Raw genomic sequence first — 72,089 nt, 5'->3', positions numbered from 1 at the left:
GTCATGTATACTGTGGAGCTGCTTGTCTCACAACCAAGTGGTCATGTATACTGTGGAGCTGCTTGTCTCACAACCAAGTGGTCATGTATACTGTGGAGCTGCTTGTCTCACAACCAAGTTGTCATGTATACTGTGGAGCTGCTTGTCTCACAACCAAGTGGTCATGTATACTGTGGAGCTGCTTGTCTCACAACCAAGTGGTCATGTATACTGTGGAGCTGCTTGTATGACAACCAAGTGGTCATGTATACTGTAGAGCTGCTTGTCTCACAACCAAGTGGTCATGTATACTGTGGAGCTGCTTGTCTGACAACCAAGTGGTCATGTATACTGTAGAGCTGCTTGACTCACAACCAAGTGGTCATGTATACTGTGGAGCTGCTTGTCTCACAACCAAGTGGTCATGTATACTGTGGAGCTGCTTGTCTGACAACCAAGTTGTCATGTATACTGTAGAGCTGCTTGTCTCACAACCAAGTGGTCATGTATACTGTGGAGCTGCTTGTCTCACAACCAAGTGGTCATGTATACTGTGGAGCTGCTTGTCTCACAACCAAGTGGTCATGTATACTGTGGAGCTGCTTGTCTCACAACCAAGTTGTCATGTATACTGTGGAGCTGCTTGTCTCACAACCAAGTGGTCATGTATACTGTGGAGCTGCTTGTCTCACAACCAAGTGGTCATGTATACTGTGGAGCTGCTTGTCTGACAACCAAGTTGTCATGTATACTGTAGAGCTGCTTGTCTCACAACCAAGTGGTCATGTATACTGTGGAGCTGCTTGTCTGACAACCAAGTTGTCATGTATACTGTGGAGCTGCTTGTCTCACAACCAAGTGGTCATGTATACTGTGGAGCTGCTTGTCTCACAACCAAGTGGTCATGTATACTGTGGAGCTGCTTGTCTGACAACCAAGTGGTCATGTATACTGTAGAGCTGCTTGTCTGACAACCAAGTGGTCATGTATATTGTGGAGCTGCTTGTCTGACAACCAAGTGGTCATGTATATTGTTGAGTTGCTTGTCTCACAACCAAGCGATCTTAAATTTTGTACTTACCTAGTTGTGATTACAGGGCGGTTGAGCTTCTACTCTTTGGTCCCGCATCTCAGCTGTCAATCAACTGATTCACATTTTTCTGGGCCTAATGGACTCAACCATATCTACATTTATAGCTGTATGGAGTCTGCCTCCACCACATCTCTTTCAAATGCGTTTCAATTTTTTTTTCTTTTGAGAAATATGCAAGAGTTGTTACATTCTTGTACAGCCACTAGTACGCGTAGCGTTTTGGGCAGGTCCCTGGAATACGATCTCCGCCGCGAAGAATCGTTTTTACAACCAAGTTCCCATTTTACTGTTGAGTTAAACAGAGGCTACAGTTAAGGATTTGCGCCCAGTAAATCCTCCCCGGCCAGGATACGAACCCATGACAAAGCGCTCGTGGAAAGCCAGGCGAGTGTCTTACCACTACACCACAGAGACTGGATTTAAATAATCCAAGCAAGTAACTTATCCCAATAATCCACGCAAGTAACATATCCCAATAATCCGCGCAAGTATCTTATCCCAGTAATCCAGGAGAATAGTCCTTCACAATAATCCACAAAAATTATCCTCCATAATAATCCATCTAAGTGACAATCTGTAATAATCCAACACAATAACTCTAAATAATAGTCGACCACAGTAAATGTCTCCTTTTAATTAGCCATAATAACCATCAATAATTATCTAATACAATAAACTTACCTAATAATCCACAACAATAACCCTTCGCAATAGTCAACCAAAATAATCCTCCACAATTTTCCACAAAAATAACTCTCCAAATGTAAACCACAATAATAACCGTCCATATTGATCCTCAACAATATCCCGCTTTAATAATCAAGCACTATAACCATCCATAATAACAAACCAAAATACCCCTTCATAATAATCCCCCCAAAAAACTTCTATAATAATTCAACAGAATAATCTTCCATATGAAACCATCACAATAACCTTTCATAGGAATACACCACAAGCTATCGTAGTAATCTTCAACAGTAACCCTCCATGCTAAACCTCATGAATAGCCCTCTCTAATAATCCACAACAATTACCCTCTATATTAATCCACCCTATTATCCCTCTTTAATAATCTACCACACTTACCCTCTTTAATAATCCACCACAATTACCCTCTTTAATAATCCACCAAATTATCCCTTATTTAATAACCTCAAATTCACCCTAATAATATTCCTTAATTATGCATTAAAATAATTCTCACTAATAATTTCTCATAATAACCTACTTCATATTCTATTCATATAACCTACAATAACCCTCCATATTAATTAACCAAAATAACCATCAACAATAATCCACCACAAACACTCTCAATAATTATTCGCCTCATTAACCCCTTCCTAATAAGCCACCGCAATAATCCTCTATTATATTAATTTACAATAACCCCTTGCAATAAACCTCCACAATAACCCTTTGTATTAATCCACCACAATAACCTGCCATAATAACCAATAAAAATAACCTGCTATAATAATAACCAATAAAAATAACCAGCCATAATAACCAATAACAATAACATTCCATAATAATAATCCACCAAATTAAATCTCCACAATAATCTGCCACAATCACTCTCCGAATTAATCCACTACAATACCCATTCAAAATAATTTTCTGAAATAATCTTATAAATAAATACCACTAAAACTAATAATAATAATTCATCACTTTAACTTAAAAAAATATTTATAACAAAAACCCTCCTTTAAAAATCCCCACAATAACCCTCATCGCAGTGAAATCACACTAACATCATATACCAATGAAAATAATTTTGAGGTAATGTAGTGACTTGTGTAGCTCAAGTCACTAGATAGTCTCAAAATGATATTCATTGATATATCACGACATTGTGATATCATTGCGATCTGAGTGTGGCGTGAGTGTGTGAACACCATTACCGTAGGCCAGAGTGTGGTCGGGTCAACTGTAAAACCCTGATTGGCCTCCGGTTTGGGGCCTCCAGAACCTCCCTGTGAATTCAGTAGAGTTCTGGCTGGGTCGACTTATCCTTCATAATAATCTTTTTCAAGAAAAGTTGTCATTGCAACCCGTTTCTGTTGTTGTTATTGAATAATAAATAATTTATTTTCCATAAGAGAATTTTTTGAGAAAAAATTATAATATGGAGCCATGTTACAGCTCTTTTTGTATATATATTAAATTATTTCCTGTGTTAGGAATTTATATTAATAGGGTGAAAAAGAAAAAAGAAGAATATTTCTTAACTTGGGCTGGAGCTGACGACCGTCCGGCCACCGGCGGCAGACCCCACACTGAGGCCGTGACTCTTCCTAATTAGTCAAGACTCACCAAGTATTATATAGACCTTCACCTCAAGTGACCCCGAGAGACCATGTATACGCTTTAATTTCCAGTGACACCAAGAACATTCATCTGAAGGAAGTGATAACCTTACAGCAGTGAAAACTACCCTCGTGGTACTTAACAGAGAAATCTTAATACAACACTCCTGTTATGGTAAGAATGAAAGCGATCACTCGTGACACGACTGTTATGACCTCTGGGTCATCACAGGTCACCCGTGTATGTGTTTACTTATATTACCATTTATTAACATTCGAAGGATTTACTCTTTTATCAGGAGATCAGCTATAAACACCGCTGTAGATATCACGTGATCAGGTGTACAGTGATCTTGTAAGCTAATTGTCAGGGAGCCATGTGAACACAGTCATGTATACTGTAGAGCTCTCTAGACTGGCAGTCACGTGGTCATGTGGAATTGATGCTCTTTTATCCAAAATGTCATATGTTTCTGTAACTATCTTGTGTTGCAATGACGAGGTCATGTATTTTCTACAGATATTAACCTAGAAAAGGGGTTTGGTCATGTATTCCTTGAAGGTGCTTGTTTAAAACCCACAAAGGATTTGTGTACAACGAAGGTGGTATAACAGGCATCAAAGATTTTTTATACACTGTAGAACCACTTGTGTGGTAAACCAAGAGGTCACGTGCACTGTGATGTTGCCTTATCAAGCAACAACATGCTCTTGCATGCTGTGGAACTGTTTGTTTGTCAACAAAGTAGTTATGAATATGTCGAGCTGATTATCTGGCAATCAAGTGGTCATGTACACTGAGCAGAAGCTAGTCTGACAACCAAGTGGTCAAAATGCTGTGGAGCTGACTGACAACAAAGTGGTCATAAATACTGAGGAGCTACTTGTTGGTCAACCACATGGTCTTATATATTTTACTCACATAGTTGTGATTGCGATGGTTGATCTTCTGCTCTTTGGCCCCGCATCTCAACTGTCAATCAATAGGCTGAGCTTATTGGAGTTTATATCATATCTAAATATGAAAATGTGTATTGCATCTGACCCCCTTCCCCTCCACATTACTTCCTATTGCATTCCACTTATTATTAATCCAATTCAGTAACACATCTTTATAATCCACTTTCTGTTATAATCAAGCACAATAACTATGAATAATATTCCTCCACAATAACTATATATAATAATTAATCATAATAACCCTCAATTATTATATACTTCAATAACCATACCTTTTAATAAAAAAACAAGAACCATCCACATTAATCAACCTAAATAATCCACACAATAGTCCGCAAAAATAACCCTCCAAATATAAACTACAAGAATAACTGTCCATAATGATCCACAATCATAACCCTTCATAATAACCCTCCTCAATACCCATCCGTAATAATCCTCAAACAACTTTCCATAATTATCCAGCACACTAATCCTACAACATAATCCACCACTATAACCCTCCATTTTGTTCCTCAATAACACCCACTCATATAATCCACCACAATAATCCTCCATAATAATCCTCAACAATAACTCTCTCTTATAATCCAACACTTTAACACTCCTCAATATTCCTCCAAAATAACCCTGTTAACAATTCAACATAATAATCCTCCAGAATAGTCCTTCAAAATAATAACTTCAAAAATCCTTCAAAATAACATAATAATCTGCCACAATAACTCTCTATAATAATGCTCAATATTTTCTAATCTTTTTAATAAACCTCAGAAATAATCCTGTCTTATAATCCACAAAATTACTCCTACTTAAATAATCTTCAACAATAACCCTCCCTGATAAACAACGAAGACAATCTTCCATAATTAGTTATCACAATAACCCTCCATAATACCCTCTCAACAATAACTCTCCATATTTCTTTCACAGAATAAGCTCAATAATTCATAACAATTACCCGCCATAATAATCAACCCAAATAACGTTCATAATTATTCACCACAATAAACCTCCATAATAATCGAACAGAATAATCCGCCATTATAATCCAACACAATAACCTCGTTAATAATCTACTACAATACCCCTCAAAAATATTTCACCATAATAACCATCCACAATAACCCTTCCTATTAAGCCACCACAATAACCCTCCTTAATAATTCACCACAATAATTCCGATAATAATTCACGAAAATAAACTTCCATAATAATCCAACAGAAAAATCCCGCAAAATAATCCAACAGAAAAATTCCCAAAAATAATCCATAACAATAACCCTTAATAATAATCCATTCAATAACTTTCCAGAATAATCCCACACAATAACCCTTCATAATAAACCATCACAATAACCCTCCTATAATTCACCACAATATACCTTCAAAATAAACTACAACAAAAATCTTCCATAATAATAAAAATAATAACTTTCCATAATAACAAATAATAATAATAATCCATAATAATCCAACACAATAAACCACCAAAATAATCTAACAAAATATCCTCCATATTAATCCATGATAATTACCTTTAAAATAATGTTCACAATAACCTTCCATAATAGTTACTAGTAAATAATTACCACATAGTAATTACCACTCATTATAAATTCTCCACTTTAACCATCAAGATTATTTACTACAATAACCCTCCCTGGAAATACACCACAATTACTCTCATTATACTTCACCACAATAACCTTCATAATAATTACCAAAAACCCTCCTAATTATTCACCAAACCTACCCCCCCATAAACATAAAAAAACGCTGAATAATTCATTTGCAATTATACATACAAATCAAAGGAAGTATTAAACTGCTAAAGTTACCATAAGACATCTTGTAATAGTCCGTAGTGTTATGGAATGGCTGAGCCAGTAACTGGGTTCTTTCTGCATGTGGGGCCTTAGAGCCTCTTCTTCGACGATCCAACCCCAAGTCAAATAAGTCATCAAGAATTGTCAGTAGCAAGTAATCGTAAAATATAAGAGGTAAACAAGACTAAATACACCTTCACCAATATAATTTTCCTATATATACACATATGAACACAGAGTGTTGCTTTCGCACAGGACACTAATATATTATGCAGTGTTCTTCAATTCCTGGTGAGTCCACTATTATCAAGTATACGTCGTCTACGTTTAATGGTCATAACACCGGCATGTTCACCTCCTCACCATGGACCAGTCCTACACCGTAGTCACGATGTCTAAATACCCCACGTCAGCTCTCCAGAAACACACTGGCAGATGTCTCCAGCAAAACGCTGACAGGGGTCACAAATAATACGTCCAGGAGTCCCTACTAGCACCCTGGCAGACGTATCCAGCAACACACTAGCAGAACATCCCAGCAGACGGCCAGTATTGTCGTCTTGTAACTCCTATTTGCCAATCCCGGGTATGTCGGTCCTCACAATAACACTGCACAAGTACAAGAGACTATTATTATAGAAGACACATCGGTAGAAGACACTGTCTTCTACCGACGGTGGCCACGGCGGTCACAGGAATAAGTGAGGAGTTCTGGACTACCCTGGATGAACTACCTTCAAGATCGCAGAGAACCTCCTCGTCTCCTCTTGGACACAATAGTCATTAGCCAGACAGAACGTACTCAAGGAGAACATAGGATGCAGCCTTTTAGCGGGAACAGAAAATATGATTGGATGCACACTATAGATGGCGTTGATATCGTTACTTCCCTCACCAGAGGGACTCATCTTCGGCCCTCTTGCTAACTGAGGAATGCTCAAGAGTCTTTCGCAGATGGCCTTGATCTTGTCACACCACAGCCCACAGATTACGTTGTCTTCCTCACACCTAAAAACTTGGAGATGGAGTGCATGTCCATATATGATGTCGATATTGCCCCACCTCACTCCATAGAAGGTGTTGATATCGTCACACTTCCCCTCCAAAAAGAACCGTGTTTGTTTCTAAAAATAAAACAAATTATCATTTTGGACACGAGACAAGGCATCTGTTACCACTTTGTCTACTCCTTAAATATGCTCAATATAAAGGGAGTACTGCTGAGGGTATAGGCTCTATCTGGATAGTCGGAGATTCCTCCGGGAAAAGTGCAAGAAATTGAGTAGGATTATGGTAAGATATGACCAAAATTGGGTGACAATTGCTTGTTAGATAGACATCAAAATGTTGAACCACGCTCACTAGGGCCAATGTTTCCTTCTCTATCACGGAATAATTCTGTTGCAATCACTGAACAGCTTAGAATAGTATGGTACAGAGTGTTTTATCCCTTTAGCATCATTCTATGATAACAATGCCTCTAGGTCGTGACTGAAGCATCTACAGTTAAAATGAATCTGTTATCGAAATTAAGAGACATGAGAATGGTAGATGAAATCAATATAGCTTTTAAACTCTGAAAGGCCAACTGACAGTCCTTGTCCCACAAGAATTTTATCCGATTGTTCAGATTTTTCAAAGGGACTGCGATCGTGAGAAGTTTCAAACGAACTTACGATAGATTCCGCCCATACCTAGGAACTCAGGACTTCCTTACGTGTGGAAGGGGTCGGGTACAGAACGACGGATTCTACGTAGCTGTTCTTAGGAGCGATCCATTCTCCTCCCACCACATGACCTTAAAAGATAACAGAGGTCTTGACAAATTCAGATTAATGTATATTGACTACCAACCGAGCCTGTTGAATAGCCAAAATGAATGCTTCTAAATGTGTTAAGTGGTCTTCCCAATTCGAGTCGTAGATCAGTACATCACTGATGTAGACCATTGCATTCTCCACGTCGCATTGAATCATAATCATTAATCTTTGAAATGTTGAACCGGCATTTTAATTACAAATGGCATTACTTGACATTCAAAAAGACCTTCTGGAGACAAAAGCAGAGATGGGTTTGGCACACTTTGTCAGAGGTACCTGCCAATAACCCTTCAAGAGGTCGAACTTCGTTAGATTAATGGCCCTACCGATGGTATCAATACACTCTTCTATTCTGGCAAGGGATAAGTATCGGCAACAATGACTTTGTTGACCTGCCTGTAATCAATAGTAATATATGCTCATTAAAAGGCTTACTCACTAGCAGAACAGGGGATGAACACGGATTAATACTTGGGGTGATTTGATGATGTTGGAGCAAATAGTCCACTCACGTTTTACCACCTCCTTGCGAGGGTTGAGTCGACAGGGATGTTGTTTGATCGGTCTCGCACCCTCTTCCGCCGGATAACGTGTGTTTCAAGACGGCGTCAGACCTGGAGCATCTCTAAAAATAGACTTATATTGTAGAATTAAGTCTATAAGAGGTCGATGGTGCTCTTCGGCCACGTGAGTTAGCTTGATAGTTAGTTTCATGGAATCTCTTAACTTATCGCTACCTGCTTACCAACATCTTCCATCACCTCCTGGTCCTGTTCTCTTTCCGCAGCCATCGTCACAGGGCAAATATCTCGTCTTTGGTACTGATTCACAATGTTTGTGTGTACTATCATGCGCTTCTTTTTCTGTCAGGAGTTAAGAATATAATTAGTATTATTAACATTCTCTAGCACTGGGTATGGACCAATCAATTTGACACTCAAGCTCCCTGTTATTGTTGGGAACATACCAGAACAAGGTCTCCTACCTGTAATTCCCTCGGGTTGCTTTGCGGTCGTATCTCCGTTTAGCAGTAAACTGAGAACTTAATTTTGGCCAGCTCCCAATCAGCAGACAACCTGCCTTTGTTCGTAGACAACCAGTTTAATTCATCCACCTTGTTCTCTTGGTCTAACCAAAGATTCTTTAACACTTCCAAGGGACCTCTCACCATATGGCCGTATATCATCTCGAATGGAGATAGGCGTAGTGACACATTCGACAAATCAGGTCGGTCTGCTCCAGTATCACTGAGAATTGCTACTGACCTGCCAGACTGGTCGCTCGATACATACTCTGTAGAGGTGTGGAGGGCAAACAATCCTGGTTACTCACTATTTGTCCATAGAGAATGGGTTTTTACTGGCGGTGTCACACAGCTCACCAGCCAAACCTCCCTATGTGGATCGTTACCTGTCTTGCTTTTACACTTAGCAGACACGTGCTTTTTCTTCCCGAAGGTCCAACACACTATGTCTCTTCTAAGACTAGTTGATCTTGGAGTACTTGAGGTGGTCTTCACGACACCACGTGGGACGGATCTCTCCTCCGGTTTATATTTCAAAAATTATTTTGAGAAGCTCCTCGGAACATACCTGGTAGAGGGCTATTGGTTAGAACATATTCTTCAGCCATAGTGGCTGCAGCACCCAATGTCTCTACTTGCTGCTTCTCCAAGTTCGTCATCAGATCACAGGACAAACACTCCTTGAAATCTTCTAACAAGTCTAGTTGTTCCAGGTGTTCTTAAGTCTCAACCTTCCGAGACGAGTGCCCTTCATAGAACAATCGCTCCTTAATACAAGCGAACACTGTAAAAGTGTGCTTTGATGTTTTCTTGAGGTTGCAAGAAGTCTGCCTATGTGCTTCAGGCACCAACTGTAAACTATCCAACCCGTCCTCTTAAAAATAACGTCACTTTTCGCTCGTATGCGCGTTATGGCCAAATTTGGAGGTAATTTGAAATGAAATCGACTCACAAAAGTGACGTACTGTTCCGTTTTCTGTTTGAGTCGTCCGGCTTATTCGGCAAGATTAGAAGAGGATTCTTTCCATAAACGTTTTTCATACCGTTTTGAAACTTTATGAGAATTTCCTACCCACCTAACATATCAGAGGACCCTTAACACACTGTTGTTGAAAAAAATAAAAAATATATATTCATTTTTTTTATTTCCAAATTACAGCCATATTCGGCCATACGGGCAAACGGCCAAAAGCGACGTTTTTTTTACGAGGACAGGTTGCAGCACCACCTTCTTGACAGCGTCGTAATCACTAGATTCACTTACTGACAGTGTGGAGTATGCTGTCAGGGCCTTCCCAGTCAGCACCGATTGGATCATAATAGCCCAATTGTCTCTTGGTCAGTCTAATGAGGCAGCTTCTTTTTCAAAGGCAGCAAAGAACTTTTATATCTCTTTCTCATTGATTTTAGGGACAATATTAATATTCCACACTGGGTCGAAACCACAAGATTCTCTTCTACCTTCTCTTCTTCTTTACTCTTCTTAGCACCTCCAATTCGTATTGCATTTATCTTTTCTTTTCTTCTCTTTCTCGCTCCTTTTCCCCTCTTTCTCGCTTCTCTTTTTCTCTTCTTTCTACTCTTTCCTGCAATTCTTTTTCTCTTCTTTCTTCTCTTTCTTCCCTTTCTCTCCATTCTTTTCTTTCCAACCGTTTCACCTCTATTTCATGATTTATCTCTAATCCTCCTCACCCAACCACTTGGCCAGAACGGTAGTGCAACGGTCTCGCTTCATGCAGGTCAGTGCTCAATCCCCGACCGTCCAAGTGGTTGGGCACCATTCCTTTCCCACCGTCTCATCCCAAATCCTTGTCCTGACCCCTTCCAAGTGCTATATAGTCGTAATGGCTTGGTGCTTTGCCCTGATAATTCCTTCCTTCCTTCCTATCTCTAATCCTCGCATTTTCACTATTAAGAGATTCACATTTAGTTCAACTGAGTCACTCACTATCACTTCCCTGGTCTTATTTTTCAGTGGAATCCATGACACTCCTTTACTACGGACTACACTTTCCAGCTTATCGTTAGGTTTAAAATGCCTATATACTTATGAGAGGACCTCAATACGTGAATCTCGATCGCTCACCTTAATTTCAAGGTGGGCACTTATTAACACTAACTCCGGTTTCCCTAAATACTTCAATTTTGAGAGGCAATTCTCCTGGTTTAGGAACTCGTCAACATCTTCCAGAGTACCAAAGGTTGGTTTCTCTGCCGTTGTGCACTATTTTATCACTGCACATTTTTCCAGATCCGAACACTGCACTGAACGCTTACACTCAAGAAGGGAAAATCTATACAAAGAGATTTCACTAATACTTGTCCAATTCTGTCTAACTTTATTGACAAGAAGTAGGATTCCGCTGGGGATGAAAAATTACGTTATGGCCTTACTGAATCAGTAACTGGGGTCTTTCTGCATGTGGGGCCTTAGAGCCTCGTCTTCAACGATCCCACCCCAGGTAATAGTAAGTTATCAAGAATTGGCAGTAGCAAGTAATCGGGAAATATAAAGGGGATAAACAAGTCAGGAGTTCTGGACTGCTCTAGGTGAATGGCCTTCGAGAACGCAAGAGAACCTCCTCGTCACTTCTGTGGACATACTAGCCATTAGCCAGACATAAAGTACACAAGGAGAACATATGATGACAGCCTTTTACCGGGGAACCGAAAATATGATTGGATGCACACTATAGATGCGTTGATCTTGCCATACCTCCGCCAACAGATGGTGTAGTCTTCGTCACACCTAAAGACTTGGAGTTCAATTGCATGTCCATAGATGGCGTCGATATCGCAACACCTTACTCAATAGGAGGTGTTGATATCATCACAGTAGTAATAACTGGAAACATAACCAGCCCTGACAGTTGAGTGGACAGCACTTTGGATTCGTAGTCCTGAGGTTCCGGGTTCGATCCGCGGTGGAGGCGGAAACAAATGGGCAGCGTTTCTTTCACCCTGAGGCCTCTATTCACCTAGCAGTAAATAGATACCTGGGAGTTAGGTATCTAACTAGTTAGGTATCTATCCAGCTGCAATGGGCTGCTTCCTGAGGGTGTGTAACAAAAAGAAGGCCTGTTCGAGGACCGGGCTGCAGCGACCCGGTAAGCCCCGAAATTATCTCTAGATAATCTCAAGATAGCCCATAAAACATGTTATTGTAAGACAATTAATAACTAGCAGAAATAACCCGTCTTGATTATTTGCGAAAATAACAGCTATCACGTTACAATAACAGGTAACGAATTGTTTCAGTTATCGCATTTTGCAATATTTTCCATTAACTGCCTGTTACGGGGGGGGGGGGGGATTGAATAAGAAAGACGAAATGGAAAGAAATGAAAAGGGAAAATAAAGAGTGAAGGGTTTGGGGCGTGGGATAAAGAGAAGGGTGGGGGAGGTATGTGGATGGAGTCTGGGAGTAGCGAGGAATGGTCAGGTAGTGGGAAAGTTAGAGAGAGGGGGAGGGAGAGGAGAGATAGTAGGAAGTAAAAGGGTAGATAGGTAGATGTGGACAGTAGAGGTAGAGAGTAGAAAGTGCTGCCACAATCCATTCTAGTTCTTTACATACACGACAAGGAATGGAACTTGTCTGTATCACAAAATTATCATGGATGTTGTTAGCATGTGTCAACTGAAATTATGTATCTTGTTATATTATAATCTTAAAACAAGTAAAGTTAGAGGCTCTCTCGCCCCAACTCATAAAGTTCTAGGAAACAAAATTAAAGACAATTTAAACAATAAATTCATCAAATATATTTAACACGATAAGTATCATAAGTCAAAATATCGAACTTAAGGTTCTCTATTTCCAGATTAATACACAACGTGAGTCACCACACAAGACATTGAGGACACTACAGCTGACTGCCCCCTAATACTCGCACAACTATTTTAGTTCGGGAAACACGAAATAAGTCCCCTTAACGTTCACTCACTAAGTGTCTGCCTAAGTTGAATAGAGAGAGAGAGAGGGGGTCTACAGTTGACAGGCAAAGTCCCCCCGTCCGGCAGACAGTCTGGCTCGGCTGCTGTCTGCTGATGTTCTGCTATGCAATGCTCTGCTGTACACTCCTATGTCCAGTTCCCTGGGTATTTATTGCGAACCTAGGGGCTAAACCCCACCAACTAAGTACCAAGCCACACCTTAAACGGCGGTTTGTTTGAATGCCAAACCCGGCTACCCGGCTTCAATTATCAGCTTAGCAGATGCCAGGTCAAATCACACGACCTGATCACAGGTCAACTTCTTGCCATTAACTCTTCTAGGTGTGATTTTCTTAATTACTAGGTACCGCCAATCAGGCGCCTCTCAAAATCTTGTCTGGATGACTCATGTTCTAAATAAAATATTATATAACTAATCTAAACACCTGTATGGTGTTACAAGCCTACTGAAATTGCTTATCATAACACTTACAATAATCGCCTTCCTTATTAACTCACACTAATAACATTCAATGATTATCTTTATAAATAAAAGAATGTGTTATTGTAACTCGTTTTTTGTTTGTTATTGATCGGCAATAGTATTATCCAATATGAGATTTTATGAGCCAAAATTTTTATCTGGCATCGGGTTCCAGTTCCTCTTGTCTATTTTATAATTCATTCCGTGTATTAGGAATTGATATTGATAGATTGAATTGAGAAAAATGAAGAGTGCAAACTTAACTGGGTTCGAGCTGACGACCGTCCGGCCACCAGCGGCAGACCCCACTCTGAGGCCGTGACTCTTCCTAATTATTCAAGACTCACCAAGTATTATATAGACCTTCACCTCAAGTGACCCCGAGAGACTATTTATACGCTTTAATTTCCAGTGACACCAAGAACATTCATCTGAAGGAAATGATAACCTTACAGGAGTGAAAACTACTCTCATGGTACTTAACAGAGAAATCTTAATACAAGTTATCATAGGAATGAAAGCGATCACTTGTGACACGACTGTTATGACCTCTGGATCATCAGAGGTCACCCTTGTTTGAGATTACAATTAATCAACATTCAAAGGATTTACTCCTTAGTTAAGAGATCAGTCATAAAGATCGTTATGGATATCACGTGATCACTTGGACAGTGAAGATAATTGTCATACAGCCACGTGATCACTCAGTAATGTATACTGTCGAGATCAGTGAACTGACAGCCACGTGGTCATGTGGAGTTGCTGCTCTTCCATCCACAAGGTCGTATGTATTTGTAATCAGCTTATTTGGCAACGACGTGGTCATGTGTATTCTGCAGATATTAACCTATTAAGGAAGTGGTCATGTATACTGTGGAGCTGCTTGTCTGACAACCAAGTGGTCATGTATATTGTGGAGCTGCTTGTCTGACAACCAAGTGGTCATGTATACTGTGAGTGCTTGTCTGACAACCAAGCGATCATGTATACTGTGGAGCTGCTTGTCTGACAACCAAGTGGTCATGTATATTGTGGAGCTGCTTGTCTGACAACCAAGTGATCATGTATACTGTGATGGTGCTTGTCTGACAACCAAGCGATCATGTATACTGTGGAGCTGCTTGTCTGACAATTAAGTGGTCATGTATACTGTGGAGCTGCTTGTCTGACAACCGAGCGGTCTGGTATATTACACTTACCTAATTGTGAATGCGGGGTTAAGCTTCTGCTCTTTGGTACCAGATCTCAACTCTCAATCAACTGATTCACATGTTTCTGGGACTATTGGGCTCTCTCATATTTACATTTGTAACTGTATGGAGTCTGCCTCCACCAAATCACTTCCAAAGGGATTTCATATGTAAATAATCCACGCAAGTAACTTACGACAATAATCCACGAAAATAGCCCCCCACAATAATCCATCAAAATAATTTTCCAAAATAATCCGCCTAAATAACTCAAAAAATAATCCAAAACAATAACTCTAAATAATAATCCAACACAATAACTCTAAATAATTATCCGACACAACAACTCTAAATAATAATCAACCATTATAAATGTCCATATTAATTAACTATAATAATATTCAATAATTATCTTCTACAAAACACGTATCTAATAATCCACAATATTAACCCTACGCAATAATAAACCAAATTGAGCCTGCAGAATAATCCATAAAAATAACTCTCCAAATATAAACCGCATTAATAACAGTCCATAATAATCCTCAACAACAAATCTCTTTAATAAGCCAGCACTATACCCTCGATAACTATTAATTAATTATTGGTATTATCATTAAAATAATTATTTTAATAATAATTATTGTATTTAATAATTATCACTCTTCCCTCTGCTTGGTCTTGAAGGAAGCCGGCCTCGGGTGAAGGAGGGCTGTGAAGATCTCTGTCTGGAACCGTAGGTGCGGGACTGGGACGTCCATCTCCTGGGGCTCGTGCGGCCCAGGCTCTGCTTCAGGAGGCTGGGGTCGTTCTTGCCCTTGAAAAGGTGGTTCTTCTCAGTCCCCGACCTCGGCGGTTTCCGGGTTTGGAGTCCCTGTGTGTTCATTCACCATCTTCGAGAACAACTCCGGTGCTCACAGTTCCTGCGACGGGGCTTGAACCAATCATATTGGCGTTTGCCTTTCTATTGGAGACTTTCGGCGCCGTGGAGAGGGGGGGGGCGACCTGCTGTTTGGGTACCAGCTTCTCCTTCGTATCAACATACCCTGGCTTTGCGCCCTGTAGAGGCCACTCCAGATCAACAACCAGAGCGCAACTCCATAGTCTCCTGAGACTGATGGATGCCCTACCATAAATAATAACCCTCCATAATAGCCTACCAAAATAACCCTTCACAATAATCTTTCATAAGAATCCACCATTATTCCTCTCCATAGTAATCTTCAACAGCAAACCTTTATACTAAGCCTCAAAAATAGCCCTATCTAATAATTCACCACAATAACTCTCCAAAATAATTCAATACATTAACCCAATTTAACCCTTTGCAATAATCCACCACAATAACCCTCCGTATTAATCCACCATAATAACCTGCTATAATATTAAAAAAAGTTACCTTCCATAATAACCAATAACAACAACTTTCCATAATAATCCACCAAACTAAAGTTCAATAATAATCCACCACAATAACTCTCCGAATTAACCCACCACAATAACTCTCCGAATTATTTAACCCACCACAATAACCCTTAAAAATAATCTTATGAAATAATCTTCTAAATATTTACCACTAACACATGTAATAATAATTCACTAATTTAACATTCAAAATTATTTACTACAAAAACCCTCCCTTAAAATTTACCACAATACCCATCATTGCAGTGAAATCACAATGGCGTCATATAGCAATGTAAATATCTTTGAGGTAATGTAGTCACTCCGTTGCCTAAAAATGATGTTAATTGAAATATCACGTCATTGTAATTCCATTGTGAGCTGAGTGTGTCGTAAAAGTGTGAACGCCATTACCGTAGGCCAGAGTGTGGTCTTGTCGACTGTAAAACCCTGGTTGGGCTCCGGTTTGGGCCCTCCACAACTTCCCTTTGAATTCAGTACAGTTCTTGCTAGGTCGAATTAACTTTCTTAATAATCTTTCTCGAGGTAAGTATGCGTTATTGCAACCGATTTTTGTAGCTGTTATTGAATAATAAATAATATTTTCCCATATGAGATATTATGATAAAAAAATAGAAAATGAAACCGCGATACAGCTCCTTGTGTCTATTAAATTGTTTCCAGCGTTTGGAATTTATATTAATAGGTTGAAAAAGGAAGAAGATTTCACCCGGGGTTCGAGCTGACGGCGGCAGCCGACCCCACTTTGAGACTGTGACTCTTCCTAATTAGTCAAGACTCACCATACTCAAGTATTATATAGACCTTCACCTCAAGTGACCCCGAGAGACCATGTATACGCTTCAATTTCCAGTGACACCAAGAGCATTCATCTGAAGGAAGTGATAACCTTACAGGAGAGAACTGCCTTCATGGTACTTAACAGAGAAATCTTAATACAACACTCCTGTTATGGTAAGAATGAAAGCGATCACTCGTGACACGACTTTTATGACCTCTGGGTCATCACAGGTCACAGGTTTGTGTGTGTGTGTTTACTTATCTTACCATTAAACAACATTCGATGGATTAACTCTTTTTATATAGATATCAGTTATAGTCACTATTCTAAATATCACGTGATATCTAGTTTCACGTGATATCAAGTAACAAGTCTACTGCCAGGCAGCCACGTGATCATGCAGTCATGTATATTGTAGAGCCCTCTGAAATGACAGCCACGTGGACATTTGGAGGTGGTGCTCTTGCATCAACAAAGTCATATGTTTTTGGAATTATCATGTCCGATAACAACGAGGTCGGTATACTCTGCAGATGTTAACCTGGGAAGGATTTGGTCGAGTATACTGCGAAGTTGCGTGTATGAAAACCACAATGGATTTCTGTACAGCAAAGCTGGTATATCAGGCACCCAGTAATGTCTGAATCCTGTACAATCGCTTTCCTGGCCAACCATGTGGTCATATACACTGTGATGTTGCTTCACCTGGCAACAACATGCCCATATATATTGTGTAGCTGCTTGTCTGACAACCAAGTGGTCTTGTATATTGTACTTACCAAGTTGTGATTACCGGGGTATGCCTCTGCTCTTTGGTCCCGAATATCAACTGTCAATCAACTGATTCACATATTTCTAGGCTAACTGGGTTCCATCACATCTTCAATTGTAACTGTATGGAGTCTGCCTTCACCACATCACCTCCAAATGCATTCCATTTGTAAATAATCCACGCAAATAACTTATCTTAATAATCCCGAAAATAGCCCTCCATAATATTCCACAAAAATAATACTCCATATTACTCCACGAAAATAACGTTCTGTAAAAATCCCACACAATAACAAAATAATAATACAGCACCATAACTCTAAATAATAATCCAATACAATAACTCTAAATAATAATCAAACACAATAACTGTCAATAATAATCTAACACAATAGCTCTAAATATTATTGCACCACAATAAATGTCCATATTAATTATCCACAATAACATCAAAAATTATCTACTACTATTAACATACCTAATAATCCTCAACAATAGTCCTCCACAATAGTCAACCAAAATAGCCCTCCTTAATAATCCACAAAAAAACCTCTCCAAATATAAACCACAATAATAACCATCCATAATAATCCTCAACAATAACCCTTTTTAATAATCCTCAACAATAACCCTTTTTAATAATCCAACACTATAACCCTCAATAATAACCCACCAAAGTAACCCTTCATAATAAGCCACCAAAAAACTCCATAATAATACAAGACAATAATCCCCATAATAGTTGTAGTAGGCATCCATCAGTCTCAGGAGACTATGGAGTTGCGCTCTGATATCGGCCTGGTCTGGAGTGGTCTCACCAGGGCGCAAAGCCAGGGTAGGTTGATAATAATCCATAATAATCCATCACAATTACCTTTCATAGGAATCCACAACAGTACCTCTCCATATTAATCTTCAACAGTAACCCATTCATACTAAGACTCAAGAATAACCCTCTATATTAATCCACCAAACTCTTTCTCATATTAATTCACCTCAATAAAATCAATAATTATGCAATATAATAGTCCTCCACAATAATTTTCCACAATAACCCTTGATAATAATTTCTTACAATAAACTCGTTCATAATCTTCCACAATAATCCTCCATATTAATTTACCAAAATAACCATCAACAATAATCCACCTCAATTTCTCTCCATAATAATTCCTCACATTAACCCTTCCTAATAAGCCACCACAATAATCCTCCATTATAATAAACCATAATAACCCTCCTCAATAATCCACAACAATAACCTCCATAATAATCCACCATAATAACCTCTCATAATAACCAATTTCAATAACCTGCCATAATAACCAATAACAATAACTTGCCATAATAATCCACCAAAATAAACCTCCATAATAATCTACCACAATAACTCATGGAAATGATCCACCACAATAACCCTTCAAAATAATCTCCTGAAATAATCTAAATAATTACCACTAAAACTAATAATAATAATTCACCACTGTTACGGACTCGTCACCACCATCTGCGTATGGCCTGGTAGTTCCAGCGCCATCTATGAGTCTGAACTCACACTCCCAGGGAATGGGAGTGGTAGACAATGCCATCTATGGGTGGTGGCATAACAGATGCATATGGCTCAAGATTCCTGCCTTGATTAACAAGTGAGGTCGTAGTGAGTGACCTCAGCGCCATTTGTTGGAGCTACAAGCATAATGTCAATGCCCGAGTAAGTGTTGCTTCCTGGTTTCTCCAGTACCCTATAACTGAGGACGTGTCTGTATCCACAGAGGTGACGTGGGGCAGCAGTGGTACTAAGGATGGCAGTCTACCTTGAGTAACCCAAAATCTCTCAACTTAGTCCCGCCTGACGACTAAGTAAGCCGCCGCCGATCAGGAATAGTGTAGTTTCTGCTAGTGGAGTAGCAGTGGAAGAATTCGGCGTATCCCGGGACTGGCGAAGGGGAGAGACAACCGACAGTGCGGTGCCTGTCGAGGAGCGTTACTAGCCCGTCGCTAGAGGCTCCTGCCAGGAGTGCGGTTGTTATGATCTCAGCCTACAGGAGAAACGAGTCTTCCCCTTGAGAGTTATTCACAAGCCTGACCTAACTAGAAAGTATAGGAAATATAGAAGCGATAACACAGATGTAAAATAGTTTGTTGGATTCAATGAACAATTTCAGATTATGGGCAGTGAATAAGAAAATAGATAAATGACTGGTTAGGAGATGTGGAGAATTTGCTGGAGGCATGAGGCTCGCTTCTGGCGGGCTTTGACCTCACTTGAGGCCAGACATCGCAGGGGAAAAGCCGCGCTCCGTTTGAGCTCCCGTCAGAAAGGAACCCCTAGTGATATATCTCCAAGAGAAGAGAAGTGTGCAGACGTGCCAGCTGTGGAATTGAGCTGAGAACGTTGTGGTCTCAAGTCCTGGACGGCGAGGAGAGTTTATTAAGCTGCCCAGACATTTTCGTGGGCTGTGTGGAGCGCCCTGACCAGACGCCGTCAGAGGGATAGCGCCCTCGACTAGACAATCTGTGGTAAGCACGATTTAAGCCAGTTCATAGTGATTGCTTGTAGCTGGTCGTGTGCCCAGCGACAGTAGCAATGTTTATTTATAAGTTAGAAATGTTTTGGTAAGGCAGGAAGCCTAAATGAGAGGATGGGGATGAGAGAGACAGCTGGAGGGACGAGCAGCGCGTCCTCTCCCGTCGACCGCCTGAAGCCAACTGACTGACAGAGCCCAGCTCCTGGCGGCGAAGGACCCTCCCTGAGTGAGTGAGGACCGCCGGGCGAGGGGGAGCATGGACCCGCCTCAAAACGGGGAAGTCCACTCTCACAGTATGTAGAGACAGGGTTGCCAGATCCAAATTGCTAAAAGTAGCGAGCTAACGGTCAAAAAGTAGCGAATTTGCAAGTAGAGTAGCCCAATTTTTTGTTTAGTCATATCGAATCAAATCAAATGTTTATTCAGGTAAAAGTACATACATACAAGATGAGTTACAAACATAATGTTAGATTTCTAGATAGCGACAGTACATACAGACAGATGACATTCAAATTTAGTAAGTTTATCTTCCTTCTTTGATAGAACAGACTTGATGCTCATCTGCTGATGACTTACCTCCGATATATTTTGTCTGTGTTTTAATGTTTCACTGTGTTTCTTTAAACCACTTCTATGAGCTGTTATCTCAGTTCTACAAACTTTACAATATGTCTTATTTCCATCTTCTTTCACTTCAGCCAACCATTTTTCAAACACGGGGATCCTTAAGCCAGGACATCTGAAACGCTTCCTGGTATTTAGACCACTTCCCCATTTTACACTTCTTTATCTTGACACATAAGCAAATTCTAAAAGTAACAGCGGTAACTTCTTTTCTATATGCGGTAACTTGTGTCGAACTATCCTTCTGGAGGTCAGAGCCACGCTAACAATGAAAGCACAGATGAAGCTGCCAAGTTCACTGTATGCTAATCCGCTCTAACGACAGTCATTTGATTCTTGGAAACACCTAAAGAGAAACCTAATATTTACAGTAAGCAACAGTGGGAGGTCACTTAACATAGACAGTACCCGGGATGAAGTATTAATGGCAATTAAGGTTGGGAAATCTATAGCCCCTGGAGAGGATTATCTTGCCTTGCGGTTACTTTTTCTTTGGGAAGTTCCTAGGATCAACGTCCCCAAGGGGTCGGTCACTGATCTGGCCTCTTGCGGTAAGTGGTCTATTCAATCAAGCTGTTGGACGCGGCTGTGATTTGTACACATGACATTATAAAAAGCATAAGAATCATAATTGAGTTTAACATTAATAGCCCAACTTGTTTTTAAAGTAGCCCAAAAAGTCGCAAGTAGCGAAATTAAAAATTTGGGAGCGCGGGGCTCTGAAAAGTAGCCCAATTCGCTACTTGTAGCCCAATCCGGCATACCTGTGTAGAGAGCAGATGGATATAGGAGGCAAACATATTGTGTTGTTATTTTTTGTTTATGTGTTTAAGGGGAAACATTTTTATTGGAGTGTCAATGGGTTGCAGGTTTGTCTTTGGGGAAGAAGTTGCTGAGAACTTCGAAGCCAGCACAGAGGGAGTAATTGATGAGACTCCAAGGTAGTGGAGGAGAGGACCTCGAGCTGTGAGGAGAAGCAGTGAAGAGGAGTGTCACGTGCTTCTGTAGAGGTGGTGAAGCACCATAGTTGCTCGAGGAAACTTCATGGTGTAGCAGCCAGGAGAGCTGTGGAGGACCCTAGCAGAAGTAGTGAAGCACCGTAGTTGCTCAAGGAAAACTTCATGGTGTAGCAGCCTGGAGGAGCTGCAGAGGATCCTGGTAGTCAAACCGGAATAACCTGAAGAGATCAGGGTAGTAAACTTCCAGATGTGGAAGGGAAGTTCTAAATGAATACTTGTAGGGAGGTGATAGTGTTTGGTTGTCGTTAGCGTGCAAGAGGCAGTGAGAGGTGAGTGATTGTTTGCCATTTTTGTACCAAGGAGTGTTTATACTGAAGTTTAGAGTTACAGTCGTAGGCTGGATTATCTACAGATGTATGTGTTCTAGGACTGATAGGGTGATCGACTGATCATTGTTGTGTATCAAGGAACATTTATACTGATATATTTATGTTATTGCAATCATATGCTGATTTTCTTTGTACATGTTCATAGATATATATATTCTCTTGCTGATATTGCAACATTGTAATATAAGACTTGTCCTACTTGAGGAGGTTGGTAATATTAGGTGGTGAATCAGGAGATAGGATACCACTTGATAAGCTGATGATAGTTCTGATGGTGTTGGAGTGCAACCTGATTGTAATAGTATAGAGTATAGGATTCACTATTATTATATGTGTGTATGTATTGTGTATGTGCTTTGTCCAGTAAATGTATTCCAATTTGCTGGTGTTTGCCCTTGTCCTAGTGAGCTTCCCAAGAAATAGTAAACAAAGAGAGAGAAAGAACAAAAAAAACACTGTTGTCGACAGGGTAGAAGGTAATACTAATAAGTCAAAGGGGATTGAGGAGATCATATCTCATAAGGAGAGAGTGGGGAGTCACAGCGGCTCGAGTGGGTGTGTACACGTGACAACAAGGCTAAGTGTTGGAGCCGCATCCCCTAAATGTGTGATGTTGAGCCCCTCTCCAAGACCCAGAAGCGCTTAGTGTAATCTCCTAGTGAAGTATAAGCACTCTACCGAGTTGTGGGTTGGGTTGTCCTTAAAGAAGGAACAGCAAGGATCAAAACCACCAACACACACTATATAATAAATTGGGGGCCTGTCCGGGAGAGTGAACTGACACACCCACACCCTGTCCAAGAGTGGATTTGTACACCCCTCGCTGAAATAGATAAACTGTGTGACCGCAGGTGTATATTCTCTCTCTTAGGAAGACTCACTGGACAAGATGGATAAGGTGCAAGCATTTGTGGAGTCAGGCAAGCCTGAGGACTTGGAAGGTTGCACGAGGGATCAATTGAAACAAATAGCAGAAAAATGTGGCATTAGGTTGAAAGCATCTAAAGTAGCTGGATGAAAGATGAGATCCTGAGGCAGTTAAGAGCCAAAAGTGAAGCGGCAGAGCAAGGAGCCCAAAAAGGAGCTGAAAGTGGAAAGGAGGATGATGGGCAGGATGAAGTGAGATCCCAGGGATCGAGTAGGAGCAGTAAGAGTAGCCGCAGTAGCAGGAGTAGCTGGAATAGGAGCATGGAGAGAGTCCAGTTAGAGCTCCAGATGCAGCGTGAGGAGAGACAGTTCCAGCTGGAAAAGATGAAATTAGAACTGCAGATGAAAAATGAAGCCGAGAAGGAAAAAGAGAAAACCAGAATAAGGGAACTGGAGTTGGAACAGGAGAAAGAAAAAGAGAAAACAAAACAAATACAGATAGAAGCGAATAGAACCTTGGCTGAGCAAAGGATCGAACATGGGTTGCCAGAGAGCACCACCCAGGTATTACACTCACCAGATGTTAGGGTTAGGGAGAATGACATTCCTTTGTTTGTTCCCGAAGAGGCAGAGAGCTTCTTCGAGCATTTTGAAAAAGTAGCCAGTATCAAGGAGTGGCCACAGGAGGAATGGGCCCAGCTGGTCCAGTTAAGATTGACCGGTGCAGCCAAGGAGGAGTACACCCAATTGTCACTGGAAGAGTGCCAGGATTATGCCACGGTAAAGAGCAGCATATTGTGCTCGTTTCAGTTAACCCCAGAAGCTTATAGGAAGCGCTTCAGAGAGATGATCAAAGTTAGAGCATGTACCTTTGCTGAGACAGCAAGAGATCTGGAAAGACGATTCCAGAAGTGGATTGAGGCTGCTGGAGTTGGATCTTACGCTGACCTGAAGCAACTGATGGTCATGGAGAAGTTCTTGGAGATGATGCATCCCGAAACAAAGTTCAAGATCGAAGAAACAGGGATAAAGGAGGTGAAAGATGCCGCAGATAGGGTGGATATGATTACGGAAGCATATAAGAGCTTGAGGGAGAACAGAGTGAGAAGCGAGGCGAGACGCAGCAATGGCAGATCCAGTGGACTCTGGAGAGGAAGAAATTATGAAAGACCCAGAAGAGTCTGGGGTGAGAAGAATTTTGATAAATGGGCGGATAAACGTGAGTACTCTAAAACTCTGAAGAGTAGGTCGCGCAATTCGTCTGAAAGTGAGGATGGAGGAGCTAAACGAGAAACTAATCGTGATCCAGGAAATCAAGAGTCCAGTAAAGCCCAACATAGTGCAGGTTGTGTGAGTGGCCCGAGGAACTCTCATGCGAGTGAACAAAGTCAGAGCCGCCCTGGTACATATAGAAGAGACTTTTCCCAGATGAGATGTTACCAATGTAACAGGTTGGGTCACGGGATGCGAGATTGTAGGCAGGGCAAAAGAGTTGTGACCTTGGCCATGTGTGACCCCCGAAGTAGATATACTAATGTGTTCCAAGACAAACCACAGAAGGTGAACTTAGTGAACGAGAGGTATAGGCCGTTCATTAGCAAAGGTTGGATCAGTATAGGAGGCCAACCTGAGATAGAAGTTGGTATCCTAAGAGATACCAGAGCTAATCAGAGCTTGATTACGAGAAGCCTGATTGGGAATGATCGACGGTTAGCTGGCAGTGGGAAGATGAAAGTATATGGGTTATTGTCTGAGAGTGACATGCCCGTATGTGCTGTCCAGCTAAGGTCGGAATATGTGTCGGCAGAGGTGATGTTGGGAGTATGCCCCGACATACCTATTCCAGGAGTCCAAGTGATCCTGGGGAATGACTTGTGCGGGACAAAGGTGTTGCCAAGAGTCATGGCGGAGACTGTGCCACGAATGCCCAGAAGGCCACGGCACAGGTGGGACACCTGAGAGTGTGAACCTGACTGACATCCGAGGAGATGCATCAGGAGACCGCCAAGCCATTGAGTACCCTGTCTAGGTAGTGATGAAGGCAGAGGTGGCCGACGAGGAAGACACTGGAGAAGATGAGACAGTGTCGATTCAACCGGTAAAGGATTTCGGACGTAGATATAGTGTGGCTGTTTGATGAAGGTCCAGCCAGGAAAATGAAGTCTTGGTGAGGTCAAAAGTGAAGATGACCCAGCCGAAGAAGAATCATGTGAAGAGAGCGGACCTGAGTAGAGCCCAGCCCGCTGAAATTAAGAGTCGGAAGGTGAATGCAACTGTGCTGAGCAGAAGTGAGGAAGGATGTGGATATACTGAGGACAGGAGTAGAGCGTCAAGTTGTCCACGAGCACAGAAGCATTTGGATAATGGAGTTAAGTTGTTTGAGATGTCAAGAGTTGACATGTTTCGCAGAAAACGTGGAGGAGAGATAGGGAAGAAAAGTAATAGCCGAGAAAATGAAAGGAGAAGAGGACAGTATGTGTGGAGAGATGCTTACGAGCACATCTACGAGAGGTAAAGCGACATGTATGGTCGAGTGCTGTTGGGTGTAGTACAGCACTCGAAGAAACTTTTAAAGAACGAAGAAGAGTTAAAGGAGAAGAAATGGAGTTGTATAGAGGTGAGAAGTGTGGGAAAAGGATGATGATACAAGCATGGAGGAATAGAAGAAGCCGAGGACTCGATGGAAGTCAAACAGGATGAGGTCTCGGATAAATGAGGAGACGAAAGTGAGGATCGTCGGTGAAGACGAGGGAGTGGAAGTATGATGGCAGGAGACGAAAGTATGATGGCAGTAGAGGAAGTGTGAAGACGACAGAGGAGGTGCAGACAGTAGGATGTCTGACTCTGGGCATGAAGAGAAGAAGACGAGGAAACGGAGGGTGGAAACAATAAGTAGAGTTAGACCGATGGAGTGCAGGCGTCCTAGGAGGTACAGCCTAGCCAAGAGGTGCCAGAGAGGTCAGATAGTTGTGAGAAGATCATGTTTCTGGCGAGTTGTGAGCCAGATGTTGCAAGGAGCAACAAACTAATTGTAGGACTCCTAAGGGAGTACCAAAGCAGATCAAACCGGTCGAACCAATTGGTTGAAGAACAAGACAGTGTGGTGGCGGATGTATTATCCCGAGCTTTGCCACTGGAATAACTCTCAAAAATAAGGGGAGGGGAGTGTTATGATCTCATCCTACAGGAGAAACGAGTCTCCCTCTTGAGAGTTATTCAACAAGCCTGACTTAACTAGAAAGTATAGGAAATATAGAGGCGATAACACAGATGTAAAATAGTTTGTTGGATTCAATGAACAATTTGAGATTATGAGCAGTGAATAAGAAAATAGATAAATGACTGGTTAGGAGATGTGGACAATTTGCTGGAGGCGTGAGGCTCGCTTCTGGAGGGCTTTGACCTCACTTGAGGCCAGACATCGCAGGGGAAAAGCCGCGCTCTGTTTGAGCTCCCGCCAGAAAGGAACCCCTAGTGATATATCTCCAAGAGAAGTGTGCAGACGTGCCAGCTGTGGAATTGAGCTGAGAACGTTGTGGTCTCAAGTCCTGGACGGCGAGGAGAGTTTATTAAGCTACCCAGAGACATTTTCCTGGGCTGTGTGGAGCGCCCTGACCAAACACAGTCAGAAGGATAGCGCCCTCGACTAGACAATCTGTGGTAAGCACAATTTAAGCCAGTTCATAGTGATTGCTTGTAGTTGGTCGTGTGCCCAGCGACATTAGCAATGTTTATTTCTAAGTTAGAAATGTTTTGGTAAGGCAGGAAGCCTAAATGAGAGGACGGGGATGAGAGAGACAGCTGGAGGGACGAGCAGCGCGTCCTCTTCCGTTGACCGCCTCAAGCCAACTGACTGACGGAGCCCACCTCCTGGCTGCGAAGGACCCTCCCTGAGTGAGTGAGGACCGCCGGGCGAGGGGGAGCATGGACCCGCCCCAAAACGGGGGAGTCCACTCTCACAGTATGTAGAGAGCAGATGGATATAGGAGGCAAACATATTGTGTGGTTATTTTTTTGTTATGTGTTTAGAGGGAAACACCTTTTTATTGGAGTGTCAATGGGTTGCAGGTTTGTCTTTGGGGAAGAGGTTGCTGAGAACTTCGAAGCCAGCACAGAGGGAGTAATTGATGAGACTCTAAGGTAGTGGAGGAGAGGACCTCGAGCTGTGAGGAGAAGCAGTGAAGAGGAGTGTCACGTGCTTCTGTAGAGGTGGTGAAGCACCATAGTTGCTCGAGGAAACTTCATGGTGTAGCAGCCAGGAGAGCTGTGGAGGACCCTAGCAGAAGTAGTGAAGCACCGTAGTTGCTCAAGGAAAACTTCATGGTGTAGCAGCCTGGAGGAGCTGCAGAGGATCCTGGTAGTCAAACCCGGAAGAACCTGAAGAGATCAGGGTAGTAAACTTCCAGATGTGGAAGGGAAGTTCTAAATGAATACTTGTAGGGAGGTGATAGTGTTTGGTTGTCGTTAGCGTGCAAGAGGCAGTGAGAGGTGAGTGATTGTTTGCCATTTTTGTACCAAGGAGTGTTTATACTGAAGTTTAGAGTTACAGTCGTAGGCTGGATTATCTACAGATGTATGTGTTCTAGGACTGATAGGGTGATCGACTGATCATTGTTGTGTATCAAGGAACATTTATACTGATATATTTATGTTATTGCAATCATATGCTGATTTTCTTTGTACATGTTCATAGATATATATATTCTCTTGCTGATATTGCAACATTGTAATATAAGACTTGTCCTACTTGAGGAGGTTGGTAATATTAGGTGGTGAATCAGGAGATAGGATACCACTTGATAAGCTGATGATAGTTCTGATGGTGTTGGAGTGCAACCTGATTGTAATAGTATAGAGTATAGGATTCATTATTATTATATGTGTGTATGTATTGTGTATGTGCTTTGTCCAGTAAATGTATTCCAATTTGCTGGTGTTTGCTCTTGTCCTAGTAGTGAGGCTTCCCAGGAAATAGTAAAGAAAGAGAGAGAGAGAGAGAGAGAGAAAGAACAAAAAAAAAACACTGCTGTGGACAGGGTAGAAGGTAATACTAATTAGTCAAAGGGGATTGAGGAGATCATATCTCATAAGGAGAGAGTGGGGAGTCACAGCGGCTCGAGTGGGTGTGTACACGTGACAACGAGGCTAAGTGTTGGAGCCGCATCCCCTAAATATGTGACGTTGAGCCCCTCTCCAAGTGCCAGAAGCGCCTAGTGTGATCTCCTAGTGAAGTATAAGCACTCTACCGAGTTGTGGGTTGGGTTGTCCTAAAAGAAGGAACAGCAAGGATCAACACCACCAAACACACACTATAATAGGTACCCTTGTATTTGTCTGTGTAGACGGCCTAATCAGCGCATGGTTGAAGTTCTCTACCAGCACATGGCTGGAGAGTGGTAGGGGGCAGAGAGACACCTCGTGAGACTGCAGTTAGGCTGGCCCACGGCAAAGGTAGACTCGTCAGTGTTTCCCATAACTGTGGCCAGTAAGGACGGGAACGATACTGTGTGTCGGGGAAACACAAAGATCGTCGAAGGCTGCATTGTGTTAGCGTCGTGGAGTGCTCAGTGTCCTATGTGAGAGCGACACCTGTATATACATCTAAGTGTAGTAATATTTCATTTTTATGTTTCTATTTAAGGTGATGGAAATATATTGATAAAGGAATCAGTGTTGTGTTAATCCCCCCCCCCCCCTCTTTTATTTATTGCATTACCTAGTCAACTCCTTGAAAGCCACTACCGACTTGGGGTCGGATACTATCATTTCGGTTCATCCATCAAGAACCCGGTTACGACCCATAGTGGCCGTAACTACCACCTTAACTTTCATAGTTATTTACTACAATAACCCTCCCTTAAAATTCACCACAAGAACCTCCATCACAATGAAATCCCAATAGAATTACAACAATTATATAATTTTCATTATATCAATGAAAATAATTTCGAGGTAATGTAGTGAATTGTGGACTTCAAGTCACTCCATTGCCTCAAAATGATATTCATTGATATATCACGTCATTGTGACTTCATTGTAATCAAAGTGTCGTAAGAGTGTGAACGCCCTTACTGTAGGCCAAAGTGAGGTCGGGCCGAATGTAAAACCCTGGTTGGGCTCCGGTTTGGGGCTCCCAGATCCTCTCATTGAATTCGTTTCTAGCTTGGTCGACTTATCTTTCGTAATAATCTTTCTCAAGATAAATATGTAAAATTGCAGCCCGTTTTTTTCGTTATTGAATAGGAAATAATATTTTCCCATGTGAGATATTATAAGAAAAAAATATAATATGAAACTGTGTTGCAGCTCCATGTGTCTGTTTGCAATTTTTTTCCTGTGTTAGGAATTTATATTAATAGATTGAAAAGGAAGATTGGCAAGAATTTTGGGCTGGAGCTGACGACCGTCCAGCCACCGGCGGCAGACCCCACTCTGAGGCCGTGACTCTTCCTAATTAGTCAAGACTCACTAAATATTATATAGACCTTCACCTCAAGTGACCCCGAGACACCATGTATACGCTTTAATTTCCAGTCACACCAAGAACATTCATCTGAAGGAAGTGATAACCTTACAGGAATGAAAACTGCCCTCATGGTACTTAACGGAGAAATCTTAATGCAACACTCCTGTTACGGTAAGAATGAAAACTATCACTCGTGACGCGACTGTTATGACCTATTGGTAATCAGAGGTCACCCGTAAGTGTTTACTTATATTACCATTATTGAACAATCGAAAGATTTACTTTTTTATTAAGAGATCAGTCATAAAAACCTTTGTAGAAAGCACGTGATCACGTGTACAGTGAAGCTAATTGTCAGTCAACCATGTGATCACATAATCATGTATACTGTAGAACTCTTTGGAATGCCAGCCACGTGGTCATGAGGCGTTACTACTCTTGCATCCACATGGTCATATATAAATATATATATATATATATATATATATATATATATATATATATATATATATATATATATATATATATATATATATGTCGTACCTAGTAGCCAGAACGCACTTCTCAGCCAACAATGCAAAGCCCGATTTGCCTAATAAGCCAAGTTTTCCTGAATTAATATATTTTCTCTAATTTTTTTCTTATGAAATAATAAAGCTACCCATTTCATTATGTATGAGGTCAATTTTTTTGTATTGGAGTTAAAATTAACGTAGATATATGACCGAACCTAACCAACCCTACCTAACCTAACCTAACCTATCTTTACAGGTTAGGTTAGGTTAGGTAGCCGAAAAAGTTAGGTTAGGTTAGGTTAGGTAGGTTAGGTAGTCGAGAAACAATTAATTCATGAAAACTTGGCTTATTAGGCAAATCGGGCCTTGCATAGTAGGCTGAGAAGTGCGTTCTGGCTACTAGGTACGATATATATATATATATATATATATATATATATATATATATATATATATATATATATATATATATATATATTTTTTTTTTTTTTAATTAAAGTGACTGACAACCTAGTAATCATGAATACCGAGGTGCTGCTGGTTTATCAACCAAGTGGTCAGGAATACATACTAAAAACAGGTTGTTTGATACCTAAGTGGTCATGAATACTTTAAGCTGCTAGTCTGACATACCAATTTGTCATGAATACTTTGGAGCTGCTTGTCTAACAATTTATACTGTGGAGCTGCTTGTCTGACATTCAGGTGGTCATGTATACTGTGGAGCTGCTTGTCTGACATTAAAGTGTTTACAACTAGGTGAGTACAACTAGGTGAATACACACACACACACACACACACACACTCAATCTTTACTTATTTTATATATCCACTTTTTTTTCAATAATATATAGAGAACTCTTTTACAACATCTAGTCTTTACCATTTTCTTTTGAAATTTAACATCTAATCAAAGGCATATGTTTTCTTCAGTTCATTTATGTTTACTAATCTGTGTTTCATATACATTTTGCCTCATTTTCAATATATAAGTGATATATATGGTGTTTATGCATTTCAAGAGCTAATTGTTTAAGATGTGTTTTTCGGTTTCAAGGGCATTTGTTTAAGAAGTGATATTTTAGCATTATCAAGGAATATGTGTTATATATGGTTATTTACTCATTTTAATGGATAATTGAACAAATAGGTGTTTATGCATTTCAAGGAGGTATTGTTTAAGAAAGGAGCTTAGGCATTTCAAGATATTTTTGTTAAAGATGTGTATATGTCAAAGATTGAGTACTTAAGCATTATCGATTAAAATTTTGTTAATAATGATTTTACTCGATTCAAGGGTTAACTTTATTGTTTATGCATTTCATGGGGTGTTTGTTAAAGATGTGATGTTTATGCATGTGTTGAGCATATTCGTTGCATATAATATCCATAACCTAACCATTCAGATATCTTTTTAAGTAAACTCATGCATTTTTCTCCTGTGAATGTTGAGTTAAATATTTTATTGAGGTTCACGTTCTCTTTCAACTTTCCATTTTCTTTCTTAATCTAATTTACCCTTGTACATATCCTTATGAATAGGTGACAAACACAAGACAGAACACGAAACAATGGGTATAAATTCAGTATAATGTATCTGGAAGTAACTGCAGAAGGCCTATTGGCCCATACCTCCTCTTGTTGCTTCTATGTTGGTTCGGGGTCTTGAAGTGGGTAGAATATAGTTGTGCATAATTGGCTATCGATTGCTGGTGTTGACTTTTTGATGTGTAGTGCCTCGCTGATGTCGAGCCTCCTGCTATCGTTGTATCTATCGATGATTTCTTTGTTGTTAAGATTTCTCTGGTGATTGTCTGGTTGTGGGAAGAGATTATATGTTCCTTGTTGTTGTTTATGTTGTTTATGCATTGTTAATCGTCTAGAAAGAGACGTTGTTCTCTTGTCTATATACTGAATTCTTTGGGGCCTACAGTCTCCAAGTGGGCATTTGAAGGCGTAGACGACGTTGGTTTCCTTCAAGGCGTTCTGTTTGGTGACTGTTCCTGTAATATAAACAATAAGAAGTAATAACCAGCCTTAATTATCTGACAAAATAACTTTTAGAATTCTAGCTGTTATTGCGTTTTGCAATATTTTCCTATAACAGCCTGCAGAAATTGTTTATCATAACACCAACAATAACAGCCTTCCATAATAACTCGCATAATAACTAATAACATCATTTTTTTTGTTAATAATAGAGGAATAATGTTTTCCATGTGAGATATTATGAGCCAAAATTCGAATCTGGCATCGTGTTCGATATCCTTTAATCTACTTGATAATTAACTTCTTATGTTAGTAAATTATATTTTGAAAACATAAAAATGAAGAGTAACTATATTGATGAGGGCTGGAACTGACGACCGTCCGGCCACCGGCGACAGACCCCACTCTGAGGCCGTGACTCTTCCTAATTAGTCAAGAGAGAGAGAGAGAGAGAAGATTAAGCCACCCAAAAGGTGGCTTGGGCATGAATAGCCCATAAGTGGTGGCCCTTTTGAGCCATTTCCAGTATCAATAGATGATACTGGAGATCTGTGGAGGTGCGACTGCACCCTGCGTGACGGGAGATGTCTCCCGTGTAAAATAATTAGTCAAGACTCACCAAGTATTATATAGACCTTCACCTCAAGTGACCCCGAGACACCATGTATACGCTTTAATTTCCAGTGACTCCAAGAACATTCACCTGAAGGAAGTGATAACCTTACAGGAGTGAAAACTGCCCTCATGGTACTTAACAGAGAAATCTTAATACAACACTCCTTTTATGGTAGGAATGAAAGCGATCACTTGTGACACGACTGTTATGACCTCTGGGTCATCAGAGGTCACCCGAGTGTGTGTTTACTTATATTACCTTAATAACCATTTGAACGATTTCCTCTTTTATTAAGAGATTAGTCATAAACACCGTTGTAGATATCACGTGATGACGTGAACAGTGAAGCAAATTGTCAGGAAGCCACGTTGTTTTACTGCGTGGCTACGCAGCGACGTAGTCTTACATCCACAATGTTCCGTATTTTTGTAATTAGCTTTTCTAACAACCAAGTGGTCATATATACCGTGGAACTGTTTGTCTGATAATCAAGTGGACGAGAATACTGTGGACCTGTTTGTCTGACATCCAAGTTGCCATGCATTCTGTTGAGGTGCTTTTCTGACAACCAAGTGATCATGAACACTGTTGAGCTGCTTATCTGTCAACCAAGTGGTGATGAATACTGTGGAACTGCTTGTCTGACAACCAAGTAGTCCTGAATACTGTGCAGCTGCTTGTCTGACAACCAAGTAGTCATGTATACAGTGGAGGTGCTTGTCTGACAACCACAGAGACATTTTTGTTCTCACTATAATGGACTCGCCTTCTTGTGATTGTGGGGATTGAACTTCTGCTCTTTGGGCTCGCATCTCTTCTGTCAGTGTACTGGAAAACAGGTTCCTTAGCCTATTATGCTCTAAAATATATAAATTTCAAACAGTGTCCGTAATCGGCCTCCACCACATCACTTCCTAATTAATTCCATTTTTTATTAATCAACCAAAGTTACCCGGCATAATAATTCCATGAAAGTAAATTCACCTCTTTATATATAAAATATATTTACTACAATAACCCTCCCATAAAATTCACCTCAATAACACTCAAAATAATCGACCACAATAACTATAAATTTCAATCAACCACAGAAACCCAACTTAGTACTTCGCTGTTAACGTTGTCATAATGCATGTCGTAATAGTCTGTTGTAATAACTGCCAACATAACCAGTTCCGAAATTTTGTTCATGTTAAATAATCAATAACAAGAAGTAATAACCAGCCTTAATTATTTGACAAAATATCTTGCAGAATTCTTGCTGTTATCGCATTGTGCAAAAATTTTCTATAAGACCCTGCAAAAATATCTTATCATAACACCAGCAATCACAGCCTTCTATAATTAATTGTAATTATCTTTCTCAAGAAAATTATTAGTTATTGCAACCCCAATTTGTGCTTGTTATTAATGGAGGTTATTGATAATGTTTCTTATTTATAATGTTTCTCCATTTGAGATATTATGAGCCAAAATTCTAATCTGGCATCGTGTTCGCGATCCATCAGTCTATTTGATAATTGACTTCTTTTGTTAGTAAATTTGATTAATATTTTGAAAACATAAAAAGGAAGAGTTCTTCCTTGGGCTGGAACTGACGACCGTCCGGACACCGGAGGCAGTCCCCACTCTGAGGCTATGACTCTTCCTAATTAGTCAAGACTCACCAAGTATTATATAGACCTTCATCTCAAGGGACCCCGAGAGGCCATGTATATGATTTAATATCCAGTGACACCAAGAACATTCATCTGAAGGAAGTGATAACCTTTCCTTGGTTAAAATGATCTGATTTTCTCTTGAAGATGATCCACAGATGTTCCGGCAATATTTCTTATGTTTGGTGGGAGGATGTTGAACAACCGTGGACCTCGGATGTTTATACAGTGTTCTTTGATTTTGCCTATGGCACCCCAGCTCTTCACTGGTTCTATTCTGCACTTTCGTCCACATCGTTCATTCCAGTACGTTATTTTACTGTGTAGATTTGGGACCTGGTCCTCCAGTATTTACCACGTGTATATTATTTGATATCTCACCGTCTCCTTTCTAGTGAGTACATTAGGAGTGCTTTGAGACGATCTCAATAATGTAGGTGCTTTATCGCGGCTAAGCGTGCCAAATATAATCAGTGAATTCCCTCTTTTTCAGCAATCTCTCCTGCTATGAAGGAGGAAGTGAGAAATGACCAGTACTCAAGATGAGACAGCACAAGTGATTTGAAGAGTACAACCATTGTGATGGAATCCCTGGATTTGAAAGTTCTCGTAATCCATCCTATCATTTTTCTGGCTGACGCAATATTTCCCTGGTTATTCTCCCTAAACGTTAGGTCGTCAGACATCATTATTCTCAAATCCTTTAGATGCTGCTTTCCTACTATGGGCACATTTGATTGTGTTTTGAACCCTGTATTATGTTTAAAGTCCTCATTTTTACCATACCTGAGTATATGGAATTTATCACTGTTAAACATCATGTTATTTTCTGTTACCCAGTCGAAAACGTTATTAATATCTGCTTGAAGTTTTTCAATGTCTATAGCAGAGGTAATTTCCATGCTGATTTTTGTGTAATCTGCAAAGGATGTGATACGAAGCTGTGACTAGTATTTTTGTCTATATCTGATAAGAAAATCAGGAAAAGCAGTGGTGCATGGACTGTACTCTGAGGTACCGAGCTTTTAACTGCGCATCGACACGATTTTATTATTTGGTTGACTCTTATTCCTTGCTTTCTGTTCGACAGAAACCCGAGTATCCAGCGTCCTACTTTACCGGTTATTCCCATTTACCGCATTTTGTGTGCTATTACTTAATGGTCACACTTATCGAATGTCTTTGCGAAGTCCCTGTTTTCAACATCTGCATTCTGTTTTTCTTCTAATGCCTCAGTGACTTTGTCGTAGTTGTCAAGTAGCTGTGAGAGGCATGATCTTCCCGCCTGGGTTGTGAAGGTCATTGGATTATGACCTAATTATGAAACTGGTGACTTGACTCATAATCACTCTCTCTAATACGTTTATTGTGTGGGAGGTTAGTGTATCTGGTCTGTAATTCTTTGTCAATGCTTTACTCCCTCCTTTGTATTGAGGGGACTATGTCTGCTGCTTTAAGCGCATCTCGTATCTACCCCGTGTTTAAGCTCTTCCTCCATACTATACCGAGTGCCTGTGCTACTGGCACCTTGCATTTCTTTATAAATATTGAATTCCACGAATCTGGACCCGGGGCTGAGTGCATGGGCATGTTTTCATTTTTTTCTTTCAAAATCTGCCACGCTCGTGTTGATATCAGTTATATTTACAGCGGGTTTGGATATCTCGAATAAAGTTATTGTCGGGATCTTCCACTTTCATGCTGCTTACTGGAGTGCTAAACATGTCCTCATACTGCTTTTTTAGGATTTCACTAATTTCTTTGTCATCCTCCGTGTATGAACCTTCACTCGTAAAAAATAGGTCCAATACAGACAGTAGTTTTTGCTTTGGATTTTGCATATGTGAAAAAATATTTTCAGTTTTTCTTTATTTCCTGAATTGCTTTCTGTTCTTGCTGCCTGTCTTTAATCTGATATGAGTGTTTCAATTTCTGCTCGATTTTTTTCAATCATCCTGTTTAAATTATTCCTTCTTTGTAGGAAAAGTTGTGTCTGCTTAAGCATTTCCATTATTTTTTCTTTCTTTTATAATGTCATCTATGTTCTCTTTCTACGTTGGACCTCTTTCCGGCTTTCCTCAAAGGAACATGTTTTAGACAGACTTGATATGCTTCCGGAGTCAGTTTTTCTATTCCTTTTGAAGGATTTTTATTACTTAGAACAGCTTACCAAGGACTCTTTGTAAGTTCCCTGTTTATTGTCTGCAAGTCTATTCTTTTATTATTTAAATTGAATTTATTGAATAATCCGTCTATCTTGATCATTGTTTTAGGTCTATTCTGAGTATTGATGGTAGTTAGCACTTCAATGAGCTTGTGATCTGAGTATGTGGTATCTGATATCGTAATGTCCCTGAATATGTCATCATTGTTTATAAAGGCCAGATTTAGAGTATTTCCATTTCTCGTTGGCTGTGATTGGGCTGGTTCAGTGAAAATTTGTCACAGAATCTAAGCAGTTCTCTAATCTGTGGTTGGTTATGTCCCGATAGATTTCCTGGTATAATATTATTGTTTGCTATTTACCATCTTAGACTAGGCAAGTTGAAGTCACCTAATAAGATAATATCAGGTATCGGGTTCGTCAAATTATCAAGGCTATTCTCTATTTTGTTTATCTGTTCTTCGAATTCCTCAGCCGATGCATTTGGCGATTTGTATCTATGTAAATCAAAATGGAAATGTTCGTTTGTGCATAACCGCTAATCTCCAAAAGTTCTTCACCGATTGCATTGAAAATTTTCACACAACGTTCCATTCGCATCCGGCCAGGTTTTTATATACATACCATATAGATGTCACGTCTGTGACATCTATATGCTTTACATGACAAAACCCTGCTTTTTCTGAAAAACTGTGTTTTTCATGTGAGGAAAATCTTCGAAACCTCTTTACCGATTGCTTTGAAATTTTCACACAGCGTTGCATTCGAATAGGCGCGTCTTTTTATATATCTACTATATACATGCCTCACCTGTGACAGGAAAAGAACATTCTTTTTTGAAGAACAGCGCCATCTGTTGAAAGAGCAACACACTCTGTAATATCCGAAAGTTCTTCACCGATTGCTTTGAAATTTTGATACAACGTTGCATTTGAATTGGCGCGTTTTTTTATATACCTACTATATAGATGCCACCCCTGTGACAGGTAAAAACGTGCGTTTTTGAAAAACAGCGCCATCTATTGCACATAATAGCAACATACACGCTATACTATATATGTCACGAATTCCATTTTAATGTTTCCAAATGCATTGATAAATGTTATTTTCAAAGATTTCGATTTATTTTATTTTTTATTGAATTATTTTGTGTGACATTGAATTATTTGAATTTATTGAATTATTTTGTGTTGGAATTGAGCTGTGTCGTTTACCATACCTTTCATTTCGTTAGTTTAAGTATAAATGCCACACCTGTGACAGGTAAAACTTTTCTTGAAAAACAGAACCATCTGTTGCATGTAAGAACAACACTCATGCTATACTAAATATGTTACAATTCCATTTCAATATATCTGATTGCATTGATAAATTGAATTTTCATAGATTTTTATTTATTTTCATTTTTATTTAATTATTTTGTGTGAATTGCATTGGAATTGAGCTGTGTTGTTTACCATACCGTTCATTTCGTGAGCATAGTTTTTTTATTTATACATATTTTCATTTAATTTTTTAACTGTTTATCTTATATTTCAGTGAAAGGAGCATGAGATCACTTGATGTTCCCAATTTTCTGATGGGAACATCAAATCATTTGGGAAGGCATCGGATGAAGGAGGGGGGAATAGTGGGGATAACGAGGGGATGGAATTGAGTGATGGTGGTGAGGACGAGGGGACAAGGGAGGGGGTAATGGTGGGGAAGGACGAGGGGACGAGGGAGTTTGGGATGGTGGGGACGAGGGGATGGGGGAATGGAGAATGGTGGTGAGGACAAGGGGACAGGGGAGTGGGGCATAATGGGAAGGAAGAAGGTAAGGTGGAGTGTGGAATGGTGGGGAGGACAAGGGGACGGTGGAGTGGGGAATGGTTTCGAGGCCGAGGAGACGGGTGAAGGGGGAATGGTGGGGAAGACTGTGGGGCAGGGAAGGTTGCTATGGCCGGGTACTGCTAGTATTATAATAATAACTAAGTTAATTTTCTCTATTTTTACTCCCAGTACCTCTACCACCTCATTTGTAACGTTAAGGATCTCTGAGCATACAAGGTCTTCCCTAATATACAGACCCACTCCTCCATGTGAGCTAATTACCCTATCACACCTGTATAGATTCTATCCTGGTATCCAGATCTCACTGTCCAAGAATTCCCCTGCATGGATTTCGGACAGTGCTCCGAATACTGCATTTGACTCCGTGAGGAGGCTATTTAATTTATGAATTTATTTACAAAGTACAGTTTATGAATTATACTTTGTTTTTTGTTCTTGCATTTAGTCCTTGTATGTTGGCAAAGATGAATGAGGTTACTCTATTTGGGATAGTTTGACTGGGAGACTTGTTTGGCAAGTCCATTATGCGTGGACATATTGAGTTTGTTCTGACCAGTGCTGATTGTTGTAGGGCAGTTGCGTGTCGTAGTTGTAGTTTCTTTTTGGTGTGTAGTTGTATCTGTGATTCTGATATGTAAGTGGGTCTGGCATCCAGTTCCATACATTATCTATGTTCTTCCCTTTGAAATCTCTTTCGGATTGGTATAAAAAATTAATTGAGTTTCCTCCAAATTCATTATCTTGCTTGCCACTCTTTATGTAGCATTCCGTGCCATTCACGTGAAAGTATGGGCAGCTGAGGTCATAGCATTTTCAGTTCTCGAGTGAGGTTTGGCGCATGTCAGGATGGAAAAACCTGTATTATCGACATTGTCTTTTCCTAAGCATGTTTAAACATTTTTTGGATGGTGGTAACTGCGTTCTAATCCTTTCTTATTACCAGCATATCTATGTCTGCATATTCCCTTTGCATAAGTCTGTCCTTCTGGTCTGACTCGCTCTAACGGGGACCGTTGTAGTGTCTGAACCTATCGAGCTGTCATTGCTGTCTGCTACACTTTCTAGTCTACTGTCGTCTGCATCCAGGGTATACTGAATCAGAGTTTACAACTTCCTGAGTTTCCAGTTCAGTTTCCTCCCTGACTATAGTCTCAGCCCCCAGTCTATTAGAATTATTGTTGTTCGTTCCCCACTCTTTTTGGATGGCCGGTAAGCTTTTAATGAACTATGGTTTCTGGTCAAGCTTCATGATGTCTAGTTTTTTTTTAGGATATTCCAAGATGGCAGGTCATTTTCACATAACCAGAGCAAATGGCCAGCTCTCAGTCCCGTGGTGTAACTCACTCCTTTACATATATAACATTCAATTCCCGTTGTCTTCGACTTTAAGGTTTTATTACAGTGACCACAAATTAGTTTGTTTACTGCCTTTTTGCCTTGTTTTGCTGTACGCTTGGAATGGGGTTGCCAGTGACGAATGCACGAATGCCAAGCTCTTGTACTTATCTAATCTTGCAAGTGTGTATTACAACATCTAATTTGTAAGACCGATTTGTCTCTTCCCAATATCTCAAACCCTACCCAGCATCATGCACCAGGATGTACTGGAGATGGCAACCTGGAGTTTAGTGGGTGGCTTAACTCCCTGGCTGTTCCCTGGGTCACTGTCACCACCAGTGTAGAGGTGCTAGTTTCCTATTTGGTGTCCTTAGTATTTCATTATTTAGTTCACTGTCCTCAGTATTTTACTATTTCTAATAATACAGTATATGTATATATTTAAATTTATATGATTAACCCTTATGTGCAGGAAATTATCGTATATAAAGAGTCCAACAGGTACTTATCCTGCGTAGAGGAGTTACTCCCAAGTCAAGCAGGTACTTATCGCATGTACAGGAGAACAAGTCGCTGTTGTTGTTGACCGTAACCTTCCCCTCAGGTCTCTGGGTGGATGTGTCCTGTTACCACGTCATTGTTCTTAAACCATTAAGACTTATTGGCTGTATCCATTACCATAGGAATTTTATACTTACTTTCTGGCTTCCTCTATTGACTTACTCTATTATTTATTTCTAGATTCACATTCCCGCATTTGAGTATAAATTCACAGTATATTCTCACTGAGGACGACTCTAACCCTGGTCACCTCGTGGCTATTGTATACACGTTCAAGGGGGTTGCCTGATTTTGGCGCTCTCTTATACATCTCCACTTTTTCACATGACAATATTCCTACGTTTCAACTTTTATGTGTGTCGTGTTACACTTCACTGCAACTTCACTGAATCACTGTTTACTATAGTCCAAATATATCGCCTATCCTTACGTGAACATTTGTGAACATGGCCTCGTGGCACTCTCCCACGTTGACCTGTGTGGCGTTTAATCTCTATTTTACATAAAGTTCTAATGTTAATCACTGCACTTTATTTTCGTACGAGTCACTATGCACTTGATGATGTCTGTGATCTGACTTCTATTTCTATGACCCCAAAAAATGGAGTGATGCGGCTTTATTCCGGAGCGCAGGCAGACACGTCTCCCTCCCTCCCCACTCAAACTACTACATCCAGATGAATTCAGAGGAATGGTCACTCAGGGTCACGTGAGGAGAAGGTCTATATAATATTTGGTGAGTCTTGACTAATTAGGAAGAGTCACGGCCTCAGAGTGGGGTCTGCCGCCGGTGGCCGGACAGTCGTCAGCTCCAGCCCAAAGTTCTTGCGACTATTCCTTTTTCTCTATACAACCTTTTAATAAAATTCCTAACAACTATTCCTTTTTCTTTATACAACCTTTTAATAAAATTCCTAACACATGGAATAAATTATAAAATATATATAAGGATCTCAAACACGATGTCATATTAGAGTTGTCAATCATTATATCTCATTTGAGATAATGTTATTAACGTATTCAATAACAAACAAAAACGGCTTGCAATCAGATATAATTTTCTAAAGAAATATTTTTTCAGAAGGTTATTAATGCGAGTTATTACAAAAGAATGTTATTGTAGGTGATAGGATAAACAATTTCTGCAGGATTTTTCAGTAAAATATTGCAAAACGTGATAACGCCAAGAATTCTACAAGTTATTTTGACAGATAAATAACGTTGGTTATTACTTCTAGTTATTAAGAAGTTATGGTTATGCATGGCGTTATTACAACAAACTATTTCGACAAATCGACAACTCTAACAGCGGAATAAATATGTATGATTTTTGTTGATTAAAAATTGCAAATTAATTTTGTGGATTTTAATTATGGGGGATTATTGTGGTTAATAATTAGGGAGGGTTATTGTGGTGGATTGTAATTAGGCTTATTGTTGTGATTTATTATATGGGTTATTGTGGTGAATTTTAATGGAGGGTTATTGTAGGAAATTATTTTTAAGGTTAAAGTGGAGAATTATTATCGACGGCTTTAGTTATAATTATTATGGAGAGATATTGTAGAAGATTATTATGAAGGGTTATTGGTTTTTAAGAAAGGTTAATGTGGTGGATTATTATCTTCATGTTTATTTTCAATGGTTATTTTTCAGTGATATTGTGGTTGATTTTTATGGAGATTTATTGTGGTGGATTATTGTGGAGGTTTATTGTGGTGGATTATTACGAAGGGGAGGGGGTATTATGGATGTGAAGGATTATTATGGATGTTTATTAGTATATGTTATTGATATTATCAGAAGGTTATAGTTGAGGGTTATTTTGGACGGTTATTGTGCTGGTTGTTATCGATTGGTTTTTCGGTTGTTCATTGTGGAGGGTTATTATCATGGATTATTATGGATGGTTAATGTGGTGGGTTATCAGAGAGGGTTATTGTTCATGATTATTATGAAGGGTAATTGTGAGGGATTAAGGAGGTTATTATGTGTTATTCTTAAGGAGTGTTATTATGTGAAATTAATATGGAGTGTTATTATGAGAAATTATTATGGAGTGTTATTATGTGAAATTATATTGGAGGGATGGTGAGGAGGATTATTGTGAAGGGTTATTTTGATATGTTACTATGGAAGAATATTCTGTTGGATTATTACAGAGATTTATTTTGGTGGGTTATTATGTACGGTTATTTTGGTGGGTTATTATGGAGGGTTAATGTGTTGGATTATTGAAGAGGATTATTTTCTATGATTATTATGAAGGGTTATTGTGGTGGATTATTATTAATTTTTTGGGGTTGATTATTATGGAGGGTGATTGTAGTGGGTTATTAATGAGGTTATTCTGTAAAATAATTGTTGATGGATGTGGTCGAATATTATGCAAGGTTATTGTGATAGATTATTATGGATGACTATTCTGTTAAATTATTATGAACGTTTATTTTAATGGATTATTAGGATTTTAGTGGATTATTACTGAAGTGATTGTGTTGGAGTATAAAGAAGGTTATTGTTGAAAATTATTATGGTGGGTTATTGTGGTGGATTATATTGCATGGTATTGTGATGGATTATTATGGAGGATTATTCTGTTGAATTATAATCGAGGTCCATTATTGTGGATTATTATGAGGGATATTTTGGTGAATTATTACTGAAGGTTATTGTGAGGATTATTAGAGAGGGTTATTGTTGAGGTTTATCAATGAGGGTTTATTTTGCTGAATAATTATGGAGGGGTATTTTGTTGGATTATTATAGATGTTTATTTTGGTGGATCAATTTATGGAGTAATTGATGTGGATTATTTTAAAATGTTTTTGTAGTGAATTACTATGGACGGTTATTGTGTTAATTTGTATTTAGAGGGTTATTTTGTGGTAATATGTATTTAGAGGGTTATTTTGTGGTAATATGTATTTAGAGGGTTATTTTCTGGTAATATGTATTTAGAGGGTTATTTTCTGGTAATATGTATTTAGAGGGTTATTTTCTGGTAATATGTATTTAGAGGGTTATTTTGTGGTAATATGTATTTAGAGGGTTATTTTGTGGTAATATGTATTTAGAGGGTTATTTTCTGGTAATATGAATTTAGAGGGTTATTTTGTGGAATATTGTGGTACGTTATTTTGGTGGATTATTGTGGATGGTTATTGATGCAGATTATTACGTGGGGTATTGTAGTGGATAGTTACGGAGGGTTATTATGGGTTATTATTGTTATAATTAGGCGGGAAGGGAAATGCTCGTATGACCCACATGGTGTTTATTGACAACCGACCATGATGTCACACCGGGTCTAGGTGCCATGAATATAAACATTACATACCATATACCGACCATGACGTCACACCGGGTCTAGGTGCCATGAATATAAATATTACATACCATATACCGACCATGACGTCACACCGGGTATAGGTGTTATATATATGTACACATTACATACCTTATACCGACCATGGCTTCACACCGGGTATAGGTATCATGAATATAATAATTACATAAATTATACACAAATAAGTATCGGCTCTTGACATAAGAACATAAACTTAAGTGACCTTAATCGAAAAACATACCTTAAACCTAACAATTATTATTGTCAGCTAACGTTGTAGTTTATTATGGAGCGTTACTGTATTGGATTACTGTAGAAAGTGCTTTTGCTGGATTAATATTGAGGATTTTGGTTGATTATTGTGGAGGGTAATTCTTTTGGAGTATGAGGCAGGGTTATTATAGTAGTTAATTATGTAGTATTGATTTTGCTAATCATTATGGACAGTTATTCTAGTGGATTATTATGAATGGTTTTTGTTTGGAATTAATATTAAGGGTTATTTGGTGGATTATTATTGAAGATAATTTTATGGATTATTGAGGGTAAATGTTTTGGTGGATTATTATGGAGGTTTACCTTGGGGGATTAATAACAAATGGAATGCATTTGAAAGTGATGTGGTGGGGACAGTCTCCATACACAGCTTCAAACAAAAAAATGAGAGAACCCATTAGGCTCAGGAATCTGTGCACCAGTTGATTGACAGTGTAGATGCGTCACCAAACAGCAAAAGCTCAACTCCCATCCAGCGCAACTAGGTGAGTACAATATACAATACCATGTGATTGACAAACAAACAGCTCCTCAGTATTCATGACCACTTGGTTGTTAGACAAGAAGCTGGTATTGGTATTGGTAATTATTGAAGGTTATTGTGGCGGATTATTATGGAATGTTTATTGTGCTGGATTATGATAAGGGTCATTTTGGTGGATTATTATAAGTGTTATTAGGGTTGAATATTATGAATGGTTATTGTGGTTGATTAATATGGAGGGTTATTGTAGTTATTATGCAGGGGTTTTGTGGGCCGATTAATGGAGCGATATTGTGAGTGATTATTATGAAGGGTTATTTTGAGGGATTCATAGGCAAGTTTATTACAATTGATTATTATTGAGTGATATTGAGGTGGATTACTTTGGAGGTTAATTTCGATGGATAATTATAAAGATTATTGTCGTTTATTGTTACAGATAATTATTTTGGTGGATTATTTGGAAGGCTTAATTCGGTGGATTATTATAATGTCATTGTGATGGAATAATAGAGTTATTGCCGTGGATTTTTATTAAGGCGTGTTATGTTAGTGCATTACTATGTTGGGTAATTGTTGTGGTTTATTAAGGAGGTTATTGTAGGAAATAATTATTGAGGTATGTGGCGATGTCGACGCCATCTGTTGAGCACACCCAACCCCATTTTCTGTTCCTCGATAGAAGGCTGTGATCTTATTGATCCCTGTGTAGTTTCCGTCTTACTAATCACATTTTGTCCTCATTAGTGGTTTGGGTGATATCTTGGTCGAATGGAATCAGTTCACTTAGCGCAGTCCTGATCTTAAGAGGTGTTTCAGTGGGAACATGTGGCCCAGTATTATTGTGGTGAATTATTTCAAAGGCTTTATATGGGGTGATTATTACTGAAAGGTATTTTGGTGGATTATTAAAGAGAGCCATTTTGGCATATTATTATGGAGGGTGACAGTTGTGGATTATAAAAGAGGTTTCTGAGGAAATAATTCTGGATAGTTATTAAAGGGGATTTTAAGGATAGCTTATTGAGGTGGATCATTATGGATGGATATTGTTGTGGATTATAATAGTTTTTTGTGGTGGATTAATATGGATGGTTATTTCATATAATTATATAGGGAGGGTTATTTTGAAGGTTGATTGCGGAGGGTTATTTAAGTGTATTATTTTTTAGGGTTATTTAAGTATATTGTTTTCGAGGGTTATTGCTCTGAATTATTAGGTAGAGTTATTATAGTCGACAATTATGAAGGGTTATTATGGTTTATTATTATAGACTGTTATTATGATGGATTATTATGGATTTTTTTAGGATTATTACAGAAGGATATTTTTATGAATTATTGAGGAGGAGTATTTTGGAAGAATATTCTTGTTGGTTATTTTTTTGGATAATCAGGTAACGTTATTGTGGAGGGTTATTATGGTTAATTATTATTGGCAGTTGTAGGAAAGTCCGACTTGCACATACTCTTTGGGGGAGGGGTTAATATAGTACTAATAAACTACTATGTTACTAGCACAATAAATTAGATGCAGAATCAAATCAAAATATATCATGGAGATATAAAAATATCAGTAATAATTAAATGGCAAATATGAAATGGTGATTAAATAAAATAATTATATTGAGACCAAGAGTTAAATGAATGTTAGTAAATATAACTAAATATAAACAGCTGTTTAGCTGTATTGGAAAAATAGCTGTACACGTAAGGGACCAGACACATCAACCCGCTTGTGGAAACATGCTGTTCCAGGACACGCATGGAGGGGAAGCTATCTCTCCTCTTGTTACTCCTCTTGTTATGTAAAAGAAACCAATACCAAATTAAATATACCACTATTTCTGAGTGAAGTGGAGGGCACAATATTATATGAGACTAACTTTTATTTTTTGTTGGTTTCGTGTCCTGACGACGAGCTACCTACTCAATTTCGTTACTTAGTGCACCAATAACTAAATTTCTGTAGGACTCAATAGAATTACTCTCGCCGGGACTGGTGTCTAGTAGTTGGCGGAGTCACTCCTGAACCCTGGAACTTGCTGCTGCGCAATGTCACTTTTACGGGGCGGTAAATGTGTGAGCTCCTGGACACCACCTGGCTTCAGCAATATGGCTGGTGCTCCTTCTTCCTCCTTCCCCAGTCTCGCTTGCGCATGCGCAAAGGCACGGAGATTTAATATGGGGAATTTTTCTCCTAATAATTTTTCAATCACGCGAGATATTAAGGCTAGGGTTGGTCATAAGGAAGGTAATATTATTTGCATTCTCGTCCTATAATTATTACGATGAAACTGTGTTCACCTATACGAAAACGATTGGAGAAATTCGTTCCTCCATGTTTACTCTGGGATAACAGAGATTACTGTTAAGTAGTAGTAATAGGCATCCGTCAATCCCGTGAGGTTTGGAGTTGTGCCCTGGGTGTCTAGTTATTGTAGTGTAGTTGGATGAAGCGCCTGCTGTGGCTGTGAAGGCCAACCCGAGAATGACAGTCTGGACTGCAGCGAGCACAGATAAACGCCGAAGCGGGTGCGTCTGACAGTGGTCGAGACCTCCTCTGAAATCTATTATCCTCCGCCTGCCTCTTCAGTTCATCCTCGAATTGCTGGAGTCCCTTCTGCACTTTACATCTCCAGGCAGATCTGTCCGCAGCTGCTGCCTCCCAAGTGTTGATGTCGATGTTCATCTGCTTGAGGTCACGTTTGCAGGCATCTTTGAAACGCAGCTGAGGTCTTCCGGTGGGTCTCCTTCCTGATGCCAGTTCTCAATACAAGAGGTCCTTCGGTATGCGGCCATCGACCATGCGTGTGGCATGTCCCAGCCATCGCATGCGTCTCTGTTTCAGGAGAGTGAACATTGAAGTGACTCCTGTTCTCTCGAGTACAGTGTTGTTGGTGACGTGATATTTCCACGTGATGTCAAGGATGCGTCTCAGGTTCCGCATGTGAAAGGTATTAAGCCGTCTCTCCTGGCGAGAGCGCAGGGTCCAGGATTCCGAGTCATAGACAAGTGTACTCACCACACATGCCATGTAGACTTGTGTCTTGGTGTGCACTGTCAGTTTGGCATTTTCCCAAACGCGCTTTGTGAGCCTGGCCAGTGTTGTGGCGGCCTTCCCGTTACACCTGTTGAGCTCAGTGTCCAGGGAAAGGGTGTCTGAGATTGTGGAGCCTAGGTACACAAACTCGTGAACTGCCTCCAGCACATAGTTTTCAGGCTGATTGTCAGGCCGAATGCGGAACAGGCTGCAGCAAAGCGGTTGAGTAGCTGCTGCAGGCCTTCTGCTGTGTGTGTGGTGATCGCTGCGTCGTCGGCGAAGAGGAACTCTCTGAGGATTCGCATCTGTAGTTTTGTCTTTGCTCGGAGTCTGGATAGATTATAGAGCTTTCAATCAGATCTTGTACGGAGATAGATGCCTTCTGTGGTTGTTCCAAAGGCATGATTGACGAGGATCGCGAAGAAGATGCCGAACAGGGTTGGAGCAAGAACACACCCCTGTTTAACACCACTGTTAATGTTGAATGGTTCAGAAGTTGAGCCGTCGTACACGACTGTCCCTTTCATGTCCTTGTGGAACGATTGTATCATGCTGAGTAGGATGGGTGGACAGTCAATTTTGGCCAAGATCTTGAAGAGTCCGTCCCTGCTCACGAGGTCGAAGGCTTTTGTAAGGTCAATGAAGGCAATGTACAAGACTTTTCTCTGCTCCCTGCACTTTTCTTCAAGCTGTCTCAGGAAGAACACCATGTCAGTGGTCGACCTCTCTGCTCGGAAACCACACTGTGACTCGGGGTACACTCTTTCAGCAAGAATCTGAAGCCTGACCAAAACGACCCTAGCGAAGAGTTTGCTGACGACGCTGAGGAGGGAGATGCCGCGATAGTTGTTGACATCGCTTCTGTCACCTTTATTTTTGTAGAGAGTGATGATGTTTACATCTCTCATGTCTTGTGGCACCGACAGCACTCACAGAAGTTCATGAAGCTCAGTTTTAAGTGTTCCATGAGCGCACTTGAGAACTTCAGGCGGAATCCCGTCGTCTCCTGGGGCCTTCCCTGAGGAAAATGAATCCACTGCTTTCTCAACTTCTTCCACAGTTGGTTCAAGATCAAGTTCTTCCATGATGGGCAGGCATTCAATTGCATCCAAAGCCTCTACGCTGACCAAGTTCTCTCTGGAGTAGAGTTCGGAGTAATGTTCCACCCAGCGATTCATCTGTTGATCACGGTCTTTAATGATCTCTCCAGCGGCTGACTTTAGAGGAGACATCCGGTTTTGTGTAGGGCCTGTTGCCTGTTTGATCCCTTCGTACATGCCTCTTATGTTGCCGACAGTGGCCGCAGTCTGGATGCTGGTACAGAGTCGAAGCCAGTAATCGTTAGCACAGCGTCTCGCAGTTTGTTGAACTCTACTGTGGGCAGTAGGAGGGCCTGTAGGTTCCTTTCTTAGGGCAGGTTCTTGTAGGATGAGAGAGCTCGTCTCTTTTCCTCTAAGAGGGGTAACAGTTCCTCTGCACTGGCCCCGAACCAATCTGCTGACTTCTTCTGCCTCTTACCGAAGGTGGACATGGCAGTGTTGAAAATAGTGCCCCTGAGATGTAACGACCTCTCACTTGCGCTGTCGCAGGGTGGTACAGGAAGGGCATTTACCAGCGCCGCAGTGAATTCCTCCACCTTGTGAAGGTCACGGGTCTTGTTTACGTTAATGCGTGGTCTTCCCTCCTTCTTTGCTCTGTGCATTTTCCGGGGCTGGAACTTTACTCTGCAAACGACGAGAGAGTGGTCGGTATCGCAATCTGCGCTCTGTCAGGCTTCTGTTAAGTAGTGATCTTTAGCTAATAACGCGATATTATTTGATCGTTGGTAGACATAGTGTCAGTTAATACTTCTTAGGAAGAAATACTGATATGTAAAGGAGAATAGAACTTAATTCTCTGAAATGTAAATGTTATCTTTCTGCTGCTAAATTGCCTGACACAGCCACGCCACGAAGTAGGAAATATCTGGCGAATTAATTATGCAGTAAGAAAAGAATTACTAGGGTTAATCTTCAAGTTAATAATATTACTAAATTACTATTATTAAGACAAAGATGATGTATTGAGATACTAAAAAGATGAATACGTGTTGAATATTTCCAACAGCAGTTACAATGGGTGATTATTAGAGTGTTATTGTGTCGGATTACTACAAAAGGATATTTTGGTGGATTAATACTGAGTACGATTATAGTCTATTATTGTAAAGGGTAAATTTGGAATATTATTTTAATGGAATGCATTAGGAAGTGATGTGGTAGAGGCACATTCCATACACGGTTCCTGAACCCAACAGGAACCTGTGCACCAGTTGATTGACAGTTGAGATGCGGGACCAAAGAGCAGAAGTTCAACCCCCGCAATCACAACCAGGTAAGTTCAAATTGGTAGTAAAAATATACAAATCCATACTGGGTTCCGAAATCCGCTCCACAGTATACATGACCACATGGTAGTCAGGCAAGCAGCTCCACAGTATACATGACCACATGGTTGTCAGGCAATCAGCTCCACAGTATACATGACCACATGCTTGTCAGGCCAGCAGCTCTACAGTATACATGACCACTTTGTTGTCAGACAAGCAGCTCCACAGTATACATGACCACATGGTTGTCAAGTAAGCAGCCCCACAGTATACATGACCACATGGTTGTCAGACAAGCAGCTCCACCGTATACATGACCACTTTGTGAAGTGGTAGATGTACCCGGGATGACGGGATCAAATGACTTAAGGTCTTCATGCCTGTCACACAGATCCAGGACATCCATCATGTACGTACTGACGTACTAATTTATTAACATAAGTTAAGTTATAATTTCGGGAAAGAGCATCAGGTACGTCAGTACTAAACATTGAACTGGGACCCGTGTTTTCTCTCCCCCAGAGTTATGTCGAAAATTTCTGACACCCCAAATACTAACCCTCGATACAATAAGATAAATTCCATTGTTTTAAGACACTAATTTAACTAACCGTACTAATAATCTAATTATTTATAGTTTAGAAGTTGTATAACAAGCAAAGGGTTGATTGCGTCAGCCGCCACACGTTCGTGGTGACTATTCTTTTGCCTAACACTTGATAAAACTCCGTCTGCAATCTGCTTTCATTCGCAAATGCCATCTTGAATTGAGTAACCCCTTAAATGAATATCCACAATAATAACTATCAATTTTAATCAACCACAGAAACCAAATGTATTTATTGGGCTGTTAGAATTGTTATAAGATTTGTTGAAGTAGTTATTGTAATAATGCTTAATAAAACTAGCCCTTATAACATGTTCCTGTAACATAATATAAACCAGCATTTATCTTGAGGTTATCTTGAGATGATTTCAGGACTTAACGCCCCCGAGGCCCGGTCCTCGACCAGGCCTCATTATTGTTACACACCCCCAGGAAGCAGCCCGTAGCAGCTGTCTAACTCCCAGGTACCTATGTACTGTCAGGTGAACAGATGCATCAGGGTGAAAGAAACTCTGCCCATTTGTTTCCGCCTCTACCGGGGACCGAACCCGGAACCTCAGGAAAATGAATCCCGAGCGCTGTCCACACAGCTGTCAGGTTCCAATTATTAATTATCTAATTAATTATCATTATTTTATCATTATATTAGCATTAATTATCTACCAAAATAACTTGCAGAATTATTTCCGTTATCGAGTCTTGCAATATTTTCCTGTAACAGCCTGCAGAAATTGCTTATCATATCACCTACAATAACAGCCTTCTGTAATAACTCGCAGTAATATTCTTCCGTAATAATCATTCTCAAGAAAACTATTTTGTATTGCAGTCCGCTTTTTGTTTGTAATTGAATACGTTATTAATATATTCTCATATGAGATATCATGAGTAAAAACTCTAATCTGGCATCGAGTCCCAGATCCTTTTGTCTAATTTATAATTTATTCCGTGTGTTAGGAATTTTTATTAATCGATTGAATAGGTAAAAAGGAAGAGTATTCACCTCTTTGGGCTCGAGCTGACGACCGTCCGGCCACCGGCGGCAGACCCAACTCTGAAGCCGTGACTCTTCCTAATTAATCAAGACTCACCAAGTATTATATAGACCTTCACCTCAAGTGACCCCGAGAGACCATGTATACGTTTTAATTTCCAGTGACACCAAGAACATTCGTCTGAAGGAAGTGATAACCTTACAGGAGTGAAAACTGCCCTCATGGTACTGAACAGAGAAATCTTAATACAACACTTCTGTTATGGTAAGAATGAAAGCAATCACTCGTGACACGACTGTTATGACCTCTGGGTCATCAGAGGTCACCCGTGTGTGTGTTTACTTATATACACCATTAATCAACATTGGAAGGATTTACTCTTTTATTGAGAGATCAGACATAAACCTCGTTTTAGATATCATGTGTACAGTGAAGTTAATTGTCAGAAGCAACATGATCACACAGTTATGTATACTGTAGAGCTCTCTGGACTGACAGCTATGTGGTCATTTGGAATTGATGCTCTTTTATCCACAATGTCATATATTTTTGTAACTAGTTTGTGTGGCAATGTATTCTCCGCAGATATTAACCTGGTAAGGATGTGGTCATGTATACTTTGAAGCTGCTTGTATAAAAACCACAAACGATTCGTGTACAACGAAGGTGGTATGTCAGGCAACCACTATTTTCTATATACTGTAGAACCACTTGTCTGTTAAACCAAGAAGTCACGTGCACTGTGATGTTGCTTTATCTAGCAACAACATGCCCATGTATACCTTTGGAGCTGCTTGCCTGACTACCAAGTGATCATGAACACTGTGAAGCTGCTTGTCTGACAATAAAGTGGTCATGTATACTATGGGAACTTTTTAAACTTCTGATTCCATAAAATAAGGAACTAACTAGCCACTGGGAAACTTTTGTTTTCTTCTTGGGGTAGTGGACTGTATTCTGTGTTCCCAAATTGGCTCATTTTTCAGAGTGATTCAACAGAAATGGGGCTGCTTACATTAACCTGTTGAAATGAAAAAATCTGCACTTACCACTTGGTAAAAGGTATTATATGTAATGCAGCTAGCTCTGATACGGTTACTAATTATTTTAGCCTATGCTTTTAATCTGGTATCTTGCCACATATGAATTATTATTAACAATGACAAGATTAGGTAATTATATGAATTTATCTATTGCAAATGTATACTTTAATTTAGTGTTTAGCATTTGCTTTATATCAACATTAATTAAACATTGATAACCTAGTTAATAAGGTTTTATTTTCTTGGCCAGTAATTTACTTAATGAGGTGAGCTCGTAAGATCATGGTGGAACCTCACCTGCAATATTAGTAGGGTTAGTGGCACAAAGAAGACATTGGATCCAATCTCTAGTTACTTCACCTTCAACCTCTTCTTATTTTGTTAGAATGCAGGTACGGAGCTCTGTCTTATAGTACTAAGACTATAGCATTCTTGTTGGGCCAGAGCTTGTTGTGTCGTTCACTGCTGATGTTGGAATGGTGATGTCTAGGCTCCGCCGGCTTCTGGCTTGGGGAGTCCGGTGTTGATCACAATCCACTCACAGTTTATGGGAAAACACACACTTGTTTCATAATAAACAGAGTGTCTGCTTTATTATGCACATTGTACGTGCAGTTTACACTACCAGTCAGGTCCACAGATGTTAAGCGGCGGCAAATAAAGTAGCTTAAACTTCATGGAGTGTGTCTACACGGTAGGGGAGTATTGTTTACTACTGTCGTACAGTGTCTGAACACTAATGCTATCTACCCCAAGGTTAGCATGGTTGCTCTGCTGTTTTTAATGATCAATTTATAAAATTGTTAACCAAATGTATTTGGCTAAACAGTTATTTATTAAGTATATACATTTATTTTTGCACATTACAATGATATGCTTATAGCTGTTAAATGTAATTACATATCCTGATATGGATTCTTTTACGGAGGCTTTCTGGGACGGTGTTCATAAAATGGTCGTATTATGCTGATTTGACACGCTCTCTGCCTCCAGAGAACTTTGCTTATTCTTAAAATAAACATGCCTGGGTATTTCAGTGCTTTCACAGCTTTCACAGAAAACACAGTGTATGCTTTCACAGACAATTACCAAGACATGTTATGCTATAATGTTGATGGAAAATTGTCTGCATATTTTGTGGAGGTGCTTGTTTGAAAAGCAACGTGTCATATATACTGTGGAGCTGCTTGTTTGTCTAACATATGATCTTATACATTGTACGCACCTAGTTTTGATTGCGTGGATTGAGCTTCTGCTCCATGGCCCCCGCATCTCAACTGTCAATCAACTGGTGCCTGAGCCTATCATATCTACACGTGAATATGTATATAGAGTCAGCCCCCACCACATCACTTCCTAATGCACTCCATTTGTTAATAAGCCACCAAAGAAACCCATTGTAATATTCATTCAAAATATCCAACAAAAATAGCTCACAAAAATAATCCTACTTAGTAAGCCACAATAAAAACTGTCCATATTAAATTGCAATAATAACTTTTAATAATAATCTTCTACAATATCCCTACCTAATAGTCCACAACAATAACCCTTGACAATAACCCACAAAAGTAGCCATCTAAATATAAACCACACGAATAACCGTCCATAAATATTTTTGGCTTTGTCTAACAACCAAGTGATCTTGTATTCTGTGGAGCTGCTTGTCTGACAACCATGTTGTCATGAATACTTTGGAACTGCTTCTTTGACAACCAAGTGGTCATGAATACTGTGGAACTTTTTTTTTTTCAAACATATGCAAGTGGTCATGTATACTGTGGAGCTTCTTGTTTGTAAACCATATGAATTTGTATATTGTACTCACTTTATTGTAGTTATCTAGTTTTGATTGCGGGGGTTCAGCTTCTGCTCCATGCTCCCGCATCTCAACTGTCAATCAACTGGTGCACAGGTTCCTGAGCCTATTGTACTCAGGAAGCGTGAAAAGAGTATGCCGCCACCACATCACATCGTAATGCATTTCATAAATTAATAATCCACCACAGTTACCCTACATAATAGTCCACCAAAATATCCCTCCACTAGAAGCCACAATAATCATACTCCACAATAAATCCACAACATTTTCCTTTTGTAGTAATCCTGCACAATAATACTATATTAATCAACCACAGAGACTGCCATTAATAAATGACCATAATAACCCTCCACAATAACCTTATCTAATAATCCAGATCAATAACCCTCAGGAATGATCCACTAAAATACGCCTCAATAATCCTCATATATATCGTTCTGTAATAAGCCTACACTATCACCCTCCATAATAATCTATCACAATAACTGTTTAATATTAATGAACAATAATAACCTTCCATAATTGTCGACAAAAATAGCAAATTATTATTTTCCCAAAATAACCTCCTTAATAATCCACAACAATCAGCCTCCATAATAATACACCAAAATAGTCATCCTTAATATTCCACCGCAATAACTCGCTTTAATAATCCCTCATATAAACTCTTCGAAATAATTCACCACAATAATCGTCCATGATAATATACCACAAAAAATCCTCTATGATATTCCTCATCAAGAATCCTCTCTAATAATCCTAATCAATAACCGTCTCTAATAATCCAACACAATTACCCTCTATAATAATCCAGCAAAATAGCATTCTACAATAATGTATAATCACAATAACATTTCGCAATAATCCACCAAAATAACCATTCTTAATAGGTTCTTATAATACTTAATAGTTTCATATTTCCTGCTTAATAATCCAAAACAATCACCCTCCATGATAATCCACCAAAATAACTCTCCTTAATAATCCACGACAATAACTCTAAATAATCCCCTACATTTATCCTTCCAAATAATCCAACAAAATAACCCTCCATAATCCTCACAATATTACTCCATAATAATCTGCCCACGAAACTTCTGAAAAATAATCCCCAACAATATAACTCCATATTAATAAACCACAATACCGTTTATAATATTCAACCTCAATAACCCTCATAATAATCCAGCAAATCACCTTTATCATAATCCATCACAATAAACATCCCATAATATTCCACCACAATACCCTTCAATAATAACCAATACCAATACTAGCTAATTGTTTCTCAAATCAAGTAAGTGGTCATGTATACTGTGGAGCTGTTTGTATGACAACCAAGTGGTCATGTATACTGTGAAGCTGCTTGTCTAACAACTAAGTGGTCATGTATACTGTGAAGCTGCTTGTCTAACAACTAAGTGGTCATGGATACTGTGGAGCTGCTTGTCTGACAACTAAGTGGTCATGGATACTGTGGAGCTGCTTTATCTGACAATTGTTACGAACCTTACCTCCTGTGGAGGTTAGTTATTATAAATTGGTGGACACATTGGAGAATGTTTTCATGAAAAAAAGCTGTAGCTGATAACTGGGAGGCTGCGAGTCGCCAGTAATACTCCGCCAAGCAAAGTAGTGCCTTCTCAGCTGGAGATTGTTTAGGAATAATGTGTACCTGAATAGCCAAACTATGTGAAGGAAAAAATGACTCAATCAAAAAGCATGCACTGGGAATATGGTAAATGAAGTCAAATAAAGGTTTGAATGGTAATGTTAAAGAATGGAATATTAAAGAGCGATGACGCAAGAGTGGTGGATGCCATCTTGACTTGAGGGGAGGTGGAACGTTGACGACCCGACCTTGTTTACTGAGGGTTTTTTCTCCGGCCGTATAATCAGATAAGCCATAGTTTTATCCTAACAGGGATGCGAGATAGGGTTGACTACTCAGGCAGTCTAGAGAGCTGTTTTGTGAAAGACTTCAAGTTGTTGTTGTTTCAGATTTATCTACTCAGAACGAAGTGTCCATGTAGCACGGGCTATGGTGAGCCCGTAAGACTCCAGGTTTCTTTGTGGTTTATATATGTGCGTCACCGGATGACAGGTGTAGTGGCTGTGAGCACAGTTCCAGTATTGGGACTAAGAGCCATAGGGTATCCAGAGCACGTTTGGAAATTTTATTAACCAAGTTGTTATCTTCAGATTGACCTTGAGTTGTAAGGAGTACAATTATGTCCATATGTTATATAATGTGTCTTATACATATAAATATATATTTCATGTTCTTGTCTGTTTCCTTATTCCTTGAATTTCTCTTACCTCAAGTAAAAGCCTCAAATTAGAAAACATTTAAAAGTCATTTCCACACTACACTTATTCGTGACAACAACCAAGTAGAGTAGTCATGAACACTGGAGCTGCTTGTTTGACAAGCAAGTGGTCAGGAATACATACTAAACAGCTTCTTGTCTGACAACTAAGTGATCATGTATACTGTTGTGCTGTTTGTCTGACAATCAAGTGGTCATGCATATTGTGGAACTGCTTGTCTGAAAAATAAGTGGTCATGTATACTTTTAGAGCTGCTGGTCAGACAACCAAGTGGTAATATATACTGTGGAGTTACTTTTTTTGTCACCCAAGTGGTTATGAATAATATGGAGCTGTTAGATTTTCAACCATGTATACTGTCGTGTATACTGTGAACCCGCTTATTTGACCACTACAGAGTCATGTATATTGTACTCTGTCAAGATTCTAATCTGGCATAATGTTGCAGCTCCGTGTTTTTTTATCATTTATTTTGCGTGTTAAGGAAATTATATTAATAGTCTGAATTATGGAAAAGGAAGAATATGTTTGATGGGTCTGGGTTCGAGCTGACGACCGTCCGGCCCCCGGCGGCAGACCCCACTCTGAGGCTGTGACTCTTCCTAATTAGTCAAGACTCACCAAGTATTATATAGACCTTCACCTCAAGTGACTCCGAGAGACCATGAATACGCTTTAATTTCCAATGACACCAAGAACATTCATCTGAAGGAAGTGATAACCTTACAGGAGTGAAAACTGCCCTCATGGTACTTAACAGAGAAATCTTAATACAACACTCCTGTTATGGTAAGAATGAAAACGATCACTCGTGACACGACTGTTATGACCTCTGGGTCATCACAGCTCACCCGTGTTTGTATAATAATATTACCATTAATCAACATTTAAAGGAGTTATATTTTTATTAAAAGATCAGCCATAAACTCCGTTGTATATATCACGTGATCACGTGGACAGTGAAGCTAATTGTCAGGCTGCCACGTGATCACACAGTCATGTATACTGTAGAGCTCTCTGGACTCTCAGCCACGTGATCACACAGTCATGTATACTGTAGAGCTCTCTGGACTGGCAGCCACGTGGACATGTGGAGTTGGTGCTCTTGCATCCACAAGGTCATATGTTTTCGTAATTAGCTTGTCTAGCAATAACGTGGTTATGTATATTATGCAGATTTACCCCAATAAAGATGAGGTCATGTATACTGTAAAGCTGCTTGTCTGACAGTCAAGTGGTCATGTATACTGTGGAGCTGCTTGTTTGTCAACCATATGGTCTTGTATATTGTACTCACCTAGCTGTACTCACCTAATTGTGATTGCGGGGATGGAGATTCTGCGCTTTGGTCCCGCATCTCAACGGTGAATCTATTGGTGCAAAGGCTGATGCGCCAATATGGCTCTATCATATCTACACTTCAAACTGTGTATGGAGTCTACCCCCACCACATCACTTCCTGATGCATTCCGTTTGTTAATAATCCTCCAAAGAAACTCATCCTAATATTCCACCAGAATAACCATCCATAATTATCCAACAGAATTACCCTAAATCATAATCCACGACAATAATCCCCCCATGAAATCCTTAACAGTAACCCCCCCCTAAAAATCCACCACAAGACCCCTCCTTACAAATCCACCACAAACACCCTCCATAATAAGCCACCAAAATATCCGTAGTAATAATTCACCACAATAAACCATAACATTGTGTTAAATAGCCAATAACCCACCACTTGCGTGTACGACAACAGAGTAATAACGGGAAACAGTGCCAGGAAGGATCGCATTAGTTTTATTTTTGTAATATTTTTTATTATTTTTTTTTATATATACAAGAGTTCAAACATTCTTATAAAGCCACTGGCAAGCATTGCGTTTCGGGCAGGTCCTTAATCAAAATTTTTCCCTGGAATACGAGCCGCCAAATCGTTTAACAACAAGATTCCCATTCACTGCTAGGTGAACAGAGGCTACTGGTAAGGATTGGTGCCCAGTCAATCCTCCCCGGCTACGATTCGAACCCAAACCCAAGCGGTCGTGGATCGCTGAGCGAGTGTTTTACAACTGCGCCACGGGAACTACAACTTACAAGAGTTCTTATATTCTTAAGAATTAATAATGCACAAACGGAATGCACATACATTTATAATATCGTTAATAGTGGAGGGTAGAGCTACCAGTGTAGTCATAACGTGTAACATTAAGATCACAATTATCTTAAGGGCTAGAAAATACCGCCTAAGCTAGTGGGAACTATAGTGAGATAAGATCTAGACCAAGACGTCTGACAGGGAAAGGAGTATGGCGCCATTAGGCCTACGCTGGTGATACACGGTACAGCATAAGTTTTTCCCTCAGTGAACGAGAGAATACAGGGATGAACACTTAATAATGAGACTTTGATAAGTTAGAAGACTAGAAATAAAATTACCATAATAGAACGCAACCAAGCAAGGAAAATTAAGTGAATATTAAATATGAAACTGTCACCTCCACGCTGACTGTGGCCGACGACCCAGAGAGAGGTCGACTGCTTCAAAACCCGGGACTCACCACATCTATACTGAAGTATGCAGCTAAGTTGTATTGAGATAACAAGAACAAACAAATTGGTCTTACATATTGAATGTGGTAATATTATTACCACAGTACTAATATTGCATTACAAGTGCAATATTAGATAAGTAAAACAAGCCCTTACTATACACTCAAATAAAGCACACTCAGCAACTATAGAGCAGCACCCCTCAACATACACACACAAGCATACGAGACAAACAGCATAAAAAAAAACGATCTTGCGGTAACTGAAACTAATACACAAATACCGAATCAACGTGCAGTCATGTGTTATACGTGTCAGAAAAGTTTCCATTTGTCTTCCACAGAAGTGAGAGTGGGAAGCCTACCAGCCATCCTGGGAGTGTGGGAAGCCTACCAGCCATCCTGGGAGTGTGGGAAGCCTACCAGCCATCCTGGGAGTGTGGGAAGCCTACCAGCCATCCTGGGAGTGTGGGAAGCCTACCAGCCATCCTGGGAGTGTGGGAAGCCTACCAGCCATCCTGGGAGTGTGGGAAGCCTACCAGCCATCCTGGGAGTGTGGGAAGCCTACCAGCCATCCTGGGAGTGTGGGAAGCCTACCAGCCATCCTGGGAGTGTGGGAAGCCTACCAGCCATCCTGGGAGTGTGGGAAGCCTACCAGCCATCCTGGGAGTGTGGGAAGCCTACCAGCCATCCTGGGAGTGTGGGAAGCCTACCAGCCATCCTGGGAGTGTGGGAAGCCTACCAGCCATCCTGGGAGAGTGGGAAGCCTACCAGCCATCCAGTGAGAGTGGGAAACCTACCAGCATCCAGTGAGAGTGGGAAACCTACCAACATCCAGTGAGAGTGGGAAACCTACCAGCATCCAGTGAGAGTGGGAAACCTACCAACATCCAGTGAGAGTGGGAAACCTAACAGCATCCAGTGAGAGTGGGAAACCTACCAGCCATCCAGTGAGAGTGGGAAGTCTACCAGCCATCCAGGGAGAGTAGGAAGCCTACCAGCCATCCAGGGAAAGTGGGAAGCCTACCAGCCATCCAGGGAGAGTAGGAAGCCTACCAGCCATCCAGGGAGAGTAGGAAGCCTACCAGCCATCCAGGGAGAGTGGGAAGCCTACCAGCCATCCAGTGAGAGTGGGAAGCCTACCAGCCATCCAGGGAGAGTAGGAAGCCTACCAGCCATCCAGGGAGAGTGGGAAGCCTACCAGCCATCATAGAAGAGTGGGAAGCCTACCAGCCATCCAGGGAGAGTGGGAAGCCTACCAGCCATCCAGTGAGAGTGGGAAGTCTACCAGCCATCCAGTGAGAGTGGGAAGCCTACCAGCCATCCAGTGAGAGTGGGAAGCCTACCAGCCATCCAGTGAGAGTGGGAAGCCTACCAGCCTTCCAGTGAGAGTGGGAAGCCTACCGACCATCCAGTGAGAGTGGGAAGCCTACCAGGCATCCAGTGAGAGTGGGAAGCCTACCGACCATCCAGTGAGAGTGGGAAGCCTACCAGGCATACTGGGAGAGTGGGCAGCCTACCAGGCATACTGGGAGAGTAGGAAGCCTACCAGGCATACTGGGAGAGTGGGAAACCTACCAGGCATACTGGGAGAGTGGGCAGCTTACCAGGCATACTGGGAGAGTGGGCAGCCTACCAGGCATACTGGGAGAGTGGGAAGCCTACCAGGCATACTGGGAGAGTGGGAAACCTACCAGGCATACTGGGAGAGTGGGAAACCTACCAGGCATACTGGGAGAGTGGGAAACCTACCAGGCATACTGGGAGAGTGGGCAGCCTACCAGGCATACTGGGAGAGTGGGAAGCCTACCAGGCATACTGGGAGAGTGGGAAACCTACCAGGCATACTGGGAGAGTGGGCAGCCTACCAGGCATACTGGGAGAGTGGGAAGCCTACCAGGCATACTGGGAGAGTGGGAAACCTACCAGGCATACTGGGAGAGTGGGAAACCTACCAGGCATACTGGGAGAGTGGGAAACCTACCAGGCATACGGGGAGAGTGGGAAGCCTACCAGGCATACGGGGAGAGTGGGAAGCCTACCAGGCATACGGGGAGAGTTTGAAGCCTACCAGGCATACTGGAAGCGTGGAAGCCTACCAGGCATTGTTACGGTCACTAATGACCAGAAACCGGGTTCTAGATGACCAGTAATCGGATTTTTGTAGTATCCGACCCCGAGTCGGTAGTACGCTTTCAAGAAAATGGCTATATAGTGCAAAAAAAGGGGGGGGGATGATCGAAACACTATTTCGTTCACCAATGTATTATATTATTACCGTTAAAAGTATATATATATAGCAGAATAAATAGATTGTTTCTACACGAATATTTACAATAGTGTCGCTTTCGCACAGGACACTTAAAACACACGCAATGTAGTGTTCGTGAAGCCCAGTGTTTCCTCTACACTTAGTACCTTTTCCAACTGTACTGACAAGCACTGGCGAGTTTCACCTTGTACGAGGGCCGATCCACAGAGAGTGTCACGAGGTGCCTCTACTCCACTTTAGCCCTCCAACTGCACGCTGGCAGAGGACTTCAACCACACGCTGAACGGGGTTACGCCACTCTATACAGGGGTAGCTATCCCTGGCAGGAGTCCCTAGCGGCAGGCTAGCAGCACTCCATGATAAGCAGCTCCTTGTCGTCAGGTACTCTCCCAAGCAAATTTCTGGGTATGCCGATCTCTATTTACACTACGAAATCCAGCAGCCAACACACTGCTATGAGCGGCAGCGGCTTACTGGGTCTTCTTCTAGGACCAAGCAGAAAGTACTAGGATCGCCCAGGGTAAACTGCTGTCTTCAGTACAACTGCTGCCCCATGTCACCTCTGTGGACACAGACACGTCTTCAGTTAAATGGAAGGTACTGGTGAAACCTGGAAATGACACTTACTCACTGGGGAATTGACATTGTGCTCCGTAGCACAACAGATGGCGCTGATCGTGAGCCGCTATCCACAGCGACCTCTGTCTGACCAAGGCATGAATCTTGAGCCATTTGTCATGATCACACCACCACCAAAAGATGGTGTTGCCTACATAGCGTCCAATATCAGGGGAGTTCGGGCGCTGGAACTGCCACTCTACCCCCTGACAAGGGTGACGAGTCCGTAACAGGCATACTGGGAGAGTGGGAAGCCAACAGGCCATCCAATGAGAGTGGGAAACCTACGAGACATACTGAGAGAGTGGGAAGCCTACCAGGCATACTGGGAGAGTGGGAAGCCTATCAAGCATCCAGGGAAAGTGGAAGCCTACCAGGCATACTGGGACAGTGGGAAGCCTACTGGCCATCCAGGGAGAGTGGGAAGCCTACTGGCCATCCAATGAGAGTGGGAAGCCTACCAGCCATCCAGGGAGAGTGGGAAGCCTACACTCCATCCAATGAGAGTGGGAAACCTACCAGGCATGCTGGGACAGTGGGAAGCCTACTGGCCATCCAGAGAGAGTGGGAAGCCTACCGGCCATCCAGGAAGAGAGGTGCAGAAGCGGTGGCTTAAGACAGGGATGAAGCTAAAGTAGAAATTCAGGACGTTCTGAACTGTGATTCAGTTCGACCAAATGAAGATGACAGAAGACAGGAAAGTGTCTGAAGACAGAAAATGAAAGTGGAAGGGAATGGACAGCAATGACACCGCGATAGGTACAGGCACAATAGTACACCTCGATAGTGAGAGACAGACCAGAAAGACGGACATTTGCAAATTCTATGCAAAGGGCATTTGTATACATTGATTCTAGTAGGAAAAAGTTATTAGAATGCAGTTACCCCCATCCCATAAAATGTTTAAATAATTCTGAGGGGAAAATTTCGTTTCGGATGAACATGCAGGTGATTTCCATCCAGATATATGCAATACCTCACTCGAGGAGCGAAAATGCTATGACCTCAGATGTCTAAACATTCATGTAAAAGGCACAGATCGCTACACAATTAGGGAAAGCAGAACAGTAGCTTCGGAATGAACCAGAAACATGCTTTGGACCAAGAAGAAATAGATTTCAAAAGGTGGAACAAAGATTATTTATGGTACTGGAACTGGCCGCAAGAACCACTTGTATACCAAAGTCACAGGTTCAACCACACCCCACAACAGATCTACAACTACGACAGGGAACATTACTGCAAAAACCAATACTCGTCAGAACAAATCCAATATGCCCAGGCATAATGGATCTGTCTGATAAACCGTCCAGTCAAAATATACCAAATAGAGTTACCTATTTCATCTTTGCAAACATAAAAGGGCTAAAAACAACAGCAAAAAACAATGTGCTCTTCATAAATGAGACAGAGACAAATTCATTATTTGGAGCTTTCACTGAAACCCATGCAAGGGAATTCTTAGACAATGAAATCTGGATACCAGAATATCATCTATATAGATGTGATAGAGTAAATAGGTAACATGCAGGAGTAGATTTGTATGTCTGAGAGGATCTTGTATGCCCGGAGCTTCTTAACTCTACAAATAAGTTGGTAGAAGTACTGGGAGTAAGGCTAGAGAAAATAAACTTAGTTTTTATTCTGATATTCAATCCGTCAGATCCAATGGCTGAGTAATTCATAGAACAGTTAAACAAAATAGAGAATATCCTCGACAATCCGGCAAACCCAGTATGTTAAATTATCTTCTTAGGACATTTCAAACTGCCCGTTATAAGATGGAGAACAGCAAACAATAATATTATACCAGGTAATCTATCTTGAAATAGTCAACCGCAGATCAGAGAACTAATTAGATTTTGTGACAAATTTTCAATCAATTAGCAGATAACGGAGCCAACTAGGAACGAAAATATTCTTGATTTGATTTTCACATACATGAAGACATTATCAGGAACATTATAATCACAATCACAGATATCACATACTCCTTTCACTAGCTCATTGAAGGGCAACTAACATCTATAAATATAATAGGCCTAAATAAATTATGAAGCGGGAGGGGTTATTCAATACATTCAGTTTTAATAGTAGAAGAATAGATTGGGAAAAAAATAACAGGGAACTTACAAGCATTCAGTGGGAACTGGTTCAAGTAATAACAATCCCACAAGGAATAGAACAACTGACTTCCGAAGCATATAAAGTCTAGCTGAAACATGTTCCTCTCAGAAAAGCCTGAAAGAGGTCCAAAGTAGAAAGAGGATACAGACGAAACTTCAAAAGAAGGAAAACATAACAGAAATGCATAAGCAGACACTTTAAAGAAGGAATAACAACTAGCACTTCAAAGAAGGAATAATTTAACAGGGAGATTGAAGAAATAGAGCAGCAACTGAAGCAATCATATCAGATTGAAGAAATAAAACTAGAACAGAAAGCAATACAAGACATAAATGTAAAAACCAAGATATATCTTCACATATTGGAAATTAAACTTAAGAACCACTGTCATTATTGACCTATTCTTATAATTGAAGGTTCTTTCACAGATTATGACAAAGAAATTAGTGAAATCCAAATAGAGCAGTATGAGAACAGATTTAACACTCTAATAAACAGCAAGAAAGTGGAAGATCTGAACAGCTTCTGCATGCATGCTATCTAAAACCATGGAATTGTAACTGATATCAACGTGAACACTGCAGATTTTGGAAGAGAAAGTGACAACATGTCCTTGTATTCAGCCGCCAGGTCCATGTTCATTGAATTCAAAATTTAAAAAAACATGCGTAGTGCACAGGCACTCATTATGGTGCCTGTGCATGAGAGAGAGAGAGAGAGAGAGAGAGAGAGAGAGAGAGAGAGAGAGAGAGAGAGAGAGAGAGAGAGAGAGAGAGAGAGAGAGAGAGAGAGTGAGAGAGAGAGAGAGAGAGAGAGAGAGAGAGAGAGAGAGAGAGAGAGAGAGAGAGAAATACAGATAAAGTTGTGTGTGAGAGAGAGTGTAGAAACGATGGGTGGCAAATCCCTAGAGTTCACAGAAGAATTTGACATCTTGGGAATGAATTCGACTCTTCAATGACAATGAAGAGCTATGTGCTAAACCTAGCTAAAAACGGCAGCCAGGAAACTTACAGCACTACGGCGCATCTCATATCTTCTTGACAGCAAGAGATGCAAAACCTTATATGAAGCACAAGTTCGCTCCCATCTTGAGTATGCACCCCTTTCCTGGATTGCTTGCCCTTCATCTTTCGTCAGACTGTTGGACAGAGTAGAGAGACGGGCTAGAAAGCTTATCTCTAGTCTTGACCAAGTCTGTTGGGAACGGTCTGAACATCAGAGCCTGCAACACCGTCGGGACGTTGTTGGTCTCACTGTTATGTACAAGGCCAACATCCTCAAAGTTCCGCATTTGGCCCAACTCCGTGGAGTACCAGTAGTTTCCACTCGCAACACTAGGCTCTCAACCTTCAACAGTCTCATGCTTGAAGTGCCATTCTCAAGAACATCACTCCATCAGCGTTCATTCCTTCCGAGACTTACTTGCATCTGGAACTTGTTCGCTCAACAGATTGATACACGGGAGATCAGGTCAAATTTTCACATGAAGACTATGACACACAGCTGGCTACAAGCTCATCCTGTTCCTTATATGATTGTTACTTAATGTTTTTTAATGAATAAAGGCTATTCCTTCTAAAGCAAATAATAACAGGCTCATGAAATAAATGGGCATCTAGGAGTAGGTTTAAACTTAGATTACATAGGTTCAATATATGATAGTTCCCAATGTATTAGTTTCAAAGTATACTCTTATGAAATAAAGGAGTTTCTTCATTTCAGATGAGCTGAGGTAGGATAACAGCTCTTGCTTGCAGCTTCACTAGGTATGTCATTAGGCATCCCTTATGAATCCTAGTCTTAGTTAAAAAAAAAAAAGAAAGAGAGAGAGAGGAGAGAGAGAGAGAGAGAGAGAGAGAGAGAGAGAGAGAGAGAGAGAGAGAGAGAGAGAGAGAGAGAGAGAGAGAGAGAGAGAGAGAGAGAGAGAGAGAGAGAGAGAGAGAGAGAGAGAGAGAGCGAGCGAGAGAGAGAGAGAGAGAGAGAGAGAGAGAGAGAGAGAGAGAGAGAGAGAGAGAGAGAGAGAGAGAGAGAGAGAGAGAGAGAGAGAGAGAGAGAGAGAGAGAGAGAGAGAGAGAGAGAGAGAGAGAGAGAGAGAGAGAGAGAGACCAAAAAAACGGCCAGCCTACTCAAGAGAAACTCTCCAGACACAAAGCAGAACGCTTTAAAAGAGACCAACGTCGTCTATACCTTCAAATGCCCTCTTGGGGACTGTAAGCCTAAAAAAAACTCAGTATATAGGCAAGACAACAACATCTCTTTCCAGGTGTTTAACGATGCATAAGCAACACGGCTCCATTAAGGAACATATAGTCGCTTCCCACAACCAAACCATCACCATAGAAATCTTAGCAAACAACACAGAAATCATCGATAGATACAGCGATAGCAGGCGGCTTGACATCTGCGACGCACTACACATCAAGAAGTCAACACCAGCAATCAACAGCCAATTAATGCACAACTATATTCTACCCACTCCAAAACTCCGCTCCAATATAGAAGCTCAAGAAATATTGGCCAATAAAAATAGGCCTTCTGCAGTTACCTACCTTTAATACCCATTGTTTCGTGTCCTGTCTTGTGTTAAAAGTTTATTTTCACCTCATCCAAAACTGTTGTAACATGTCACCTCACCCAAATGTAGGTATAAAAACTCGAAGATGTTTAAGCTCCATTCAGTTAAAGTTGTGTGTGTGTGTGTAAAGTAAAGTCTTTGAAAATGTAATAAGTTTTACGAAACGCGCTCAAGTGTCGCGTCATACTAGAAATAAAAATGAATTTTGGAGAATTGATTTTTGAATTACCATCAACAGTGAAAAGAAACGTAAGAAAGATCGAGAAAATTGATGTTAGAATTATTAATCTTACTTTTTCGGTCATATTTAATAATATATGTCTACAGGAAAGATTGCTACCAAAATATACTAATATATATATATATATATATATATATATATATATATATATATATATATATATATATATATATATATATATATATATATATATATATATATATATATATATATATATATATGTCGTACCTAGTAGCCAGAACTCACTTTTTGGCCTACTATTCAAGGCCCGATTTGCCTAATAAGCCAAGTTTTCCTGAATTAATATATTTTTTCTATTTTTTTTCTTATGAAATGATAAAGCTACCCATTTCATTATGTATGAGTTCAATTTTTTTTTTATTGTAGTTAAAATTAACGTAGATATATGACCGAACCTAACCTAACCTAACCTATCTTCATAGGTTAGGTTGGGTTAGGTTGCCGAAAAAGGTAGGTTAGGTTAGGTTAGGTAGGTTAGGTAGTCTAAAAAACATTAATTCATGAAAACTTGGCTTATTAGGCAAATCGGGCCTTGCATAGTAGGCTGAGAAGTGCGTTCTGGCTATTAGGTACGACATATATATATATATATATATATATATATATATATATATATATATATATATATATATATATATATATATATATATATATATATATATATATATATATATATATATATATATGTATATATGTCGTACCTAGTAGCCAGAACGCACTTCTGAGCCTACTATGCAAGGCCCGATTTGCCTAATAAGCCAAGTTTTCCTGAAAAAATATATTTTCTCTAATTTTTTTCTTATGAAATGATAAAGCTACCCATTTCATTATGTATGAGGTAAATTTTTTGTTATTGGAATTAAAATTAACGTAGATATATGACCGAACCTAACCAACCCTACCTAACCTAACCTAACCTATCTCTATATGTTAGGTTCGGTTAGGTAGCCGAAAAAGTTAGGTTAGGTTAGGTTAGGTAGGTTAGGTAGTCGAAAAACAATTATTTCATGAAAACTTGGCTTATTAGGCAAATCGGGCCTTGCATAGTAGGCTCAGAAGTGCGTTCTGGCTACTAGGTACGACATATATATATATATATATATATATATATATATATATATATATATATATATATATATATATATATATATATATATATATATATATATATATATATATATATATATATATGTATATTTTGGTAGCAGTCTTTCCTGTAGACATATATTATTAAATATGACCGAAAAAGTAAGATTAATAATTCTAACACGAATTTTCTCAATCTTTCGTACATTACGCTTCACTGTTGGAGGTAAATCAAAAATCACTTCTCCAAAATTCATTTTTATTTCTAGTCTGACGCGACACGGGCGCGTTTCGTAAAACTTATTACATTTTCAAAGACTTCACAAATACACAACTGATTAGAACTTACGTCTCTCTGATATTATATCTACATTTGAGTGAGGTGGGAAGGATGATGTGGCATTAACACAAGACAGAACAGGGGATATTAATAGGGTATTAAAAGTATCAACACAAGACAGAACAGAAAACAATGGGTATTGAATAGAAGTGTTTGTAGAAAGCCTATTGGTCCATATTTCTTGATGCTTCTATATTGGAGCGGAGTCTTGAGGTGGGTAGAATATAGTTGTGCAATAATTGGCTGTTGATTGCTGGTGTTGACTTCTTGATGTGTAGTGCCTCGCAAACTTCAAGCCGCCTGCTATCGCTGTATCTATCGATGATTTCTGTGTTGTTTACTAGGATTTCTCTGGCGATGGTTTGGTTATGGGAAGAGATTATATGTTCCTTAATAGAGCCCTGTTGCTTATGCATCGTTAAACGCCTAGAAAGAGATGTTGTTGTCTTGCCTATATACTGGGTTTTTTTTGGAGCTTACAGTCCCCAAGTGGGCATTTGAAGGCATAGACGACGTTAGTCTCTTTTAAAGCGTTCTGTTTTGTGACAGAACACAAAACAGAACGCTTTAAAAGAGACTAACGTCGTCTATGCCTTCAAATGCCCACTTGGGGACTGTAAGCTCCAAAAAACCCAGTATATAGGCAAGACAACAACATCTCTTTCTAGGCGTTTAACGATGCATAAGCAACAGGGCTCTATTAAGGAACATATAATCTCTTCCCATAACCAAACCATCGCCAGAGAAATCCTAGTAAACAACACAGAAATCATCGATAGATACAGCGATAGCAGGCGGCTTGACGTTTGCGAGGCACTACACATCAAGAAGTCAACACCAGCAATCAACAGCCAATTATTGCACAACTATATTCTACCCACCTCAAGACTCCGCTCCAATATAGAAGCATCAAGAAATATGGACCAATAGGCTTTCTACAAACACTTCTATTCAATACCCATTGTTTTCTGTTCTGTCTTGTGTTGATACTTTTAATACCCTATTAATATCCCCTGTTCTGTCTTGTGTTAATGCCACATCATCCTTCCCACCTCACTCAAATGTAGATATAATATCAGAGAGACGTAAGTTCTAATCAGTTGTGTATTTGTGAAGTCTTTGAAAATGTAATAAGTTTTACGAAACGCGCCCGTGTCGCGTCAGACTAGAAATAAAAATGAATTTTGGAGAAGTGATTTTTGATTTACCTCCAACAGTGAAGCGTAATGTACGAAAGATTGAGAAAATTCGTGTTAGAATTATTAATCTTACTTTTTCGGTCATATTTAATAATATATATATATATATATATATATATATATATATATATATATATATATATATATATATATATATATATATATATATATATATATATATGTTGTACCTAGTAGTCAGAACGTCGTTCTTGGCCTACTATGCAAGGCCCGATTTGCCTAATAAGCCAAGTTTTCCTGAATTTATATATTTTTCCAAATTTTTTCTTATGAAATGATAAATCGGTCCATTTCTTTATGTATGAGTTAATCTGTTTAAATTTCAGTTAAAACTAACGTAGATATATGACCGAACCTAATCTAAAATAACCTCTCTTAACCTAACCTAAATTAACACAACTAAGTCAATAAATTGTTGTCTTAATATAAAATAATAATAATAATTATAATAAACAATTTGGAAGAAAATTATTGAAAATAAAGAAAATCACTCGGCCTATTAGGCAAATCGGGTCTTGCAAAGTAGGCCGAGAAGTGCGTTCTGGCTACTTGGTTCGACATATACATTTATGTCGTATATATATATATATATATATAATATATATGATCTTGAAGATGACCGAAAAGGTGAGATTAATAATTCTAACACGAATTTTCTTAATATGTCTTATGTTTCTCTTCAATGTCGAGAGTAATTGAAATATAAATTCTGCAAAATTCATTTTTCTCTTGCTGCTTTCATATTGGTTCGGGGTCTTGAAGTGGGTAGAATATAGTTGTGCATTAATTGGCTGTTGATTGCTGGTGTTGACTTTTTGATGTGTAGTGTCTCACTGATATCGAGCCTCTTGCTATCACTGTATCTATCGATGATTTCTGTGTTGTTTGTTAAGACTTCTGTGGTGATGGTCTGGCGATCTTCTCTGGTCTGACACTTTATTAATTAAAAATTTTGCATGCAATATCATGAAGTAGGTGAGAATATGAAAATAATGATATATGAAAATATAATGATATAGGAATCCATCTTTAGTATATGGAATATCATGATCAAACACTGAGAGTAAATTTAAATTATGAGCACATTGTAATTTGAGTGGTAATTGTCATGAATCATTATCTTGAATATATATACCTCTGACTGGTTCATAATATATACTGCACACACTCCACCAGCTTTTTATAATGACGTTATTGAGATATTAATATACAACCTCTCCCCCAACCCAACATTAAGGTTGGCATATTGTACATCACCCACCTCACCCAAAATGGTACAATCAGGTACCACCTTCAACCAGGGTACACAGTTTCGTCACACGAATAATCTCTACTGTCTGTCCTTGGGAAAGGAACCGAAGCCAACAATTCCAAATCGTTTGATGTTAGCACAATGTACCTCCTGACTCACTATTTTGCCACTCGTGGCCACAGAAGTGCAGGTACTATGCAGCACCTGCCTCACTATCTTGCAACTCCTGGCCACAGAGTGTAGGAGACGTAGCTGAAAAAAACAAAAGGATTTCCACAAACCAAGAGTGGAAATTCGTAGAGGCATTACTATATATTTCCATTATTCATTCATTACATTTCCATATAATGTTATTTCTGATACTGTATTTCCATAGACTTTCATCATTCTTTCATTATTTTTGCATATAATAAATTTGTTAGTATCGCTTAGTTTCGTTTTGATTGACCATTGTCGGGGACATGGTGAGCCAAAACCGTTGAACTTTTGTTTCCTGTTTATTGATGAGAGGCATGAGGTGCAGGAAAATGTCCCCCCCCCCCAAAAAAAAAAAAAAAGTCTTGTCCTGTCACGGAGTCTAACCTGAAGCTATTTGTAAATAACAAATTCAAAATCTTATTAAAACGTCAATATATTTTTTTTTTTTGACAGCACTCGTGTTGTAAGCACATATATCAAGGCTCTATAGTATTCTGGGAATTTTCAAACGATTTCATATCGTCAAGGGCAAAATTTTTTTATCAATAAGCCATTGTTTTTATCGTCATATATATCATGGTTTGAAAAAGTGGTTGAATTCCAGTCCAGTAAATATTGATTACGTCACACTCCGCGCAATACATGGGAAATGCTGAGGGAATTTCTGTTACAAAATTTCAATGTAGGTGTGTTTTTACTTAGTTGTGTTTTCACTGAGTTGTTCTCTCCTAGTTGTGGTTATGTGGTCAAGTAATGCCTTCCTTGTCTCAACTTTTCATTTCCAGGACAGTTAATGTAAAGTGACTTTCAGTTTATGTTTGTCATAGTCTCTTTCTTTCTCTGAAGATGTTTATTAAATTTGTCTCAATTGTTTTCTGTTGTAGCGCGATCCATGAACAGGCATCTCTCACCCTGAAGATGTTATTTTCCTGATGTTTCCAGCCTCCTCCTACGTCCTCGGCTCCTTCCCATGTCTCATTATAAACATTACCCCCATGTCTCTTCTGCTCATTACTCATAATATCTTATTCGTTGTTATCGTTCCTAACGTTCCAAATCCTTATCCTGATCCTTCCAAGTATTCCTCCCCCCCCCGTCCCATCCCTAATCCTTATGCTGATCCCTTCCAAGTATTCCTTCTCCTTCCCCCATCCCATCCCA

Source organism: Procambarus clarkii, chromosome 4 (assembly GCF_040958095.1).
Source record: "Procambarus clarkii isolate CNS0578487 chromosome 4, FALCON_Pclarkii_2.0, whole genome shotgun sequence".
Classification (NCBI taxonomy): domain Eukaryota; kingdom Metazoa; phylum Arthropoda; class Malacostraca; order Decapoda; family Cambaridae; genus Procambarus; species Procambarus clarkii.
Note: the sequence above shows the minus strand (reverse complement) of the source record.